This window comes from Piliocolobus tephrosceles, chromosome 15 (assembly GCF_002776525.5).
Source record: "Piliocolobus tephrosceles isolate RC106 chromosome 15, ASM277652v3, whole genome shotgun sequence".
NCBI classification, from domain to species: Eukaryota; Metazoa; Chordata; class Mammalia; order Primates; family Cercopithecidae; genus Piliocolobus; species Piliocolobus tephrosceles.
This window is the reverse complement of record NC_045448.1, coordinates 17,516,059-17,588,147: the sequence shown is the minus strand read 5'-3', so window position 1 is coordinate 17,588,147 and position 72,089 is coordinate 17,516,059. Positions and strand designations below refer to the sequence as shown.

The 72,089-nt window shown below is 42.5% G+C and overlaps 1 protein-coding gene across 1 annotated transcript; it reads right to left on the bottom strand.

The window, feature by feature from the left end:
- Positions 1–15,505: 15,505 nt before the first annotated feature.
- KCNS3 (potassium voltage-gated channel modifier subfamily S member 3) lies at positions 15,506–63,280 on the bottom strand. Its single transcript, XM_023198571.2, has 3 exons — positions 63,130–63,280; positions 30,649–30,840; positions 15,506–17,518 (listed from the first exon to the last, which is right to left on the bottom strand). The coding sequence occupies exon 3, from the start codon at positions 17,457–17,459 to the stop codon at positions 15,984–15,986; it is 1,476 nt and encodes a 491-aa protein (XP_023054339.1). The 5' UTR covers positions 17,460–17,518; positions 30,649–30,840; positions 63,130–63,280; the 3' UTR covers positions 15,506–15,983.
- Positions 63,281–72,089: the final 8,809 nt, after the last annotated feature.

Below are 72,089 nucleotides of genomic sequence, written 5' to 3'. Positions count from 1 at the left end.
CCTCCAGAGGAGCTGGACTACAGGCGCCCGCCAGCACGCCTGGCTCATTTTTTGCATTTTTAGTAGAGATGGGGTTTCACCGTGTTAGTCACGATGGTCTCCATTTGAAAGTCTTTTTGAATATATCCCTTTTCCCAAAAATTTGATAAGATGAAGCACCTATTCCACCTTTCACTCTCCATGCAGTGTCTTCATTGCCAAATGCTCTCCAATTTTCTTCCCTTCTCTGTGTAATGCACCACCCTTGCCCGTGCACCCAAGCCATTTCCTCCAAATCCTTACATGTGATTAGGATTTTCCCCAGCATGTCCTAAGTCCGTTGGTCATCTACTTGCTGCTCTGATTTTCTTGCAAGATGCAGCTTCCTAGAATTTTGGCAAATAGATTGCACAGTCATTCAACAAATACTTACTGAACTCTTATCATATCCCTATAACTGAGAGGAAGAAGGTGCCACTGGGAAAATGCAAGATGCATATCCCATTCCAATTCCAGCCCCATTCCATATTTTATTTCTAAAGTTTAATGAGTAGAAATACATACACACATACATACACGCATACACTGCTCCAGTTGGCAGTTAAAAATGCCCTCATTTAACCTAAGCTGCACATGACCCCAGTGGGATGCTGGTGTCACAGCCTCAGCACAAATGTGACAGCTGTGTCATGCTAGACCAAAGAGGGAAAGGGCCACCACCAATTTGCAAGGTGCTGGTGCTATCTGGAGTGCCTTCCTTGGCTGCCTGGAGGGAGATGCTGCTGTAACTTTTTCTAAACAGGGCTCTAGGGCACTGCTGACAGGTGATTTCAGCCTCCTGGCTCATGCAGTGCAACTGACCCATGTTTCGTTGGAAGAATAACTACAGAAATGGCCTTATGGGGCAGCAAAGACATTTCTTCAGAAGACTCAAGTTAAATTATTTAATGAAATCTCTTGCCCTTAGGAAGCACCAGGGCTCACATAATTGAACCTCAAGTCTGAACACTTATATCACTGTCCTCCAAGAGGCAAATTGAGTTATTTTAAGCCAAAATGACAGACTTTTGGTAAAGTGACCTCTAGTTTTCTATCCTTGGCAGCCATCCTAATAAGCCACCATCATCTCATGCCTCTTAACTAGCATCTACACAGCCATGTGTTCTCCCCTCTTCTCCATTCTCCACATTTTAAGACAAAATTAAAATTGATCATATCATCTTTATGCTTATAATCCTTGAACAACTGCCCTTATAGATGTAGGATATAGACAAGAACTTGTCACCTGATCCACCAGTCCCTGCATGGTCTGCCTAGTTATCTCCCAGCCTCACTCAGGCCCCACTGTTGCCTGGAGAGCTACTCCAGCCTTGTCTCTGTTCCTTCAATGCCCCAGCTTCCTCTTCCCAGGGCCTTTGCATGTGCTATTTCCTCTGCTGAGAACATATCATCCTCTATCCTTTAACTAGTTAACTCATATTCTTCCTTCAATTTCAATTTAAATCTCAGTTCCTATGGGAAGAATTCTTATTGCATATTCTTATACCAATCTTGATCATAAATAAAATGTTCCATTTATTTTTGCAGTTCTTTGATCAAAGTCAGCCTTTCCCATTACAGTATAAATTTATAAGAGCAAAGGCTGGGACTTTGTTTTGTTATTTACTTTTATTTTCCCACTAACTGGCACAAGACAAGAGAAAGGAAGGGAAGGGAAGGGAAGGGAAGAGAAGGGAAAGGAAGGGGAGAGGAGGGGACAGGAGGGGAGGGGAGGGGAGGGAAGGGAAGGGAAGGGAAGGGAAGGGAAGGGAAGAGAAGGGAAGGGAAGGGAAAACCTGACTCGAGAAGTGGTTTCCGGGCATCTGACTGGAGTGACAGCGTGGATGTGCTGCCATCCCCTGAAACAGACAAGACCATAGGATCACCATCTTGGGAAGATGATGAGCTCAGTTTAAGACTTGTTGTGGAACATTCCAGTGGTGGGGTTCCACAGGATTTTTTTGTCTATCTGAAGCTCAGGAGAACAAGCAAAAACTGAAATATAAATGCCTGTCTGCCACTGCTGCATGAGTGGATGCAATTGCACAACAATAAAAGAGCAGAGAAAGAAAAGCAGTGGACCAGAGGGAAGCTTGCAAAGAGCCCATACTTCAGCTATGGGTAAAGACTGAACAAGCCTTTAGGAAGACAGAGACAGAATGTTCAGGATTACAAAGATCCAGAGAATAAGGTCAAAGACACCAAGGAATCACTTCCAGGAGGGCAGGGCCAACACTGTCCAAGGTGACTGAGAGGCCCAGGATGGTGTGGACGCAGAAGTGTTCAATGGAGTGACTTTGATAAGGGCAGTTTCAGACCATGGGGATTACAAGTGAATGTGCAGACAGGAAGGGAAAGCTATAATTATAGGCAATTCTTTGGAAGCTTGGCTTAGAACAACAGAATGAACATGATAAAAAGAAAGCAGTGGAAGAGGATGAAAATGATTTGGGCATTTTTATAGGCTGAGTTAAACCAGCAAAAGAGGGAGTGGGTATAAGTGACAGGAAAGGGGATGGTAGATACATGGAAGGTTGAAGACAGTGGAAGGACTGGCATGAAAGGACAAACCACGGTTAATTTCCAGAGCCTGGCACCACATTTGGCACCCAGGGGATGATCAATAAATATTGAGTGAATTAATGACAAACAAATAAACAACGGATAGAAATAAGTGATGAGGCTGACTTTGAGAAAGACTGACTTTCTTTCCCCAGGCTAGAAAGAAGGCAAAATGGGTGATGGTATAAGTAAATTGCTATGGATTATGACTAGTGTTGCAGCAGAAGCTTCCATTTTATTTGTTTTTTAATGCCATGCTCATGAGTTTAATCAGCTGTTTTGTTTTTGTTTTTCAGAACAAAGCTGATAGACTTACAAATGACTTTGTTAAGTGAATTGGTGGTGGTATGGGGTGATCACTAAGATCAAATAATCAGTTTACAAAAAGCTTCCATTTTGAGTAAGGACTTACTCATTAGCAATTTGGAGGTGGAAAGTGTTGAGAGATTGAGGTGTTTGTCACATGGTGACCCCAAATGAGATCCCCCTGATTTTTCCTGGCAACTGTCCGTTGGTCATCATGGATGCCACTGAATAAAATAGAGGTAGCAGTGTGGGGAAATCTGGTCTTCGAAGTCAGGAAGACTCAGGTTTAATCCTACTTAATTTGCCACCCATTTGACTTGGGGAAAATCACCTAAACTCTCTGTATCTAAATCCATTCTCTATAGAATGCTGCTAAAAATTATTCTTTACTCATGGGATTTTTTGAGAATGAGCAAAGTGTCTACCACAGGAATGCTCAAAACTTGAAGATGATATGGTTGCTGTTATTGCTTCTGACATTGATGTTGTTGTTGTTGTGATTTTACAGCTGAGAAGTAAACCCTCCTGCATTTAAATATTTTATTTATCAGAAAATTGAGACTACTTTATGACTGTCTCTGGGTGTGCTAGCACAGTGTCCCACCAACAAATTAAGAAGCCAGCTGGCGACTTCTTGAAACCATCAAATAGGCATAATGTAGTCTGATACACAGTCAGAGAAGACATGAAGGACAGAAAGCCCAGGCTCCACACTGACAGGTAGCCAACTGGGTGAAACAGACACTTATGCAAGAGAAACAACCGAGCAAAGTAGTCAACTGCAGTGGGTGTGGGGCCAACGGTTGGTGCAGTGTGTCCCATTAACCCAGACAGTACCTGTGCATATGGGGATTTGGGTTCCACGCACACAAGTTGTAGCAGTCAGGAGAAGCGCTAGAGCAGCCCTGAGCCAACATCCTGAGAAATGCTTTGCTGAGGTCACCATGGGAGGACAGTGTCCAACGCAGAAACCACAGGGCAGGAACAGAACTAAAAAGAGGAGTCAAAGTCGAGAGTCAGGGCGGACAGAAGAGGACCTGATCAGAAGTAAAGCAGGCAAAGCTGGATGATTGCAGAAGACCGTGCTCGGGTGTTTCAAGTTTGCCCTCAGTTTTTGTGCATGTGAGACAAAGCATCAGGACAGATCCCAGGACAGATCCTAGGAACAGTCACTGTGCATGGAAACCACACATTTAGAATTTGGGGCTCTATCCAATTTTTCTTCTGTGAATTCCTTTTTGGTTTTTTTGTTTGTTTTGTTTGTTCATTTTACTATTAATTTCCCGGTATTTGTTTCTCAATTCCTAAGTTTCACAAAGTCCTTTGGGGAAGCAGTCAGCACATAAATGCATATATTCCAGTTGTTTTCATTTTGTCATGTTAGATGGACATATCTTTGAAACTACTTTAAAAACCCTCCTAAAACAAGTCAGAGCACAAGTAATTAAATAGTATATATTTTTAAATGTATAGCTATGCATATTTTCCAACTTATTTCACATTTGCCACATTTTTTCTCATCTAATTCATTTTTTTTTTTTTTTTTTTTTTTTTTGAGATGTAGTCTTCTCACTCTGTCACCAAGGCTGGAGTGCAGCGGTGCAATCTCCAGCTCACTGCAACCTTCGCCTCCTGAGTTCAAGTGATTCTTCCACCCCAGCCTCCTGAGTAGCTGGGATTAGAGGCACGTGCCGCCACACCCAGCTAATTTTTGTTTTTTTTAGTAGAGATGGGGTTTCACCATTTTAGTCAGGCTTGTCTCAAACCCCTGACCTCAAATGATCCACCCATCTTGGCCTCCCAAAGTGCTGGGATTACAGGCGTGAGCCTCCCTGCCCGGCCCTAATCATTCTTATCTTCCTGTTTCTGTCACCTCTATTCCAGAGAGTCCTGATCAATTCTGTAACCACCCCAAATTTCTTTTGGAATGAGCTGGAAACTGAGGCTCAGAGAACAAGCATAAATGCCAATACTCTGGTTACTGCTATTGCTATAATGAAGTGCCTGTTGTTTATTACAACCCAGAAACCATGTCAGCTTCCATGAATCTATAGCAGACTAACTTACAACCATGCAAGTAGGGAAAACTTCAGATCTTTCACAGTTCTTGACAAGATCATGTTTAATGATAATTCCCCACTCTTCTCACCAGTAGCCAAAAAAGTCCTTTCCACATAGCAGGGTCTCAGTAATAACAGGAATGTCAAGAAATAATGAGTAATCACTTCTCAGCTTACAAATTTGAGGCCATACTACTGGTAAACATCAAAAACTCAGCCTCTTGAGATAATCAAAATTTTTTCAATTAAATCTCTAAATGACCGTCAATGACTTACATTAGTATTGAATGTTCAATTATTATTTGTCAATTAAAAATAAACTAAAACTAGTTTTTTAAAAAATAGTTTTGAGCTTGTATACTGTAGTACAGGTTGAAGCATGAATTCTGAGCTCAAACTGCCTGGGTTCAATTCCTAGCTCCCCAGTTCCTAGTTGCATGACTTTGGGCATGTTTTATAACCCCTTTGGTTCTTCAGTCTCCTAAATGGTAAAATGAGGACAATAACAGCACTTACTTCATGGTCTTATTGTAAGAATTAAATAAGTTAATTTAGATAAAGCACTTAAAACAATGTCAAGCATATATGTAATATTAATATTGTACAGTTTCTATTCCAATTGCAACAGCACATTCCAATGTATCCAAACTACTTTTAAAACTCCAGTTTTATTAGATCTACTGATTGCACGCAGTTTCTTGAGATGGATTGAAACATTTAACTATCAGAAATGATGGCTTCTTGTCCCAGGACAAACCTGTGCAATTGCATTGTAGACACTGGGTGCTCAGTGAGGAAGGGAAACCCCTGCCAAAACTTTCATGGAATACGGTGATCACTTCAGCACTAAAATACTGGTTTGTGAGGCAGTTATGTGGGGCATACATTGTTTTTAGAATCCTTCATTGTTTGATAAGGCAATATTAATTCATAAATGTCAGCAAGTCTGGAACTGTTCGAGGAAGCTCCCAAGGCTCAGGGGTCTCCTGACTCATGATACACAGATCATGAGGGGAAGAGGGAAAAGGTCTGTACAAGCAACCTGTCAAGGGTAGAGGATGCTCTTGACCTCAGAGCAGCACTGGAACTTAATATCATACTGATATGCCAATATGAGTTTATCAGCAAAGAATGAAAGGGGAGCAAGTGATTATAAATCTCAATCACCAACTGTCTACTCTATTCAGATTCACTAAACTGATGTCAAGGTTTCAATTCCGCTTATGTAATAAAACCTTAGCCAAGAATGCAATATTAGTCAACAAAACAATGAGGAGAGTAACCTTTTTTGAGCACCTACAATGTGTCCTTAATGTGTGTTATCTCAGCCTTGTAAAATGGGCCTTAGTCCCCTTTGTATAGTTGAGAAAAATGGAGGCTTCAGAGAGGTTAAGTAACCTGACTGTGGTCACAGAGCAAGTAAGTGGTGAAGCCAGACTCTGAACCAAGGTCTGACCTCCAAGGCCTGGGCTCCTTTTCTGCTACCCTTAAACACCCCAGCCCTCGATGTCCATCCCATCAGACTGTGAGCATCTTATAAGGAGGAACTGTGTTTTTTTTTTTGTCCACTATATCAGAGCATAAATATATAATATAATGGAACATAACATAGAGTAGCCTTTAATATATTTTTATTGAACAAATGAAATTGGATATGAGACAAAACCATAAAAATAATCTGATCCTCAAGGGCAATCACTCACTCACAATAAAAGCTATAGGGCCCTTCCCTACTCCGCTGGGAAGCTGTCACAAATAACCATACAACTCTACAAAGTCCCTTATGGACAATCTACCAAGAGCCACTGGGGTTGACTGATTAAAAGAGGGGCAATTATACTGGAGGTTCCAGGAATATGCAAGTGAAGCATAGTCCATTTAAAATCCCATTAAATATCACACAGTATCTTATGCTGAAATGACCCCAAGCTTCCAGTGGGAGTTGATAACTCTTACTAAGAACCTTGGAATGGAGTCTGATCAGGCCTGTGTCAGTCACCTGAGGTCATGAACAGCCTGAAACATCCAGGTCTCTCTCTCTGCGGGGCTTTCAAGAAGTTGGACTAAACCCCAGCTAGCTGAGACTTAGGCTTGTCCTCAGAGCCTATCCTGGGGTAGGCTTACATGAAAATGCTCTAAAATGCGGAAACACGTAGATGGAGGGTATGAGTGGTAACTGGAGTAATGAACAGAGAGATGATTTGCCAAGACGCAAAGGCAGATGGTGGACAAAAACCAAAGCTGAGAGTCAAGAACCAGATTACACCCGATCCAACGGAAGCAGAAAGGGCCAAAGAAGAGAGTCTGGCCAATGAAGAGAGTCTGTAACCCCTGTGGAGGGTTACAGCTCACTTCTGTGGGCTGCTAGGCTGTCTGACTGGCCCAGAGACAAAGGTTTTAAGAAAACATGAACCATTCCTGCACCCATCCCCAGCAAAGCCAAAACCAGGATCCTGGAAAGGATTCTAAAGTTTTGGCTTGTGCAGACCCCAGCAATGGGGCAAGATGGTGTCTGCAATGGTTCTGAAATCTTTTTCTTGCTAGGCAGTGAAGGGTGAAGCTGAGGATTCTGAATGTGCTGACTTTCCATGTTTCGTCTCCTCTATGACACCATGCACCTTGCACCATGACTCTTCCTTTGCATCTGGAATCTGTTGGGGTTGGCTCAGAAAAGAATGGGCCAACTGTCTGACCCAGGGCCTTACAACGTATTCAGTCCACCATTAAAACGGCACATGCTGGAGTCAACATCATCTATAGAGAGAATCCCTTGCAGCAGTAGATTTGCTGACAGAATTTATAAATCCATCATTAGCTCTTCAGGAACAATGAGACTATTTCTTGCCAGCACTCAGGGATGAATGCATGTGCTGTGCATGCTGACAAACTGTTTTTACAGTTTATAAATACCAGAGCACGTGCTCCCTACTCCAATGGGAATATAGCTGGCTTGTCTGCTGCAACAAGGCACAATTTCATCAGATAATTGCTACTGGAAAAAGAGCTCTGTGTGTGCTTCATACAGCTGGCCTTACAGCACCATGGAACTTTGCAGTAAAATGTATACTCATGCTGGTATCTGGCAGGATTCATTTGGAAAGAAAGCTATCTTCAAATAAAGCTACACAATGCTTCAGGAAACAAATGTTCTGTTCATTGATTTTTTTTCAGTGATGTAATAAAGTCCATCATGGACACACATGTAGTTGCTTCACCTCTTCATCTTTCTCATCAGGGAAGAGGGACCCCGATGGCTCCTTACTATGAAGTGTTTATGGGACATACTTGAATAATTTTTACATATTTACAGCCATGATCTTGTTCTTTCCTTTTCATACATTAAGACATTGAAGCTTAGAAAGCTAAGGTAAGTAGTTTCCCCATGCCCAGCTAGAGAGAAATAAACAGATCTGGAACACAAACAGGTATCCTCGGCTGGGTCCAGTGGCTCACACCTGTAATCTCAGCATTTTGGGAGGCCGAGGCAGGCAGATCACTTGAGGCCAGGAGTTCAAGACCAGCTTGGCCAACAAAGTGAAACCTCATCTCTACTAAAAATACAAAAATTAGCCAATGTGGTGGTGTGCACCTGTAATCTCAGCTACTTTGGGAGGCTGAGGCACGAGAATCACTTGAACCTGGGAGGCAGAGGTTGCAGTGAGTTGAGATGGCGCCACTGCACTCCAGCCTGGGTGACAGAGCGAGACTCTGTCTCAAAAAAAAAAAAAAAAGGTATTCCAACTCCAGACCCAGTGCTCCTTCTCATCTTCAAATCCCTTGCCAATCAGTGACATTTTTTGTTTTACAAAAACCTTTACAAATTTCACTTAAAAGTTGCTCCAATATGCTCTGATTCTGCTATTTTAGATTTTTATTTCCTAATTCAAAATTCTCACCATTGTCTTTTCACACAATAATACTTCATAAATTACGCTTCTATTCACTACTGTAAATGTTTTGACATCAAATTGTTTTTGGTTTCATTAACATATTGCAAACAGAAAATACCTGGTTCTGCATGGGTACCACATAAGATAAGCCAAAGGGAGTCTTGCATTATAATAATATGGGAGCTCATTTATGGAATGTGTACTATATGCCAGGTACTGCACCAGATACTTTATATAGATTAGCCAATTTCATCCTTACACTAGTCCTATGAGAAGGTTGATATCATCCCCATACACAGATGAGAAGACTGAGGCTCAGAGAGGTTAAAGTGCTTGCCCATGATCACAGACAAAACTAGGATTAGAACTTAAGTTTGATGCATAAAGGCATGCTTTTGTCCACTGTTCCTTTTTCCCAACCAGTAAGTTGTAATATATTGGTACAACATTAACATTAAACCTTGTAGCTGTGTAACTTTGGTTCAGTAGGCTGAATAATGGCCCCTGAAGACATCCATGTTGTAATCCCTGGAAACTGTGAATGTTATATCAAAAAAGGACTTTGAGGATGTGATTAAATTGAGGATCTTAATGTGGGAAGAGTACTCTGGATTATCCAGGGGGGTCTAAATGTAATCACAAGTGTCCTTATAAGAGAGGCAGAGGGAGATGTGACACAGAAGAGAAGGCAATGAGACTGTGGAGGCAGAGATTGGAATGATGTGGCTACAAGCCAAGGAGTGCCAGCAGCCATCATAAGCTAGAAGAGGCAAGGTCCGGATTCTACCCCCAAAGCCACCAGCCAGAACCAACCCTACCAACTCCTTAGGTTTATCCCCTAAGATTCAGTTCAAACTTCTGGCCTCCAGAACTGGAAGAGGGTAAATTTTTCATCTTTTCAGCAACCAAGTTTGTGATAATTTGTCACAGCAGCCATCTGAAACTAACACTCCTAGGAAAGTCGTTTAAGCTCTCTACTGAAACACCTACCACACTTGGATGTTGATTAAATTGGGTAGCACCTAATAAATATTTTCTCCTTCTTCTCCTACTTTCCTAAAAAAAAAAAAAAAACTGAGTAAAAGTTTAAAAACAGGGATTCTTTACAGCAGAAGGAAGCTCTAAATGGAAACCGAATAACTTGAAGAACTCAGACATTGATTATTCAGAGGGCAGTTAGTAATTGGTTCTACCTTCAATACGTGTGAAATAAAGACAAATGGACTTGAAACTGCCATTAGCAACATTTAAGTCAAATGTAAGCTGTAAGGTGTGTTCTCTCAGCCTCTGGAGGTCTTGAAAAACTGAGAATACATTGAGAATCTAAGCAGACATCATTTCAATTACTTTTTGAGGCTCACTACATTCCTGTGACTCTTCAGCATAACATTTGTAGAAATTCCTACTCAAACCAGGTGTTCAGAAATACCATGTAACTAGAAAGTGATGGTTATACAATACTAAGTCTGGCTATTTCATAGCATTAAGGAGTAATCATTAATTTTTAGCTTTACTAATGGCATTGCAATCATGTTTAAAAAAAGACTGCTCTTTTAAAGATACTTTGTGAAATATTTATGGATTAAATGATATGATTGAGACTTGCTTCAAAATAAACTGGGGAGAAGAGGAAATGAGTCACAGAGATGAAACAAGTTTCTGTTGAAGCTGGTGATGGTCACAGGGAAGTATATGATACTATTCTTGCAACTTCTGCATATATTTACACTCTTTTATAATAAAAGCAAGGAGGAGAGGGGGGGAGAAAGGAAAGGAGGGCATCAAAGAGGAGGGGAGCCAAGGGGAGATGGGGAGGCAGGGGAAGGGAGGACAGGGAGAGAAGGAGGAAGGAAGGGACGGAGAGGGGGGAAGGCAAAAGGGAGGCAATAAGAAGGGAGCAGGGAGGGAGGGAGGGTGGTGTGCCTGTATTCTAGTCTGGATTTGGTCTCTGTTGCTGCATGGCATACTGTATTAGGCCGTTCTTGCACTGCTGTAAAGAAATGTCTGAGACTGGGTAATTTATAAAGAAAGGATGTTTAATTGGCTCACAGTTCTGCAGACTTTATAGGAAGTATAGTCCTGGCATCTGCTTGGCTTCTAGGGAGGCCTGAGGAAGCTTACAGTCAAGGCAGAAAGCAAAGCAGGAACAGACACATCACATGGCAAAGGCAGGAGCAAGCAAGGCAGTGCAGGGGGCGGTGCCACACGCTTTTAAATGACCAGATCTTGCAAGAACTATCATAAAGGCAGCACCAAGGCATGTGAGATCCAACCCCCTGATCCAAACACCTCCCTCCAGACCCTGTCTCCAACACTGGGGATTACAACTAAACATGAGATTTGCCCCGGGACACAGATCCAAACTATATCACATGCCTTACTTAGGTAAGTCATTCCTTTTCCTCATCTATAAAATGGGAAGGGGGCCAGACTGTCACATTCCATGGCTTTAAGCAGTGCTTAGACATCAAGGACCTGTGAGTTTTCTCTCTCTCAGCTCACCCCTCCTCTTTTTCCTGTGTTCTTAAATGCTTTGGCATTCTTCCAGAGAAGGACAAAGCAGCAGATGCTGAAAATGAACAAAGTTCAAGCCACTAAGTGATTTAAAAGCAAACCAAAATCATGCACTTTTTGAAGTTCAAGAGGTTTCCACCCAATATCATTCCAGCATTTTAGGGGCCTTCACTCCTCGTCACCAGACATAGGGAAATAAATGATCCTTTGCAAGTGTTTTTAATAACCTAAGTTTTAAGGTAGTCAATCCCTTGGGCCATCAACAACAGGAAGTAAAACCTCATTGGTTAGGATTCTACTGAGAAGATAAGAAAAATCAGAAAGTAGTTTAAAATCAGTTTTTGCTATGCACATTTATAATGAAAGCCAAGTTAGAAGGGAATTAGCCATTTTGCAGTAACAAAGCAAATTACACAAGTGTCAGGGATATAAAGAATTCCAGCAATTGGGCCGGGCGCAGTGGCTCACGCCTGTAATCCCAGCACTTTGGGAGGCCAAGGCGGGCGGATGGTGACGTCAGGAGATTGAGACCACCCTGGCTAACACGGTGAAACCCTGTCTCTACTAAAAATACAAACAATTGCCAGGCATGGTGGCGGGCGCCTGTAGTCCCAGCTACTCGGGAGACTGAGGCAGGAGAATGGCGTGAACCCAGGAGGCAGAGCTTGCAGTGAGCTGAGATTGTGCCACTGCACTCCAGCCTGGGTGACAGAGTGATATTCCGTCTCAAAAAAAAAAAAAAGAAAAAGAAAAATTCCAGCAATTAATATATTCATCTCAAATCTAAGAAAACAAGCTCAGAGAGGTTCTCCCCCATCTCCTACTCACCCAGCCAGCACGCCCTGGTGCTAGTCCTAAATCCTCAGGAATCCTGGTGCCCACTTCTTCCTTAAACCAGACATATAGTAGATAGGGCCTGTTACAAGCTTGTCTAAGAACTTGAGAAATACCTTTGTGCTAACATGAGGCAAAACTTAACAATAAATTGAACTATATTGAAACTGCTGTTATTCTCAATCAAAAAGTGATAGATATTGGCAGTTCCATATGGTACAAATTACCCATTTCTGAACATTAGTTACAGCTTCTCCAGCAACATTAATGAGCCTCTATAAAACAGAACAGCGGTCTCACAGCATAGAAGCCCCAAGACAATGGCCCACCATAACTATCCAGACAGAAACAATAGCAAGTGCCCCTAAAACTCTGAGTTAAATACAAAATAAACACTTGAGGGAGATTTCAGGCATGTAAACAAGCAATTGAGGACCAAAAACAAACAATGAAAAAAAAAAAAAAACAGGAAGAGCAAGTAAAGTCACAAAGTTACCTATATCTGCATATTTAAACCTCTACAGGAAAAAAAAAAAGAGAGATCAGCACATCTAAATGTGAAAGATCTTTTAATGGAAGTTGGGTGGTCAGCAAAAGGGGAGAAAAGAGAAGCCCCAGAGGCAGAGATTAGTAGTGTATATGGCTGGAAAGTGGGATCTGGGAGGCAACAGACTCCGCCTGCTCAGTATCAGTGAAGGTTTTATCTCTAACATCAAACTGAACTCACCAGATCACCAGACTCAGAGACTAGCGCCCCAAACAGCTCAGGTGTCACCTCCTCCAGGAAGCCTCTTCTCTCTTTGCTCCCTCTCTCCAAACAGAGAGAGAAAGAGGTGAGTCAATTGACCCCTGTTTCCTGTTGGCCTGAAGGCCCCCAGAGGATAAGGATGGAGTCTCAGTCTGCTATTCCTGGAGGCTGCCCTGAACATACCTCAGAGCAAGCACTCAGGAAATGCTGAATGAAAACAAGCGGAAGTTGAAACAATCTCCAGGGCAGAGGGAATAGGAAAGAGAAAATCGACTCAGGTGGGACAGGTGCCTGGGGAATCAATGGCCTTCCAAACTGCCATAAAGAACTGCTGTGGATGAAAACAAATCTGAGGAACTGGAAGGAGAAAAAGCGGTCACAAGACAAGAACAAAGAACTGGAAATAATTCCAGGATAAAACTCCTCAAGTGGTCGGGTCTCCCACAAATGAACCCTGATGCCCAGGACCAATCAACACAGAAACAGGCAGTGCCTCAGTCCCCGGCCAGCATCCCTGCAAGTGCGTGTTCAGCCACTGGCTCAAGCCTTGGAGAAAGAAGGAACCCAGCATGTCACCATGTGGGAATGAAGAAGAGGAGCCCTTTGTGGACAGTGGGAAAACTCAGAGAGGCTAAAAGAAACACAACAAGGCACTGCATTTTGTGGCATGGAGGCCTAGGGATGTGGCAGGGATTCTAACTGAAGACTATGGCAGGGACCGGGCTGAGAAGGAGTTGAGGGAAGGGTTTGCAGCTGGCCAAGCCCAGAGGGAAGACACCACCGCCACTCATGCCACAGAGCAAGCCGCTCTCCAGCAATTAATATGAGACACAGGCAGAAACCCAGTTCCTACGCAGGTCCAACTATCAAAGCTCCCCTTAATCTACTTGCTCTCACCAGCGAAGAGACATTTCTAGGCTCTTACAAAGCCACCGTTTATGCTGTGTCTGCCATGCAGTGTCCTCAAGGACGGACCCTCAGAGCCTGTTCCAGCTTCTAGGGGCACTCTAGAAAACTGTCTCTGTAAACAAGTGTGTCTGATGTCTGGATTAGGAAAGGAAAGATACATAAGCCAGCATTTCCCCCTTTCAGCTCACATCCTTAAAAAGTCAAAGTTTGACAGCATTTGTGGCTCGTGGTCCCTTCAGATGCACTCTGTTCTAATGCTTCCTTAAATCCACTCCCTAACACAGCAGAGCAGGGGGCAGTGAAAAGCACAGGCCCTGGAGTCAGCCCCCCGGGTCCAGAGCCCAAGCCCACTGCTGACTCTTGAACTTTTGCAAGCCCCTTTCCCTGCAAACCTTAGTTTCCTCATGCCTTGAACTTACGCAAGTCACTTTCCCTGCAAACCTTGGTTTCCCATTTTAAAATGGGAATAGTAACAAACTTTTCTTCCAGGGTGTTGTAATAAATAAATGCAATTATACAGTTACCTTATTATTATGTTATTATTGCTGCTGTTGTTATTACTATTACTACTGTTACTATTCTTACATAAGCAGTCTTCAGTTACCTCACCACTAATTAGAAAATCTTTGATAAAACAAGATCCCAAATTCTATTGCTGTGCCTCAAAACTATACTTACTCCAATATCAAAAATGCATTTTGGAGAAAAGATTTTTTTAATGATCAGGGGGTAACACACATGCATGTAATAAACCTCCAGATTTAAAAGTGGCCATAAACACTGTTTAGTTATATCCATCTCAGAAGCCATAGAAACATTAAGAGGAGTGATGAGTCAAAGAGTTACCTATATCTGAAAATGCCCTTCTTTCAATGAAATGCGTCTACAAACATAACAAATCCATGTGGCTCTTCCATTAGGAAGATTTCAGGTAAAGAATCCCATAACCGGCCCCTGGTGGCACGCATGAGAGTCTCCACACATCTCCAAAATTAACACTTTAGCTAAATTCTCTCCACATGGGATAGAATTGCTCTGCCACTGTCTGAAAATGCATAGGTATATCTTCTTTCCTTGTGAGAAGTTTCTACACGAGATGCAGAAATTACCATCTCTACGGCTATTGGAAAATGTTGGCTCATTTTATAGCTGCTGGCATAGCTTTTTCCAGAGATTTAAGTTTCACTCCTCTGGTCATAATGAATCACATCTGTGTGTTTGTACAACATTACTCCCTTCTTCCATTCACTGAAAGTATTCCTGCCTGTGAATGTGTAGGTTTACTCTGCTCTGCAATATTTTTTAGGTAATGAGATTTTGTCTTAGCAGTATACATTATTATAAAATTCAAAATATATACTGAAGAAATATCTGTCAGGGCACACGCTTCATTCATATATGCCAATTTTGAGTGTGTCCCAAACACCTACATGTTTAATCAGTTTATGCTGGACAGCACAATTTAGTCATGGACATGTTCTTCTATCTGCCAACTCCCATCAAGTCTACTGGAAAAGAGCTAGCATATGCTTGGTATATACCCAAAATTCAAAAACATAAAGAAAGGAGGGCTCTTGGTACTCCAGAAAGAACATTTTTCTTCCAAACCAATCCTGAACATACTAAAATGTAGTTACTCAACATAAAAACACACAACCAAGACATTCTCCATACTGAATTAGGAAGTTTATTAGGCTCCTAGTTTCCATGTTTAGAACATGAGCATGGATTGACATGCATCGTCTCATTTTGTGGATCTCACATGCATGTCGTCTCAGTCAGCTGGACCTCTGATTCTACTCGTGAGTAATTTAAAGTTAGCTCAATGTGAGTAAATGACAAACACAGAATGATGTATAAGCTGTAGCCACAAACCCCACCCAATGCCATTTGTCTTATATTCCAAAACCGTATCACAACTCTCTCTTGTAAAAAATAAATTTCAGAACAAGGCATTTAATTGACCTCACAGAGAAAAATAAAGACAATTCTATCATTTCAGAATTCAGCAATGAATGTCCAACTATGGCTGAAAGGTACACCCTGAGAATTAAATGATTTTAACGAACCCATTGAGGTTTATAAAGCTGTGTTAACCTAATGTCGGGAAAGGATAAGAGAAACAGGCACAAACACCCCCGCTCATTTTGCTGTGCAATTCTCCAAGGAGGTGGTGTTACAAATGTCCTCATTGTCTTCAATGCTTGAAGCGTCTGTGGAGTCAGGATCGCTCACCACAATGCCTACAGAAGAGAGACTGGTAATGAAGGCATGCATCCGCTGTGCATAAATATCCCTAATGTTAAAGTAAGGTAGCTCATGACACTTCTCTGGTGCATCCTCACTGCACTGGTCCACATCAATGTCCTTTTGCTTCTGGTAGTACTTGGAAAACTTGTTGAAGATGATGGTGATGGGAAGGGCCACCACCAAAATGCCACAGATGATGCACGTGCTGGCGATGAGCTTCCCCGCCAAGGTGACTGGGTGGGTGTCTCCATAGCCCACGGTTGTCATGCTGATGGTGGCCCACCACCAGCAGATGGGGATGCTGGTGAGGCTGGATGTGTGGTCATCTTTCTCCACAGAGTAGATAAGCACAGAAAAAATGGAAATGCCCACAGAGAGGAAGAGAAGCAGAAGCCCAACTTCATGGTAGCTGTGCCTCAGTGTGGCACCTAGAGACCGAAGTCCTACTGAGTGCCGGGCAAGCTTTAGAATTCGGAAAATCCTCATAAGCCGTAGGATCTGGACCACCTTGCCCATGTTCTCAATATCCTCACTCTCTTCCTCCTTGGTGTCTACAGCCAACGTGGCATAGAAGGGAATAATGGAGACAAAGTCAATGATGTTCAGAGGGTTTTTCCAGAATTTCTTTTGACAAGGAGCGGCAGCCAGCCGGACGGCAAGCTCCCCGGTGAACCAGGCAATGCACGCGATCTCCACTCCTTCCAGCACTGGATCATCCACTTCTCCATCCTCATTCTGGAACTCCGACATGCTGTGAATACACATGGCCACGATGGAGGCCAGCACCACGCTCAAGGAGGAGATAGCGATAAGCTTAGCAGACAGGCAGTATGCTGGGTTCTCCATTCTGATCCAGATTTTCTTACGGAGCTGACCAAATCGCTGTGTGTCAAACTTCTCCAGCTCTTTCTCAAACAGAGACGACTCTTCAAACGAGGAGTCGGTACTCACATCATGGCTTTTCTGATCCCAGTCCTTCTCGTGGTTTTCCTCTTTGCGTTCCTGGTAGCGATTGCTGCAGCAGGAATCAATGAAGAGCTCGTTGATGCCCCAGTACTCGATCTCCTGGCAGAATGAGAACACGCACAGCTCCTCCATGACGTGTAGCTTCCCCGTGTAGTAAAAATTCAAAACATATCTGAACAAGGAGGGATTCCGATCAAAGTAGTATTCCTTATCAGCCACACTGTAATCATCACACAGCTCCAGAATGGCCTCTTCAGAATGGCAAGTAAGCAGCTTCCCCAGTCTGGTGTGAGGAAACCGCAGGAGGGTGCTTTGGTCAACAGACTGCTTAAAGCCCCCCACATTCAGGTTGACAAGTTCCTCGTCTTGTCCAGGGCGATGGAAAAACTCACCAAACACCATGGTGGATACAGGAGGCAGAGTGCTGGCTGGCAAGGGAGACGAGGAAGATCAGGCTGCACCTGGAAAGAGCACAAGATGATATTAGCACTCTGTCCTGCCGTGCCCGGCCAAGCTTATTTTTAATCTGCCCTTTCCAGGATGATGGGCTACATTAAAAGCAAAGCAGGAAATGCAATAAAAATGAATACATTATTATGCATTATGATCAGAAGAAAATCAACACAAAACAGATTTCCCCTCCAAAACCTCAGGATTTTGGGAACCCATTTTCTTTAGGAAAGAGAAAAGATGGCAATATAATTTTTATGAACCCTAATTGCCACTTCTCTGTTTATTAAGCATTCAAACTATACCTCCCAACCTTGCCCCCCAAAATACAATGCAATTTAGATCACTTACATAATATAAGCATCTCCAGAGATTCAAGCACAGGCTCTTCATGTCTGGGAAAACTCAATTCAGATGTGATAGGCTAGTTGATGCCAGGCTTGAAGCTCATCCCTTCCCATCCCTGGGGCTTGGTCATGTCCCCAATGCACACATCAAAGGGGGCTCAGCTCAGCTCTTACAAAGGATGTGAGTTTCCCTTTGCGTATCAATGTTTTACTCCTTTAAGAGAAAGCCCTACTCCCTATGTTTGGATGTGGACAATCAAGAGGATATAATTATCTCCCTGTGCTTAAGTACCTTGTATCTTAAAGATATCATTACACTTCATGGGATGGTGTTTCAGGAACATCCACGTGAAAAGCACCTGACTTGGGAAAACCTCTTTATGGTAATTGCACTATCAGTTTCCTGACACAAACGCGTTCCACTCCCATCTCCTCCTTCCCCTCACAGACAGTCCCCACGTGGCCCTAATCTATAATTATCTTTCCATAGATTGTCTATGCTGACTGAGCACGTGGCCTGTTTTTAGTTCTGACACCAATCAGGATGCACCAGGTCCATTTCTCAGAGAGAAAATAACAGCTTTTGATCCTCATCCAATGCAATGATGCTTCCTCAGAACAGACGATACAAATAAAAGGAGACTGTCATATACTGAGTCCCCACCTGATACTGCTGGATGCTTTTCCACATTATGTCATTCAGTCCTTCCAACACTATATGGTAGCTGGATAGAAAAATGGGTACTGCTCTCAGTCTCTCTAGGTACATAATAGGTAAATGGTAGAGCCAAGATTTAAGCCCAGGTTGAATTAATTCCAAAGTCCATGTTCTCTCCACTACATAGACTTCCCCCGCCTTCTTCCTTTTTATAATCTAATAATCCAACATGAGGCATGCTATGCGAGAGGTCAGTCAAGCATCTTTGGGATTACTGAGAAAAAAGCAGTGACCTTAGCTGGAGAAGCTTCAGAGCAGAGGTAATATGCAGCTCCAAGGTTCAAGTGGAGTTCACCTGATATGGTGTGGCTCTGTGTCCCCACCTAAATCTCATGTTGAATTGTGATTCTGTGTGTTGGAGGTGGAGCCTGGTGGGAGGTGACTGGATCATGGAGGTGGTTTCTAATGGCTTAGCATCATCCCCCAAGTGCTGTCTCGTGATAGAGTTTCATGAGACCTGGTTCTTTCAAAGTGTGTAGCATCTCCCCCTTCACTCTCTCTCTCTCTCCTACTCTGCCATGTAAGACATGCTGGCTTCCCTTTCGCCTGCTGCCAGGATTGTAAATTTCCTGAGGCCTCCCCAGTCATGCCTCCTGTACATCCTGCAGAACTGTAAGTCAATTACATCTTTATAAATTACCCAGTCTCAGGTAGTTCTTTATAGCAGTGTGAGAACAGACTAACACACCACCAAACTGAAAGGAAAAGGACATTCCCACCAGAGGCATCAAAGGGTAGACAGAAGCCAGATTGTGAAGGACCCTGTACATCAGTCCAAAGAATCTGGATTTTATTCTGTCAGCAAGATCACTAGATGGTCTTAATCAACAAGTGAACATAGCTATGTTTGTGACTGTGACTTAGAAAGCCACCAATGACAGCAGCATGAAAGCTGCTTGGGGCAAAAGCTGGGCCCAAGAAGACAGGGCTGCAATAGAACAGGTTAGGAGTGGCAAGAACATGGACACACACAGTGGTGGTGCATAGAAAGAGGAAGTGATAAACTCAGAAGAAGTTTATAAGATAGAATCTACAGGATTTGGAAAAAAAAAAAAAAAAAAAAAAAAAAGGACAAGGAAGCAGAAAGGCCAAAAGAGGATGTGTTTTCTAGTCTGTAAAAGTGGGCAGATGGTAACACCATCAAAGGGAGCAGAAAGGCCAGAAAAGAATCTCTTTCCCCTTATGTTTATGGAAAGGCAAGGTTGTCTGCAAGAGAACAAATTCCTCCTCTGAAAAAAAAGAAAGGAAATAATAAAGATTAACATGCAAATAAATAAATGGAGAATAAAATTAAAAACAGAAAAAAATCAACAAAGCCATCGGTCATTTAAGGCAATCAACAAAATTGACAAATCTTTAACGAGGCTAATCAAGAAAAACTGAAAGTACTTTGGGAGGCCAAGACAGATGGATCATTTGAGGCCAGGAGTTCAAGACCAGCCTGGTGAACGTGGCAAAACCCCATCTCTACAAAAAATACAAAAATTAGCTGGGCATGGTGTCATGCATGTCTAGTCTCAGCTACACGAGAGGCGGAGGCATGAGAATCACTTGAACCCAGGAGGGGGAGGCTGCAGTGAGCCGAGATAGCACTACTGCACTCCATCCTCGGTGACAGAGTCAGACTCTGTCTCAAAACTTAAAACAAAGGAAAATAAGAAAATGAGAGAAGATTCAAATTAGCAAAATCAGCAATGAAAGAACAACACCACTATTGACCTTAGAAAATGAAACGAACTATAAAGGAATACTATGAACAATCATATGTTCACAAATTAGATAACCTAGATGAAGTATATGAATTGCTAGTGTCGACAAAAAGAGTCAAACTCTGTAAAATATTTAAAGAGACTTATTTTGAGCCAAATACGAGTGACCAATAGCCTGTGACATAGCCCTCAGGATATACTGAGAACATGTACCCAAGGTTGTTGGCCTACAACTTGGCTATATACATTTTAGGGAGACACAAGAAATCAATCAATACATGTAAAATGTACATTGAGTCTGTCCAGAAAGCCCAGAAAACTGGTAGCTGAGGTGGGGGGGCTTCCAGGCCATAGGTAGATTCAAAGATTGTCTGATTGGCAATTGGTTGAGAGTTAAGTTGTTGTCTGATATGGTTGGGCTTTGTATCTCCACCCAAATCTCATCTCCAATTGTGATCCCCAAGTGTCAAGAAAGAGAACTGGTGGGAGGTGATTGGATCATGGGGTGGTTTCCCCATGCTCTTCTTGTAATAGTGAGTGAGTTCTCACAAGATCTGATGTTTTTATTAGGAGCTCTTCCCCCTTTGCTCATCTCTCATCTGCTGCCATGTAAGACATGCCTGTTCCCCTTCTATCAGGATTGTAAGTTTCCTGAGGCTTCCTCAGCTCTGCAGAACTGTGAGTCAATTAAACGCCTTTTCTTTATAAATTACCCAGTCTCATGTATGTCTTTATAGCAGTAAGAAAATTGAGTAATACTGTAAATTGGTACCACAGAGACTGGGGTACTCCTACAAAGATACCCCAAAATGCGGAAGCAACTTTGGAACTGGGTAACAGGTAGAGACTGGAACAGTTTGGAAGATTCAAAGAAGACAGGAAGATGTGGAAAAGTTTGGAACTTCCCAGAGACTTGTTGAGTGATTTTGGCCAAAATGCTGGTAGTGATATGGACAATGAGCCCAGGCTGAAGTGGTCTCAGATGGAGATGAAAAACTTATTGGGACCAGGAACAAACACTCATTCTTGCTATGCTTTAGCAAAGAGAGTAGTGGCATTTTCCCCCTGCTGTAGAGATCTGTAGAACTTTGAACTTGAGAGAGATGATTTAGGGTATCTAGTGGAAGAAATTTCTAAGCCACAAAGTGTCCAAGATGTGACCTGGGTGCTCTTAAAAACATTCCATTTTACTCATTCACAAAAGATCATTTGAAATTGGAACTTTTATTTAAAAGGGAAGCAGAACATAAAGGTTTGGGAAACTTGGAGCCTGATGATGCAATAGAAAAGAAAAAACCATTTTCTGAGGAGAAATTCAAGCCGGCTGCAGAAATTTGCATAAGTAACCAGGAGCTGAATATTAACTGCCAAGAAAATGGGGAAGATTTCTCCAGGGCATGTTAGAGGTCCTGGCGGCAGCCCCTTTCATCACAGGCTTAGAAGCCTAGGAGGAAAAATGGTTTCATGGGCTAGACCCAGGGCCCCACTGCTCTGTGCAGCCTTGGGACATGGCACCCAGCATCCCAACCATTTCAGCTCCAGTCATGGCTATAAGGGACAATGGTACAGCTCAGGCCATGGCTTCAGATGGTGCAAGCCCCAAGCTTTGGTGACTTCCACATGGTCTTGGGCCTATGAGTGGACAGAAGTAAGAATTGAGGTTTGGGAACCTCTGCCTAGATTTCAGAGGCTGTATGGAAATGCCTGGAAGTCCAGGCAGAAGTTTACTGCAAGGGCAGCGCCCTCATGGAGAACCTCTGCTAGGGCAGTGCAGAAAGGAAATGTTGGGTTAGAGTACCACACGGAGTCCCCATTGGGGCACTGCCAAGTGGAGCTGTGAGAAGAGAACCACCTACTGTCCTCCTGACCCCAGAATGGTAGATCCACTGACAGCTTGCACTGTGCACCTGGAAAAGCCACAGACACTCAACACCAGTCCATGAAAGCAGCTGGGAAGAGGGCTGTACCTTGCAAAGCCATAGGGGTGGAGCTGCCCAAGACCATGGGAGCCCACCTCTTGCATTACTGTAACCCAGATGGGAGACATGGAGTAAAAGGAGATCATTTAGGAGCTTTAAGATTTAACGGCTCCCCTGATGGGTTTCAGACTTGCCCCTTTGGGGCCAATTTGTTTTGAGGCCAAAACAATCCTTTGTTTTGGCCAATTTCTCCCATTTGGAATGGAAGCATTTATCCAATGCCTGTACCTCCATTATATCTTGGTAGTAACTAACTTGCTTTTGATTTTAGAGGCTCCTAGTTGGAAGGACTTGCCTTATCTCAGATGAAACTTTGGACTTGGACTTTTGAATTAATGTTGAAATGAGTTAAGACTTTGGGGGACTGTTGGGAAGGCATGATTGGTTTTAAACATGAGGACATGAGATTTGGAAGGGGCCAGAGGTAGAATGATATTGTCTGGCTTTTTATCCCCACCCTTGAATTGTAATCCCCAGGTGTCAAGGGAGAGACCTGGTAAGAGGTAATTAGATCATGGGGGTGGTTTCTCCCATGATGCTCTCATGATAGTGAGTGAGTTCTCACAAGGTCTGATGGTTTGATAAGAGGCTCTTTTCTCTTCTCTTACCACTCTCTGTTCCCTGCCACCATGTAAGACATGCCTCTTCCCCTTCCACCATGAGTGTAAGTTTCCTGAGACCCACCAACCCTGCGGAACTGTGAGTCAATTAAATCTCTTTTCTTTATAAATTACCCAGTATTGGGCATGTCTTTATAGCAATGTGAAAACATATTAATACATTGTCTAAAGACTTACAATCAATAGGAATGTCTGGGTTAAGATAAGTGGTTTTGAAGACCAAGGTTTTATCATGCAGATGAAGCCTCCAGGTAGCAACTTCAGAGAGAATAGATGGTAAATGTTTCTTATCGGAATTAAAGAGACTGCACTATCAGTCCTAAGGTTTGTGTTGATGTTAACGCTGGTAAGCTTTTCCTGAATTCCAAAAAAGAGGAGGGTATAATGAAGCATGTCTGACCTCTCCTTCTCATCATGGTCTGAACTCATTTTTCAGGTTAATTTTGGAATGCTCTTGGCCTAGAGGAGGGGTCCATTCAGATAGTCAGGAGGGTTTAGAATTTTATTTTTAGTTTACACTAGAAAGACATGATCTACACAAACTAACTCAAGAAGAAAAAGGAAATCTGAATAAATCTATTCATTAACAAGTAAAGATACAGAATTTGCAATTTAAAAAATTTTCGTATGGAAAGCTCACGTACAGATAGCTTTGCTGATGAATTCTACCACAATCACCACCAATCTTTCACAAACCCTCCCAAAAATTAGAAGAGAAAGGCATACTTTCCAGCTCCTTCTATGAAGCTAGTATTATCCTAATACCAAAACTAGAAAAAGACATCACAAGAAAACTACAGGCCAGTATCCCTTATGAATACAGATGAATAAATCCTCAACAAAACATCAGCAAACCAAATCTAGCAACATATAAAAAGAATTATATACCATGAGTAGTGAGATTTATCTCAGGAATTTAAGGTTAGCTTAACACGTAAATCAATCAAGGTAATATAAATACTAAAGAAATAATGAAAATGACATTATCATCTCAAAAGATGCAGAAAAAGCATTTGAAAAAATCTAGCACTTTTTCGTGATTTAAAAAAAAAACTCAAAAACTAAGAATAGAACAGAACTTCTCCAATTTGATAAAGAGCATCTATGAAAAACCCACAGCTAAAAACATATTTAATGATAAAAAACTAAAAGCATTTCTCTTAAGATGAGGAACAAAACATGAATGTCCAATCCCACCACTTCTATTCAACATCGTACTGGAAGGTCTAGTCAGGGAAATTAGGCAAGAAAAAGAAAGAAAATGCATCCAGACTGAAAAGGAAAAGTTAAACTACTTCTGTTTGCAGATGACATGATCTTGTATATAGAAAATCCTATGGAATATATATACCAAAAAAATTATAACTAATAAATAAGTTCAGCAATTTTGTAGGATACTAGATTGATATACAAAAAACTCTATCTCTATATACTAGCAATAAGAAAATAGAAATATGAAATTAAGAAAACTATCACATTTTCAATAGCATCCAGAAAAATAAAATATTTAGAAATAAATTTAACAAAAGTGGCATAAACCTGTAAAATGAACACTACAAAATGTTGTTGAAAAAATTAAGGAAGAAATAAATGAATAGAAAGACACCCAATGTTCATGGATTAAAAGATTTGCTATTGTTAAATGGTAATACTCTTTAAATTAATTCATAGATTAAATACAATTCCTATAAAAATCCTAGCTGCCTTTTTTCAGAAATGACAAATTGATTCTAAAATTCTAAAGTTTCAGAAATTGACAAATTGATTCTTAACACACTTGTCAAAAACCAATCAATAAACTGAAAAATAAGCTCATACAGGCTTTTTGATTGATTTTTGACAAGTGTGTCAAGACAATTCAACAGGTGTAAGAACAGTCTTTTCGATAAATAGTATTGGAACAACTGTATAGCCACATGCAAAAAAACCTAAATTGGATATGTATCCCACACTATATATAAAAATTAACTTTAAATACATCAAAGGCCTGAATGTAGGTGCTAAAATTATAAAACTCTTAGAAGAAAATATTAACATAAATTTTCATGACCTTGAGTTAGGGAGTGACTTCCTAGCTATTACACTAAAATTACAGGAAAATAAAGAAAAAATAGTTATACTGACTTTATCAAAATGTAAAATGCACTTCAAAGGACACTATCAAGTCAAAAGACAAGTATCAAGAAAACGAAAAGACAACCCACAAAATAGAAGAAAATATTTGCAAATCATATATCTGCTAAGGATATAGTATCCAGAATAAAGAACTCTTACAACTCAATAATAAAAAGACAAATAAACTCCTTTAAACTGGGCAAATAATTTCCATAGACATTTCTATGAAAACATATAAATGGCCAAAACGTACTTGAAAACATGCTCAACGTCATTAGACATTAGGAAAATGCGAACCAAAATTACAATGAGATACCACTTCATACCAGTATGATGGCTATAGTCAAAAAGTAATAATAATGCCAAGTGTTGTATTATGATACATCAGGTGTTGGCAGGGATGTGGAGAAAGTGGAACCCTTGTGTGTCACTGGAAGTAATGTAAAATAGTACAGCCATTTTAGAAACAGTTTAAGCCCATTCCTCAAAAAGTTAAACAGAGTTACCATATGACCCAGCAATTCCATTCCTGGGTATAGTCCCAAGAGAACCAAAAACACACGTTCAAACAAAAACATGTAGGTAATGTTCATAGCAGCATTATTCATAATAGCCAAAAAGGGGAGATAATCTAAACGTCCATCAAGGAATGAAGTTCTGACACAGACTACAACCTGGATCAACTTTGAAAACATTATGCTAATGAAAAAAGCCTACTAAAAAAAAAGACAAAGATCAAACATTGTATGATTCCATTTATAGGAAATATCCAGAATAGTCAAAACTATAGAAACAGAAAATAGGTTAGTGGTTGCTGGGGGCTGAGGGTAGGAGAGATGGGTACTACTAATGGATTTGGGTTTCTTTTGGGGGTGATAAATATGTCTTGGAATTGGAAAGTTGTATAGTCATGAATATACCAAGAACCGCTGCATTAAACACATTTTTAAAAAGGTAGATTTTTGCTGTATTCAAAGCATATCTCAATAATACTGTCATTTAAAAAGGGATACCATCCCAGCACTTTGGGTGGCCAAGGCAGGAGGATCACTTGAGCCCGGGAGTTTGAGACCAGCCTTGGCAACACACTGAGACTCCATTTCTATTTATTATTTTAAAAATTATGATAAAAATAAGTGAATAAATAAATAGGGATTCTAGATAATAAGTAAAAAAAGAAATAATAGAATTAAAATCTTGTCATTTTGCAACTCATAATAAAATAATAGATCTAGGCAATGATCATCAATGGCTGATAAAATCCAGATAAAAAGCTGATGGGGAATCATAACAGAGATCAGAGTTACAATATTTGAACCCACTAATCAAGCCTAATATAACAAAACAACTAGATTTTACTGAAACAAAATAAATATTTTAGAGGAATATGTTCAATAACACCAAAGGGGTGCAATCAGCAAAATCAAGACTGGGAAACCTTACAGGACAAATGACACAGATCAAATAAGAGGCATACAAAGCCAATATACAGACTTTGTATAGATCCTAATTCTAACAAGCCAAATGTTCAACATATATACATATGTGTATTTATTTTTTCATATATATATGTGTGTGTGTATATATATATACACACACACACAGACACACACACACATGAAAATCAGGGACTTTTGAAAACTGATATGGTCTGGCTCTGTGTCCCCACCCAAATCTCATGTCAAATTGTAATCCCCAAGTGTCAGGGGAGGGGCCTGGTAGGAGGTGACTGAATCATGGGGGCAGATTTCCCCTTGTTTTTTTCATGATTGTTAGTGAGTTCTCACAAGATTTGGTTGTTTGAAAATGTGTAGCATCTCCCACTTCACTCTCTCTCGCTCTCCTGCTTCACCATGGTAAGATGTGCTTCCTTCCCCTTTGCCTTCTGCCATGATTTTAAGTTTCCTGAGGCTTTCCCAGCCATGCAGAACTCTTAATCAATTAAACCTCTTTCCCTTATAAATTACCTGGTCTCACTTAGTGCTTTATAGCAATGTGAGACTGAACTAGTACAAAAATCAACTAGATACTTGATATTATTAAAAAATTATTAAGTTTTAGTGTCCCAATAGTAATATAATTATGTTCTTAAAAGGAAACCCTTATCTTTTGGAAATACATACTAAAATATTTATTGATAAAATTACACAACATTGGGGATTGATTTCATAATAATACATGGAAAGGCAGGAGCACTGATCATACAAGATGGCTATGAGTTAATCACTGTTGCAGCGGGTGACGGGTAGGCACACAGGAGTTTAACATATTATTTTATTTTTGTACATGTTAAAATTCTCCACTAAAAATGTTTTAAGAAAAAATGTACTAAGCATCTTTTTTCAGGCTATGCACTGTGGAAACTGCTTTCATATACACTATTATTCACTCTTTTATTCTCAACAACTGGTGCAGTACATAGACACTAGCAGGCAACAAGTACATGTAACTGAATGAATGAATCATTTTCTTTAATTCTCTAACAACCCTAAGTCATAGACCTGAGACTCCCATGTTGCAAATGGGGACATCTGAGGCTCAGAATTTGCCCAACGTTGTCCAGCTTTTATGGCGCAGATTCTTTTCACGATGCCTCAAATATGAGTATTTGAATATTTTTTTTTAAGTGGGAGGAGGTAGAGACTGGCTGATGTTCTCATTTGCATATTATGTCAGCCATACTGTAAGGACGTTGACATTCACATGCTGAAGTCACATGGGGTCTCAAATCAGATGCATCTGAGGGTACAGTGGCATTGGCCACAAAGTAGAAGACCCAACTGCGATTTTCATTCTCTTCTTAAAGCTAAACTCAGCTTCACCGTCTTGACTCTCCTCCCTACTATCAACCCAAATCACTCATGGTAAGAACACTATATATACAGTATTTGACCACTTTGTCCCTCTTGGTGTTTATAAGATTGAAAAGAAGAAAAACACGTCAAAAATCCAAGATACTCACTGGCAGCTTAAAATAAAAACTACCATTGATTCAGTTGTTTCCAACTGGCACCCTGTAAAGCTTTTTCAAAGCCATTAACCTCTTATTTGCCTCCTCTTGGTCCACTTCCTGCTCTTGTTGCTTCTTGCTCTCAAACTCACCTAAGAAAATATTCTCAAAATTGTGTCTTTTTAAGGCTGACTCATACACATACACACAAGCTCATGACTGTCTCTAATAATGCACCTGCTTTGCTCAGAAAAGTAATGAAAGTATTACAATACAAGCCAATTTTTCTTACTGGACAGAACTGCTTTTTGGTATCAATTTCATAAAAGTAAATAAAAACCCAGATTTGTTTTTCCTTCTTGTTTTGTACATGTCCAAAAACCTATATTAATCCCTTTACATCAAAGAAAAAAATACACCATTTTCAGTATTTAACGCTGCCTTCTTTTTGGAACATTATTCTAAGAGTTTTCTTTTGTTCCATTAAAGTTAAAAAGAAAGCTCATTTCGAATTTTTTAAAGAGTAGGTCATGCTAAATTCAATTTCTGGTCATGCCATGTGGGGATATACAAAATGGGAAAACCAAGCAAATGTAAACAGAATTAGAAACCTAAACTCAATCCACACCCACGTCTCCTCCTTACCACCCTCCTACCAGGCGCCTCCCAGGTAAAAGTCTTCTCTTACAGCATTGTCTGAGCATGGCGAGGCTCCTACATGGAGCCGTTACCTCCAGTAGCTTTCCAAGTGGTGCAGCCCAGTCCACTGAGAAGGCTTTCTGTAAAGCGTAAGCCCCACTGGCCAAACAGGCAGGCAAGAAAACTCCCTGCCAGCTCTGTTCTGCACTTGACGTGTTCTGACATCATGGGCCACAGTCAGATAGCACACCAATGACACAGGTCCAGAAAGTTTGCAGGGTCCCAGGGTGCTCTATTTCAGAGCATTCATAAACTGAATGCAACGTTTAAACGTTGAACTTAACAAAACAAAAACTGTGTCCTCTTATTCATGCTGAATTATCAGCAGCAACTAGCAAAAAAGAGAGAAAGACTAGGATTCTGAAAACTTGCATCTGAGCTCCCTCTTCTTATGTGCATGACCTTGGGCAGGTGAAGTCTTGATCTATAAAAGGAGATTATAAACCCACCTTGAGGATAAAATAACAAATGTAAAAGTCTTTTGAAACCATAAAGCACGAGACACATGTAAAACTGTATTCCAAAAATAAAAGATTGATATAACGGTATTTCTACCTTCCCCCACTTCCTTCCTCTATTCCCTTCCCTTCTCTTACTCCCACCAGCTGGTACAATCACATTAAAGTTGTACTCACTCCCTCTGGAGCTGTATTTAGTGTGACTGCTACTCTCTGGAAACTCCAGGGATCTCTGTAATTTACACAGCTCATCGCCAAGCAGAGAGCTGCTCAGAAGGCTGAGTGATTTAGTGAGCCAAGCAGCCAGAAAGCTGTCCTTTTTGTAAAAAGCAAAGAATCATAGATGATAGTTTTTCAAACAGAAACAGGAAAAACCTGGACTTTGCCACAAGAGGGGCCCCTAGCCCTGCTGCAAATACTCCATCACATCTCCAACTGAGCCAGGTTGCTTGAAATTATGCACATACAGAGGTCTGTCATGGGAAAGCTCTGTTGCCCAGGGGAGGGAGTTTTGGAGAATTTAGGCCCAGGCCAAATTAATGGTTCTCCCTTCTCTACCTCCCCATTGTATTCACCCTCTCCCATAGCTGATTTGTGTACACCTTGATTTTAGCACATATCACAAGGCGTTATGATTTTATCTACAATTCTCCTTATTCCCCACAAGTCTGACTGTTGCTCAGTCTAGACTCTAAGCTCCGCTGTGGAAGGAACCATGTATTATCCTCTTACAGCTATAGCCCCTTATGCTAAGTGCTGCCCATAATCTAGTAAAAGATACTTGCTTCTATCTGGAGGAATTAACAAAAGCTATTACTACTTTTGTCAAAGAGCTAACAGAATGATCTAGAACAGGCATGGTGAAATTAAATACCTTCAGTGACCAAACAAGTCAAACAAATGAGATGGCTGGGCATAGTGGTGAACTGTCCCCACTTATCTAAGAGGCAGAGGCTACTCAGCACTGGAATCCTTTTTAAGAACAGAGGCCCAGTATAGACGTATCATTCGGTCTTCCCAGGAGAACCTGGAAACCCTGATCCTTATGTGCAATGTCTCAAGTTTAGTTAGAATTGATCCAACATGTTTTAAGCATTATGTGGCTCAAACAAAGATGTGCCTCTGGGCCAGGTACATCTGATGAGCTACCCAGTCTGTGACCTGAGCCAAACTCTGACTAATTCCAGTCCACAACACACATTTTAAGCCAGACTGGCTAAAATGAACACAAATGGAATCTAGTTACAATAGCAGTAGTGTCATTCTCTCAAGTCTGAACTATAAATGTCAAAAAGGGAGAGGGAGGAAATGTGAAAAACGGCATTTTCTAAAGTTGTCCGATGGTGTCCCTTAATGTAACTCCAATCTAATCCTTCAAGACCAACACTTTTCTTCCCATAGTCATCTGTCCCAACTGCCCAATCAATTTGACCATCCATCAGAAGAGTCTAACTTTCATCTTTCTCACTACACTGGAAGGCTCATTCTCATCCTGCTTTGATAAATAATGGTGCTTGAGAAAATGAGATAGAATGGCAACTCTTACCCTTGAGGTGGAGATGCCACACGCTCTGCCTTCATCCTGCCCGGTGGGACGTCCATCATCATCCAAGACGCTCTGCCCTTCTCAGCACACTGGAATGTGTGGTGCACGTAGGCATTTGGTGGCCAAAAAGAAGGGAAGAATCCTGTTCTCTGGTTGTACAGGCCAAAGCAATCACTGGAAAATCACTCTTACCTGCAGAAAAAACCATCAGCCAAGCTGTAACTGCAAGGAAGAAATACACCCAAGACATTCTATCTCAGGATGAGCACTCTGGGCACTTTGCTGATGAGACTCAAATCTGAAAGCCCCACCTAATTCTCAGCATATGGAGGGTGGTCTCTTTCCCCTGTGGAACCATCACTGCCAGTGGACACGTGCTAGGTTTAAGGATCCTCGGAACTCAACAGTAGTGAAAGTCTTAGAACTCGTCTACTGGCAGAGGCCACTAAAACATCTAAAGATAAAACCAGGCACTATAATTAGGGCTGCAGTTACCTACTCCCACATGGTTTCTTATAGAAGTGTTATTCTCCCAGCTAATTCATCAAGGATATACTTCTAAGCTTCTAAATGAATGCATTCTAATCCATTTCAAAATCCAACTTCTGGGTATTACTGCTATAACAGAATTAACACTGCTGCTCTAATTTGAAATCAATAGATTTCAAAGGCTGGCCAAATTCAATTTTGCTTTATTTGCCCATGATTATATTTCACAGAACAGAAATGACACAGGCGTAATCACAGTTTCTGTGTGTGGTTATGTGTATGAAGTGTGTGTTGGGGGGATGTTTTAAGTTTCTGCCACAACAAACAAAAGCCAAATTTCAGTTTGTCTCTGAATAAATTTTAAAAAGCAAAAAAATTCCAGTTTCCACCCAGGTAAGCCTTGCCTCATGCTGATGAATTCCCATACATTGGCACTAGCTTCTAAGCATCCATCCATTGATTTTCATGTTTTTCAATCAACACCAGGTCCAAAAGGGGAGAGGGGGGAAGAAGAAGAAGAAAATATTGATTCTGAGAAAAAACAAAAAAACCATGAAAGAAGTGCCTCTGGCTAGGTCAGTCATTAAACAAACATTCGCTGTGGTTTAGATCTGCTGGGCATTATCTTAGGCATTGGGATTATAAACCAGATGCAGTGCCTGCCCCAATCCCCCAAGAGCTCTCAGGCCCAAAACCAGATAAACAAGTGAATAGCATCCTAACAACATCAAGGGGCAATGGAGGGGGAATGAGGCAGGAACACAGTTTCCAAGTTTTCCCAACAACGGCAGAGCAATCCTTCAGCACATCTGGACTTTGCAGAGGGATAAATTCCCACCGCCAACAGAGATGATACTGAAGAAAGATCCAGAAGCAAAATGCAACTCCACCCAAACTGAACTTATAAGATGCAACACTTAGCAGAGGAGGTAGACAAATCTCAACAGGGTAAGTAAAATCAATTCAGGTGCTAAACTCCTCCTCCTTACTCCTCCATGCTTTCCTCCTCCTCCCCTTCCTCCTCCTCCTCTCTTCTCCCTCCTCCTCCTTCACGGCCTCTCAGTAGCATGTCCTTGGGTCAGCCTCAGTTCTCTGCATTCCAATGAAACACACAACTGCTGCTGAACCTTGGTAAAAGGATATAGCACACACATAGTCTTCCTTTCCCTATCAGATGCCTTTCCAACTGTAGCACATTTTAAGGGAAGGTAGGATTAATCTGGCTGAGAGGTAATTAACAAATCACTATATCAATTACTAAAGAAAAAATAACCAAATATTTAGGCTATGCAGCATTTCTAAGAATCCCCAAGCACTACCTAAAGTTCATTGCACTGGCTTACCACAGGAAGGTCAGGGCTGGTCCAGGGACAGACTGAGAAGTTAGCCAAGTGTATCCTTTTTATAGCACTGGTACCTAATGGGCCTTTAGTCTATGTCTAATGAATAAATGACATCCCAGGCTGTCCCTTTCTCTCCCCCTCCCTGCAAAATTCAGAATTCCTGTGCCTTGTCCCATTTTCCATCACCATGATTCCGATCCAAAAAAAACTGGACTTTTAGACAAGATGTAACACCAGACAATACCTCTTGTTATGAATTTATGTAAATTAGCACCCCTCTAAGAGCATTCACATTCTAAGTGTGACTTCTCAACATAAAATTATAACTAGCATCTTCTGAGACCCACAGGAAGCCAAGTACCTTTTTAGGAGTTTTATACACATCTCCTCTGCCCTCAGCCATGATAAGTGGTATTATTTCCATTTAATAGGTGGGATATTGAGGCTCAGAGAAGTGATCTGTCCAAAGTCCTACACCTAAGGTGCACCACAGCCAGGAGTGAAACTCAGGTGGCTCTGTCTGAGATCAGTTAGTGTGGAAAACCAAGATCTCTCTTAGTTGTTGGGGAAGGTCAAGCAGGGATTGCAGGGAGTGGGCAGAACACGACCCAAGCCAGCAGGCAATGGGGAAGAAAAATGTGTGCATTCAACATATCCTCCCATTCCTGCCTAACAATCCCATCCAGTGTTTCCATTTCTCTGTGTTCCTACCAGCCCAATCCTTGTTGGCCTGTTCAAAAGAAAAGAGCATTGTTTGTGACTTAGCACTTAACAGGTTTCTGACTTTGTTGAGTGATTCAGCCCGATCCTGGAAAGCACACCAAGCTCACTCAAGTATTGCCACCTTCTGCAGAATTCCCTCCTTTCTTCACAAAACTCTCTGCATCATCCTTGTACTTCCCTCCAGGCTGGCTGTATTTCCTGGTGGGTTGACTACAGCATTCAAAAGTGAACAAGTGACTGCCTCCATTATTGAGAGGGAAAAGGTAATGACTAAGTGGCATATTGGACTCTTTCATCTTCCAGACACCTGACACCCAATCTTGGAACAGAACCCAAGGAAAAGCAAATGGACAGCAGACAGTCCACATGAGTGAGAATGACTCCCTGCACCCTTCGCCCAGGTCTCAGAATCATAGGAATAAGGTTGCTCTCCAAAAACCACAAAATCAGTGCCTGATAGATCAAAGCAGATACTCCAAGTGACACTGCACCATAAGTCTGTGTCCTCTGTACTTGCACAGAATCCTGTGTGGCCCCATCACTATCCTGGCCATAATCTTCTGAAAAGTTGTCACACCAGTGCCACTCACTAGACTGGGAGAAAGCCTCCAGTTAGGGACAGTATCCTAACATCAATCTTCATATTAATTATCCCTGTCACAGAGTAGTATGATACATTTTTTGAACCAATTCCTCTTCCCTGAGCCAACAAGACTAAATTAATGAAAAGAATAAATATGGATAATGAAAGGCAGCTGGTAAGTAGTAGAAGCAGAGAAGGTAAATGTGAAAGACTGAGGTTGGTTCCCAAGACCCATCCCAGCAGTGATGAAAACAGAAGAGCCTCATCCTGAGAGTCAGCATGTCCAACTCAAATGGTGGGACATCTTGAGTGGGGTCTTGAGTTTCAAGACCTCGGAGTTTCAGGTATCTTTATAATCCCCAAAGACTTTCCTTTGTTCTGACTCCAGGCTCCCTGAGGCACCTCCTGCTGATCTGGGTTCCCACACACCTTGCTATCAGGAGCAAATGAGCTATACAGACAACACAAGTGTCTACTCTGCTAGTTCTGTCTATGACTATACTGGAACTTGGTGAGACAGCCAGAGGTCTATTTATGCAGTTTCCTGCGAGTTTCAATGAAAGTCAACCTCCTACAGTTTGATCAGCTCTGGGACACCTGAGAGTGAAATTCTGAAGTTGCAAGGCTAAGAGATAGCTGACTCCAACCTGTGATAATCTTACCTGGAAAATGGGACCTGTGAGTACCCTCCTGGCAGCGGCTGGCTTATTTGGAGATATCCTGACCTTGAAAACTTCTATGGCAGGATGTCTCAGCCTCAGCACTACTGACATTGTGGGGTCAGGTAATTCTTTCTTGTGGGGGCTGTCCCATGCACTGTAGAGTGTTTAGCAGCATCTCTAGCCTTCATCTACTAGATGCCAGTTATACACCACCCACCCATCACAATGCTGTGATAACCAAAAATGTCTCCAGATACTGCCAATATCCCTTGGGGATCAAAATCATCCCCACTTGAGAACCAGTGCTCTACAAGTAGAGTAAAAGAACCCCAGGCAGCTGTTTGGGAGCTGGAAGGTCAGAAGGCTCAGAATGACAAATTGTACTAATACTTCATCTGCTGACAGGGGCTGGGGATGCCCTCCCAACACTTGTTCTTTCAGAATTCAGTCATGGCATTTCCAGTGTCATACAACCAAAACTTTAAAAATGAAGAAAGATAAAGGCAAGTTTAACCTTTTGTTGAAACTCGAACCATGCTTCATGCAATTTGAGTGTAAAGGTTAGTGAGTCTGTCTTAAATTTTCCAACATTTTCAGTGCCAGAATGATATACTGTGCACATGCACTAATCTAGTTTCAGATCTATAGCCTGCTGCAGCTTTCTGCAGGTAGTGCTGCTCCTGCTGAATACGCCCACTCCTGACCAAAGCTCCAACCTTGTGGAGACTAATTGGTGTCCCTGGAAAAAAGTGCAAATTCATGTCAGTTTTATAGTCTTGCTACCACTCATCAACCACAGACCCACTTTTAATAAAATCTGAGAGCAATAAAATTATATGAATAGTAACAAAAAGTGAAACCCAACCCTACTTCTATCTGGCTTAACTATTGAAAATTGTCACTCAGTATTTTGCTTAAATAAAATTAAAATATCATAATCATACTGTCATAATTGGATTTAGCATGCTAGAAAAAAAAGTTGTACTGATATTTAAATCCTATAATCCAAAGCAATCAGAATCAAACATCTTCCAGTTGATTCAGACAGGGCATTACTAAGAATATCCCTCCACTACTCACTCTGTCCAAATTTAACTCTGTCAAATTTCAAGAAGTACCTTAAGTTAATATGGCAAATCCTTGAATTAACATGATTTTTAAAAATCTGTCCCTAAAAGAAAATGAAAACTTCTCAGGGTCTAATATATTCAGGGACAAGCCAGTAAGTGCTTTCTAAAGCAAAGTCTCTAAATGATTTTTGAAAGGTTAGTATAAATTATATTTTTCTTGGTCATTCAGAGTGAGTAAATGCCATACCAACTGCAGAAATCCCAAGACTTGATGCATGGGTAACTAAACACCACCTTCCTTTCCTCTTGCTCCATGTTTCTAGACAACCTCCCCCTGGGGAATGGAGGGGAGACAGCAGGGACGCAGCTGTGTCGCCTCGGCAAGAAAATCTAGAGAAAGGAAAGGAGAGACAGGCAGACCAGGAGCTTCCCTGGGGAAGGGTGTGCCCCTCACAGAAGGAGGCACCACACAGCCACTGAGTGTTGACAAGGCTCTAGGGTCACTCGGAGTGGTCCATGCAACTGCTCCTGGCCCCAGAAAGGAACTGCACTGGCTCCATCCACCTTGTAGTCATCTCCTTACTGCATGGCTAGCTGGAGACAGAGGCTAGGGCTGTCCCGTTTGAATGCATCAAACGACTGCACTAACACAGGCAGATAAAGAGGAACTGAAAGCAAGCAGCTTTGGAGTGAGCAGGAAAGTATCGTACAATGATAGCAGTGAAAACTTCTTAAAGAAACCTTTCTGGAAGACATCATAGCAATGTGTATTACAAAATCCCAGGGTTTCGCATTTTGGAATATATCCTGAAGAAATAAATCAGACAAGCGTTGAAAGATGCATGTACAAGGTTGTTTACTGCATCATTAATTATTTGTAAGAGTGAAATGTCAAAGACAACCTGCACATCCATCAACAGAGGAATGATTAAATAGATTGGGGGTAGCCATGCAATGAATACTCTGTAGCCATTAAAAATGCTGAAATAATAAAAGTTACAGAAGTTAAAGCTTCCTTATACTAAGTCTGGCCCTGTGCTTTTTACATGTCTAAATCCATTTAATCCTCGCAGCACTCAGACAAGTGTGTTTTTATTGCACTCATTTTGCAGACGGAGAAACTGGTAAATAGAGAAGTTAACTGATTTTAGGGAGTCAACAGCTATTAAGTGACAACTCCACAATTCAAACCCAAACAATAATGCTTCAAAGCCATTCTCTTAGCTACTATAGCTCTACTACCTTTAAAACCATTACAAAGTCACAATATGCTAAGTACAAAAGAGAAATAATTATGGTGCAATATATAGCATGATTCTATCTTTGTAAAATATGTCTTTTTAGAGTAAATAAGAATATATACCAAAATGTTAAATTCATTGTCTCTGGATGATGGAATTTGGAGTGATTTTCACTTTCTACTCTCTACCTTTCAACACTGTGTACATTTCTCACTTTAAACAAATAGGTATTATAAAATATTTATGAAAATAGTTATTTCTGCATAGAAAAATAAAAGGTCATAAGCAGCTCCAGTCAGCATTTGGGCAGGGGAAAAGGGGAATGAGAGAGATATCAAATGAACATACAGATTCACGTGAGAAAGGGTCCCCAGCCCCCAGCCAAAGCCCTCCACTATCATGAGATGCTGCTGTTCATTCATGGCTGCTTTATGATGGGCAGTATCCTGGGAACTACCAAGGACAAAAGATAACATGGATCTTGCCCTCCAAGCTTATAGGAGCTGAGAAGAACAAGAAGGAGGGTAAATGGGTAAATAAATAACTGTAATACAAGGTGCAGTAGTATGTCAGGCATGGGAAAAGGTACAGAGAAGGTATTGAGGAAGTTCAGAAGAGGTAGAGTCCCTCGAGATAAGGAAGTGGGGATAGCTACATGAATAGGTAGCATTTGGAGCTAACCCTTGAAGAGCGAGTCAGGTATGAACAAGGTAAAGGAGCCAGGTAAGGGTAAGAAGGTTCTTCTCCAAGGAGAGGAAAGATCACATATGAAAGCATGATGGCAGGAAAGTTCATGGTAAGGACAGAGAGCAGAAAATGGTAGACTTGGGCTATAGGAGGTAGCCTATGACCTAGAGCTATTTATACAGATTATTTCTTTTAAAATATGAAGAACTCTGCCTGTACTATCTACATCTTTGTGAACTAGGAATACCAAAGTAAGAGATGTCTCTGGGAGAGGAGAATGGATTGATTGTCTGTGGCCATACAGAGAACCTGCGGCTACAAAAGGACCATACCCCAGGCCTCCTGAAAGATTTAGCCACAAGGAACCGATCAGAGACTATAAAGACCTCTTGGAGTCACTGCTCTTCCTAGAACCTTTTTAAAAAAAAAAAAAAAAAAAAAGTAGACACTTCCACTGGGTGTGCCAATCTACCAAGAATCCCAGTGATCTGAAATGGCAAGCAGTGAATTCCAGTAGTGCCAACTGACATGCAGACAACAGAAACAGCAACATTTCATTACTTCATCCTACTCCTCTTTTGTATTCCATTTAATCTGTTCACTTAAGAGTGAGAGTAGGGGGGTCTGTGCTGAAATGCAGGAGGTCCTTGAATTTCAACAGAAAAAAAATATTTATTTTCACTAATCTCTAACTAAAATTTTAGCAATTCCTTCCATTAAAAATGCAGGCATTGGCCCGGGGTAGTGTATATTACCAGTGCCGATGACTTCACACCAACAGAAGTGTGAATAACTTAATATCCTATCAGAGTTGTTGCAGAGATCTCAAAATACCATTTATACTCATTATTACTTTAGAATCACAGTAGTTATGGCCCTACTGCTGGATTTTATTTAATGAATTAATAAGCACATATATTGCTAACTCATAAATTGCTTTTACTATTTTGGTAATTGCATTTCAACATAACTGGATTCCTTTACATCCTGTAGGTTTCATCTTTTGTATTTAAACGTGCTATTCTGAAAAGGAGTCCATAGGCTTCTCAGACTCCCAAAGGAGTTCATGGCAAAAGGAAGGATTAAGAATCCTTTAGCTGGAGATCCTGTTAAAATGTGCATCACGTCATGTCACTCCTATGTTCAACCTCCAGTGGCTTCCATCCTACTCAGAGTCAAAGTGGCCACCACCCACCCTCCCCTAACTTCATTTGTCTAATCTTACTTCAGACTCCTCTCATCCTCTGTCATTCCCATCTGGCATCCTGATCTCCTTGCTGATGCTTATCCTGCCAAGAGAGGCACATCCTAACTCACGGCCTCTGCAGTGGCTGATCCCTCTGCCTGGAATGCTCTTTCTCCAGGTGAGACTGCATGGCTTGCCTCCTCACTTCCCTCAAGTCTTCACTCAAATGATATCTTCTCAACAACACCTTCCTTGGTTAGCCTATCTAAAATGTCAATAACCCCCTAAAAGTTCAATCCCCTTCCTTGCTTTATTTTTAATCCATAGCATTTATCGCTTTCAAAAATATACTTAGACATATACTTTTCAATTTCATTATCTTATTTATTGTTTGCTTCTCCAGTCCAATATGAGCTCCCTTAGTGCAGGGATTTGCATCTGTCTTATATATCACTGCATTCCCAGTCCCTAGAACTTCATCTGACATATGTTAAATTCTTAACAATGTATTTGCTGAAACTATCACAAGGACAGAAAACCAAACACCGCATGTTCTCACTTACAGGTGGGAACTGAACAATGAGAACACTTGGACACAGGAAGGGGAACATCACACACTAGGGCCTGTTGTGGGGGGGGAGGTCTGGGGGAGGGATAACATTAGGAGATATACCTAATGTAAGTGACGAGTTAATGGGTGCAGCACACCAACATGGCACATGTATACAAATGTAAAAAACCTGCACATTGTGCACATGTACCCTAGAACTTAAGATATAATAATTTTAAAAAAAGTTTTTTGCTGAATTAATGAGTTGGTTGACATTTGCCAATAGCTTAGCGACTGGCTGCTTCCATTCTGTATCAAATTTTAAAGTCTCTCTTGCCCACTGCATTAACTGGGAGAAAATAAATCACAACAAACGTGCTTTTGAAATGGTGGTCACCACAGAAGACAAGTAGCTTATTTATCAACCACTGCAGATGGCAGGTACATTTTTTTCCTTAATTAGGAGAGTTTTTATTAAAGACAAGATAGATAAGTTCTAACATACACACACATATAAGTTATTGGCTGGATCAAATTATATCATAAAACAAATACCAAAAAGTAAATGGAAAAATTGGGGATGTAGCATAAAATCAATAAAAGCATATTAATCCAGATTGTAATAGAAGGGATGCTGGCCGATAAGATCATCATACAGATTCTACCTGGCTAATACTAAAAGGAAATGGACAGTGTACATACTCATGAGTAACTGTACGTGGCAAATCACATTAACACTGCTCGACTTAATCTACAGTTGTTAAAATGTAAAATTACCCATCTTAAGGCATGGCTGCTTACATATTCAACTAGTAAAAATGCATTTAACACTAGTAAAGATCTAAAGGGGCAGGGCTGTCTTTGCATAGATGCATAAAATGCGCTTTATCCCATCCTATAACCTGGAGGGCTTTGTTTTCATAAAAACCACCAGTTTTAGAATAATCTATCGACCAAAGTTAAGACTAGACTTTTTGCAGTTCTTATCAAATGTAAGTCAAGGACAAATAAAGTACTATTTTATATTAAATACATCCTTATATAGACATACTCAAAGCACTCACATTAAAACACACACACATACACACACACACACATTAAAGTCTCCCAATCTCAAATTCCTCTAACACAGCTTCTTGAAATTATTTTCTACATTCACCCTTCCTTTTACTCTACAATTCTTGACCTAATACCCCATTTTTAAGCATTTTTGCAAAGGGCAATTCCAGGTGACCAAACCCAAAGGACAATTCCCAATCTGCAAATCTGCATCTGTCCATAGCATTTGTCCTACTGATCTCCCCTGCTTCTGTAATTCACTAACACCATTGCTGTATTCTCTCCCACGTGTCTGACTACTCATGTTTAGTTTTTATGAAACTCCATGTCCTCTTCCCAAATTTTAAATCTGGGCTCACAAAATATTGATAAAATGCCTGCAGGAGCAAGGCAGGGGCCCAAAATGAGAGAAGGAGGACACCTGGCCGCTGTAACTACCAGGGAGCACAGGTCCTGCTGAAGGAGGGCACTGGCCAACTGTTGCCCCTTATCTGTGGGTATCAGGTGGCCAGATCACCCAATTTGTGAAGAACACCTATAAATTTTATTTTTATAAAAAACCAATTTTTTAAATGTTAGCAACTATGGTTCTTCCTGTTTTAATATCATCAACCAAGCTGAAGACACCTGCAGCCTGGATACAATCTGCAGGCCTCCAGCTCTGTGTCATCTTCGCCTGGCCTCACCTACCACCATGGCCTCCTCCTTGTGCCTCTGCTCTTCTCATTGGCCAACGTCATCTGACAGTGGAGTCCAGATGTGCATCTCCAGCCCAGTCTCCATCCTGCATTCCAGACTCACACAGCTGCCTACCAGATGTGTCCTTCTGAATGTCCCACTGGGGCCTTACAATAAGCACATCCACACTTTCCCTTCATCCTCTACTCCCTTCATACCCACTTACTCAGGTCAGACACCTGGAGATCACCCTAGGCCCCTCCTTTTTCCTCGCCACGCAGGCCTGCTGGCAGCCAGCCAGCACTGAGGGTGAGCAAATACACATCCCCATTGCCTCTCAAATCTATTTTTTTTCTATCCCTCCTGCGTCTGCTTTAATCCAGACACTCGGTATTTTTCCACTGGTTCACCATAACAGACACCTAACTGTCCCCCGTGCCTTAGGTCTATTTCCATTCCCTACCCTCAAATTCTTCCTTCACACTAAGCTGAAGTTACCCTTACCATGCACATTGGATTAAGTTATACCCTACTCACCATACTTAAAGTCCCCACATGGCTCTTTTGGCCTTCAGGGTAAACTCTGGATCCAGAATGCTTGAGCTGGTATCCTGGCTTCAGCGCTCACTAGCTGTGTGACCTTGGGTCAGTCATTTAGGTTCTTTGAGCTTTAGTTTCCTTATTTGTATAGCATGGATACTAAATATCAGATACCACAGAGAAGTTATGAGGATTAAAAATGAGATAATACAAATAAAACACTCTGTGCTTGGGATATAGAAATGTTCAATTAAATGGTAGCTACTATAATTGTTATTATTATTATTATTCCTTATGCATTAGCCTTGCCTGTCACAACCCAACTGAAACTCTAGAACAATAAAGAATTAGTGAAAAACAGTCAGACGTGGTGGCTCGTGCCTGTAATCCCAGCACTTTGGGGGACCCAGACAGGAGGATCACCTGAGGTCAGGAGTTCGAAACCAGCCTGGCCAACATGGTGAAACCCTGTCTCTACTAAAAATACAAAAATTAGCCGGGCATGGTGGCACATGCCCGTAGTCACAGCTATTCAGGAGGCTAAGGCAGGAAAATCACTTGAACCTGGGAGGCAGAAGTTGCAGTGAGCCAAAATCATGCCACTGTACTCCAGCCTGGGTGACAGAGCAAGATTCCAGCCCCCAGTGAAAAACAATTAATGAAAATCCCTGAAAGCGCTCCAACTTCTCACAACTCCAGGTCTCTGCACTTGTTTGGTCTGCTCAGAATGTCCTTCAAGACTCAGCTCTATCATATTCTCCAGAACCAATCCCAGACCTCTCCCTACCTCAAAATCAGGCTCCCTTCCACTGCACCCCACCCACCAGTACCTGCCTCCATCAGAGTATTTAACTTGCCGAAATGCAGTAGAACAATTTACTCATTGTCTCCACACTGCACTGTGAGCTCTGCAAAAGTAGGCCTATTTTTCTTAATTTTTGTATCCTTAATGCCCAGCCAAAAGTGATGAATAAGCAAATGATCTTTTTTAATCCCAAGATCAACACAGAGAACCAGGCATTAAGATGATTCCCCACTTATGAATGAGGAAATTTAGGTTTCAAATAGTTAAATGGAAAGCAGCGGTGGCAACCCCAGAGCCCACGCCCGCTCTCCAGTGAGCCCCATATTGGGGAGGCACATCGTACTCTTTGCTTCTGTAGGGGGTGGTGGTTGTCTGTCCTAACACACCAGGCTCATGTCCTTAAATTCAATTGTATTTTGGCTTTATCTCCCTAAATGAGTGTATAAACAATACCAATGACTTATATCACCTTATGCCCTTTCTGTGAAGAGCTACAAAACATGTACAAAGCACAGGGATAAACAGAAGAGTCACAGTTTGTTATGTGCTTATCTCTATAAAGCACGTATGTGCAGTCTTCTTTATAAGGTCCATTACAAAATAACTTTTCTGGAAAACATTTATATAGTGCTTACTTTGTGCTGGGCACTATTTGAAGCATTTTACTTTATGCTACCTAATACTAGATAAATAAATACTATTATTACTCCCATTCTGCAAATGAGGATACTGAGGCCACAGAGGTTAAATGACTTGCCCAGCCAAACAGAAGTGGAGCTAAGATTTGAATCCAGGAGTAAGAGCACAGATTGTGTTACTACCACTTTCTGTTTGCATAATGTAGCTAAATTATTAAAATTATTCCTTGAGGTTTCTTCATCTGTTGATAAATAGATGATAGATGGATAGATGATTGACAGTGAAAGATAGATGTAATATAATAATAATATAATAGTACCTATATCAAAATTTGATTATAAGAAATAAATGGGTTAATACATATATCACATTTATAACAGTGTCTGGCACATTATATAAGTGCTATATCAATATTTACTATTGTGATTTTTTTTTGTTTTGCTTTTTGGTATTTTGAGACAGAGGCTCTGTCACCAGGCTGCAGTGCAGTTGTGCGAGCTCGGCTCACTGAAACCTCCGGGTTCAAGCAATTCTCCTGCCTCAGCCTCCTGAGTAGCTGGTGCTACAGGCATGCACCATCACGCCCAGTTAATTTTTGTATTTTTAGTAGAGACAGGGTATCACTATGTTGGCCAGGATGGTCTCGATCTCTTGACCTTGTGATCCACCCGCCTCAGACTCCCAAAGTGCTGGGATTACAGGCCTGAGTCACACACCCAGCCTACTGTTATTTTTATCACTAAGTACTGACAGAGCCCTGAGTGCCATCTAAGAAAGAACTGGAATTTTAAGTACACAGGAAATGCTCCCACCTATGTGATGCTAATTTGACCCACTCTAGGTAGACCTTGGAGCAAGACCAGCCTGCAGCAATACTGGTATGCCAGCAAAGTTGGTCTGCAGGGATTTAGTTTCCTCCGTCCCTTTAAGAACATCCCTTGTTCCCTCTCTGAAAATAATGTCCTCGTGTTCTCTCCTTGTGCCCCTTTCAAACTAGTAGGAAAGGGTAGGAGATTAGTCTTTAAACTCTGGTATGAAGTATAAGACCTCTGGACATTTTCTACTTCTATTAGGGTTCTTTAGACACAAGCAGCAGCAACCGGTTGCAGCTAACTCAAACAAATGCAACTTTTTCAGATGGCTATGTAAAGCTTCTAGAACCAAAGAGAAGCCTGAAAAGCCACACCTGGAAACAGGCAGGAGTCAGGGCCCTTCTGAGGAATCTGAAAGCTGAAATTACAGGAATAATCAATATAGTTAAAATGGTAATACAACCCAAAGCAATCTACAGATAGATTCAATGCTATTCCTATCAAACTATTAATGTCATTGTTAAAGAATTAGACAAAACTACTTTAAAATTCTTATGGAACCAAAGAAGAGCCTGAATAGCCAAAGCAATCTTAAGCAAAAAAGAAAGAAAAAAAAAAACCTAGCAGCATTACATTACTAACTTTAAGCTATACTACAAGGCTACAGTGACTAAAACAGCATGGTACTAGTATAAAAACAGACACATGGACCAATGGAAGAGAACAGAGAACCCAGAATTGAAGCCACATACCCACAACCATCTGATCTTCAACAAAGTCAACAAAAATAAGCCATGGGGAAAGGACTCCCTAATCAATAAATGGTGCTGAGATAACTGGCTAACCATATGTGGAAGGACAAATTTGAACCCCTACTTATAACCATGTACAAAAATTAACTCAAGATGGATTAAAGTCTTAAATGTAAGACCTCAAACTATAAAAATCCTAGAACATGGGTTTTCTTTCTAAAAAGCATTTATTAAAGGAAATACCTTTCTCAACATCAGCCTTGGCAAAGAAGCTGTGGCTAAGTCCTCTAAGTAATTTTAACAAAAATAATTGACTAGTGGGACCTAATTAAACTAAGGAGATTCTGCACAGTAAAAGAAACTATCAAAGAGTAAACAGACAGCCTACAGAATGGGAGAAAAGAAATTGCAAATTATGCATCTGACAAAAGACTAACATCCAGAATCTATACGGAATTTAAATCAACAACAAAGAACAAATAACCCCATTAACAGACACTTCTCAAAAGAAGACACACAAGTGGCCAACAAGCATATGAAGAAATGCGCATCATTACTCACGATCAGAGCAATGCTGGCAAGGTTGATGAGTAAAGGGAACACTTACACACTATTGCTGGGAATTTAAGTTAGTTCAGCCATTGTGGAAAGCAGATTGGAGATTTCTCAAAGAACTTAGAACTACCATTCCACTCAGCAATATCATTACCGGTATATCCAAAGAAAATAAATCATTCTACCAAAAAGACACATGCATTTGTATGTTCTTCATGGTCTGATCACAATAGCAAAGACATAGAATCAACCTAGTTGCCCATCAACAGTGGATTAGATAAAGGAAATGTGCTACATATACACCATGGAATATTACACAACCATAAAAAAGAACAAAATCATGTCCTTTGCAGCAATATGAATGCAGCTAAAGGCCATTATCCTAAGAGAATTAACACAGAAATTGAAAATCAAATACCACATGTTCTCACTTATGTGAGTGGGAGCTAAATGTTGGGTAAAGATGGACATAAAGATAGGAACAATAAACAATGTGAACTACTGGTGGGGGAGGTAGCAACGGGGGCAAGAAAAACTACCTATTTGGTATTATGCTCACTACCTGGGCGACTGGTTCCATCATACCCCAAACCTCAGCATCAAGCAATATACCCATGTAAACAAACCTACACACATACTCCCTGAATCTGAAATAAAAGTTGAAAAAATGAAAAAAAGCAACTACAGGAATAATTTATAGAGGAAGAGAGCTCTTCAGAGAGCCACCACAGGAAAGAACTCACTCTAGTGGTCTCTTCCATTCTCAGACAGTGTCAGACTGGCTGAGCCTACACCATCTGTCCACCCAATGGCTATACTGGGGCAGGGAGAAGAAGCTGGCTAAAGGAACCTCTCGGGGGATCTTAACAGTTACTCACAAAGTCAGTATTCAACAGTGCAGTATAATTACCCAAAGGGAATTAGGGAGACCTCAGGAAGATGAAACAGACATGTGGCCAAAAAGTCCACTCAACCTTCCCAGAATTCTCGATTCAAAAAAAAAAAAAGAGTCTAAGGAATTTCAGCCATCAAGGAACAAAACCAATTAACTATCTGGGTGACAGAGGTCCCTCTCCAATGCCCCCAAAGTCACACCAGTACATAAGCCAGTGACATCATGCTTCTACTTGCAATGTCCTTTCCCCCTCTGTGGATGGCTAGAGGGACTTTTCTAAACTGTAAGTCACAGGCCAGGCACAGTGGCTCACACCTATAATCCCAGTACTTTAGTGGGGCTGAAGCAGAAGAATCATTGCTTGAGTCCAGGAGTTCAAGACCAGTCTGGACAACATAGCAAGATCCCATTTATACAAAAAAATAAAAATAAAAAATGAGTCAGATGTGGTGGTACGAGGCTATAGTCCCAGCTATTCAAGAGACTGAGGTGGGAGGATCGCCTGAGCCCAGGAGTTGAAGGCTGTAGTGAACTATGATTGTGCCACTGCACTCCACTGGGCAACAGAGTGAGCCCATCTCTAAAAAATAAAAATAAATAAATAAAATGTAAAAATATATAGGTCAGAATATGCCAATACTCTATGTAAATCTTCAATAGCTTCTAGCATCTTCAGGATGGAGTCCAAACTCTATCCTGTCTGTTTGGCCTCAGCATCCAACAATACACCTCATACCTCTGCCTCACTCCACCAAATTATTTACCATCCCCAGCTGCACCACACACTCTCCCTTCCAAACCTCATCGAAGCTGTTCCCTCTGATTGGGGTGTCCTTTTCCCTTCTTTTCCAGTTAACTGCAGTTTTGTCTTCAAGAAATCAGTTCAAATATCACCTCTTCCAGGAAACTTTCTCTCAATGTACTCCCTTCCTTCCCATATACACGCACCTAATGCTACACAGGCGCCTCACCTTTGTGCCTGCAGAACAGCATTTCTTAGCAATATCACTGACATATGGTGGCATCAGTGCCTGCTACACAGTAAACAAGTGGGAGATGTCCAGGGAAAGTTTAACTAAACAAACATTCCACTTAAAGGAAAAAGCAAGGGTTTTTCTGCTCAAAAGGTTGTGGAGAGGGCTGCTTGGGAGGTACCTTCTCACCATATTGGCTTTCCTAGGAGCTCCAGGACATGGCGATGACAATGTCTGACTAAGCTGTTGTTTTTCCATACCCCATCTGAGCAACTGACATATTGTAGCATTTCCAAAGGATTTTAGAAAAGTGTTTATAGATGCTAGAAGAAAAGATGGTGGTTTTTGCCAAGCTATATAAATCTTCAGCATATTTACAGCAAAACTCTCAGAGGGCCAAGTGTCTATTGCTGTAGTATGTTGCCAGAGTGACTATTTATTTCATGAGGTTAAAAAAAAAGTTTTACTTAACTTTTTAAAAGATATAATAAACATGATGGTTTATATAGCATCTAGACTATTCTCTGGAAGGTAGTAAAAACGGGTTTATGCTTCACAAACATCCGTATCCAGTCCCTGGAAACCATCCTGGGAGGATTTTTTAAATGCTTTGCCCAGAACTATCAATTATAACTAATCCTACACTTCATCAATATAAAAAAATTATAAAATAATGAGATCCCCAGGCAATGCAAGTCAAAAAAAGTTTTTAATTTGACTTATTAAAATGAATTATCACACCTATCCTTTCTCCAGCCCATTTTCTAAATACACCCAGCTCTCTGAGTTTCCAAGTTCTCCATACAAGAACGAACAAGGTAGAATTGAGCTGAGGAAGAAAAGGAGGTCCTTGGAAGAACACCCACACCCTAAGGCAAGCCCAGCAGTGACGTTAGCCGGCTCAGGGCCAAGCCTCAGGAGATGGTTGTAGGCGTCATCTCTGAACAGGTGCAGGCTTTCCTTCTGCCATGCAGAAAGTTCTCACTCCATAGCAAATACAAACGCACGCTTGGAAAAAACAAACCCCAGGCAATCTGGAGTAAAACATGGCTTTCTTTCCCTGATGTTCACAATCAAAGTTTCTGTGTTCCTACCGAAGTCAGTTTAACAAGGGAAATTTGAAATCGTTTCATACTCAATCTATTTGGCGGTATCTGAAGAAAGTCACAGTAGAATGGCATGAACAGGGTTTATGGAGGACTGTTATTATCTGTTACATAAAAAAATATAATATGCTCTTTTGTGGTTTGTCTACTTATATCAAATTAGCTAAGCAGTCCACATTAGTGTGCACTGCCTCCTAATGGAGACACTAGGGTGTGTGTTTGTAGGGATGGGTATGTGGTGCAAGTGTGTGGCCCCCTTCCCAGGAGAGAAAACTCATCTCCTCCCTTCTACATCACACAGTGCTCGGGTCCTGGTACTCAAAACCATATCACTGTGCACTCATTAGGGCTTACATCTGCTTTGGTGGGGCAGTCTGAAACCTAATCCTAGTATCTAATGATGTCTGCATGGAAATTGTTTCTGAGTTGCTCACATAACTTATAAATGAAGGATTGTAAAACAGGGCTTGCTTATGTATTCTTAACTCCATTGACGTGAGTTATAGGGCTGACTGGTAAAAAGCAACTAAAAGCAAATCTACTGGAATTCAGGGCCACATTAAACTGTCTATCCTGTAATCTGTACTTCAAACCACCATATAAAAAAAAAAATGGCTCCTGGGATCATGGCAGAGGGGAGGCAGGACTAGACTGCAGCTCCGTATAGCATGCAGAGGTTTGCATTGTGAATTTTATCTTTAGATTGACTGCAAGAACAAACCAGCAATACCGAGAGGACCATAGACTCTCTGAAGGAAGCAGACTGCTCCTGCAGGACCCAGGAGACCCGCAAATACTGTGAGTGCCCCAACTGCGGAAGTGGGAAAGGTAGACCCTTCTCCCCCAGATACACACCCCCAGTGGAGAAGCTGAAGGTCTGTTTGCAGGAGAAGTTTCCAACTGTACCTGGAACTGAGTCAAGTTACAGATCGGAGCAAAATACAGAGGAAGCAGCAGAAAGGCCCTGGGAGCTCACTGGGTCCCCAAGCAGCCCATTCCTGCCTGGTACCACGGGGATCCATCGTGAGGGTGACCAGAGGTGCAGGGGGTACAACTCAACAAAGAGAAGGAATTCTCTAGGCAAAGTTTGTAACAATTTGAACAGGGTGAGAAACCCACTGGCCAGAACTCAGGAAAGGGTGCGGATCTGGCATGCAGACTTCACAGGCGGGGAAGAACTAAAGCCCCTTCTTTCTCAGCTGGGAGGCGGATAGTCTCGGGCAAGTTTCTAAGACCCTCTTACCCTCCACCTGGAAACAGACTCCGGGCTGCGGGATGGGACACGGTGGGAGTGGGACCAGCCCTTTGGTTTGCCTGGGAACTGGGTGAGGCCTGTGACTGCCAGCTTTCCCCCACTTAACTGAAAACCTGCATGACTCAGCAGAGGCAGTCATAACCCTCCTAGGTACACATCTCCAGTGACCTGGGAATCTCACCTCCATCCCCCACAGCAGCCACAGCAAGATCCACCCAAGGAGAGTCTGAGCTCAGACACGTGTGCCTAGCCCCATCCCCACCTGATGGTCCTTCCCTAGCCACCTTGGTAACTGAAGATAAAGGGCATATAATCTTGAACCCACTGCTGGTTCTTCCCCATACTAGCACAGCTGAAAGTGCCACCTCCCGGCTGGGGGCCAACCAGCACAAAAATAGAGCATTAAACCACCAAAGCTAAGGATCCTCATGGAGTCCATTGCACCCTCTGCTACCTCCACCAGAACAGGCACTGGTATCCATGGCTGAGAGACCCACAGACAGTTCACATCACAGGACTCTGTGCAGGTAACCCCCAGGACCAGCCCAGAGCCAGGCAGACTCGCTGGGTGGCTAGACCCAGAAAAGAGACAACAATCACTGCAGTTCGGCTCACAGAAAGCCACATTCATAGGAAAATGGGGAGAGTACTACATCAAGGGAACACCCCATGGGACAAAAGAATCTGCACAACAGCCTTCAGCCCTAGACCCTCCCTCTGACCGAGCCTACCCAAATGAGAAGGAACCAGAAAATCAACTCTGGTAATATGATAAAACAAGGCTCTTCAACACCCCCAAGCAAATCACACTAGTTCACCAGTAATGGATCCAAACCAAGACGAAATCCCTGATTTACCTGAAAAAGAATTTGGGAGGTTAGTTATTAAGCTAAACAGGGAGGGACCAGAGAAAGATGAAGCCCAATGCAAGGAGATCCAAAAAAATGATACAACAAGTGAAGGAAGAAATATTCAAGGAAATAGATAGCTTAAAAAGAAAACAATAAAATTTTCAGGAAACTTCAGACCCACTTTTAGAAATGCGAAATGCTCTGGAAAGTCTCAGCAATAGAATTGAATAAGCAGAAGAAAGAAAATCAGAGCTTGAAGACAAGGTCTTCGAATTAACCCATCCAACAAAGACAAAGAAAAAAGAACAAGAAAATATGAACAAAACCTCAAAGAAGTATAGGATTATGTTACATGACCAAACCTAAGAATAATCAGTGTTCCTGAGGAAGAAGAGAATTCTAAAAGCTTGGAAAACATATTTGGGGGAATAATCGAGGAAAACTTCCCCAGCAGTGCTAGAGACCTAGACATCCAAATCCAAGAAGCACAAAGAACACCCGGGAAATTCATCACAAAAAGATCTTCACCTAGGCATATTGTCATCAGGTTACCCAAAGCTGAGACAAAGGAAATAATTTTAAGAGCTGTGAGACAGAAGCACCAGGTAACCCATAAAGGAAAACCTATCAGATTAACAACAGATTTCTCAGCAGAAACCCTACAAGCTAGAAGGGACCAGGGCCTTATCTTCAGTCTTCTCAAACAAAACAATTATCAGCCAAGAATTCTGTATCCAGCAAAACTAAGCATCATATACAAAGAAAAGATACAGTCTTTTTCAGACAAACAAATGCTGACAGAATTCACCATTACCAAGCCACCACCACAAGAACTGCTAAAAGGAGCTCTAAATCTTGAAACAAATCCTGGAAACACATCAAAACAGAACCTCTCTTTTTTTTTGAGACAGAGTCTCGCTCAGTCGCCCAGGCTGGAGCTCTGTGGCACAATCTCGGCTCACTGCAAGCTCCGCCTCCCGAGTTTACGCCATTCTCCTGCCTCAGCCTCCCGAGTAGCTGGTACTACAGGTGCCCGCCACCACGCCCGGCTAATGTTTTGTATTTTTAGTAGAGACAGTGTTAGCCAGGATGGTCTCAATCTCCTGACCTCGTGATCTGCCCGTCTCGGCCTCCCAAAGTGCTGGGATTACAGGCGTGAGTCACCGCGCCCAGCAAAACAGAACCTCTTTAAAGCAAAAATCACACAGGACCTATAAAGCAAAAATACAAGTTTAAAAGCAAAAACAAACAAACAAAAACACAAACTACACAGGCAAACTACACAGAGCACGATGAATGCAATGGTATCTCACATTTCAATACTAACATTGAATGCAACTGACCTAAATGCTCCACTTAAAACATACAGAACTACAGACAGGATATGAATTCACCAACTATCTGCTGCTTTCAGGAGACTCACCTAATGCATAAGGAATCACATAAACTTAAAGTAAAGGGGTGGAAAAAGGCATTTCATGCAAATGGACACCAAAAGTGAACAGAGGTAGCTATTCTTATATCAGACAAAACAAACTTTAAAGCAACAGCGGTTAAAAGAGACAAAGAGGGACATTATGTAATGGTAAAAGGCCTTGTCCAACAGGAAAATATCACAATCCTAAACATATGCACCTAACACTGGAGCATCCAAATTTATAAAACATTTACTAACAGACCTAAGAAATGAGATAGACGGCAACACAATAATATCAGGGGACTTCAATACTCCACTGACAACACTAGACAGGTCATCAAGACAAAGTCAACAGAGAAACAATGGATTTAAACTATATCTTGGAACAAATGGACTTAACAGATATATACAGAACATTTTATCCAACAACCAAAGAATACACACCCTATTCAACAAATGGAACTTTCTCCAAGATAGACCATATCATAGGCCATAAAATGAGCCTCAATAAGTTTTAAAAAATTGAAATTATATAAAGCATTCTCTCAGACCACAGTGGAATGAAACTGGAAATCAACTTCAAAACCATGCAAATACATGGAAATTAAATAACTTGCTCCGAAATGAGCACTGGGTCAAAAATGAAATCAAGATGGAAATTTAAAAATTCTTCGAACTGAATGATAATGATGACACAAACTATTAGAACCTCTGGGATATAGCAAAGGCAGTGTTAAGAGGAAAGTTCATAGCCCTAAATGCCTACCTCAAAAAGTCTGAAAGAGCACAAACAGGCAATCTAAAGTCACACCTCAAAGAACTAGAGAATCTAGAACAAACTAAACCCAACCCCAGCAGAAGAAAGGAAATAACCAAGATCAGAGTAGAACTAAATGAAATTGAAAGAAACAAAAAAAATTACAAAAGATAAATGAAACAAAAAGCTGGTTCTTTGAAAAGATAAATAGAATTGATAGACCATTAGCAAGATTAACCAAGAAAAGAAGAGAGAAAATCCAAATAACCTCGCTAAGAAACGAAACAGGAGATACTACAACTGACAGCACTGAAATACAAAAGATCATTCAGGGCTACTATGAACACCTTTATGCACATAAACTAGAAAACACAGAAGAGATGGATAAATTCCTGGAAAAATACAACCCTCCTAGCTTAAATCAGAAAGAATTAGATACTGTGAACAGACCAATAACAAGCAGTGAGATTGAAATGGTAATTTTTAAATTGCCAAAAAAAAAAAAAAAAAAAAGGCCAGGACCAGCTGGATTCACAGCAAAATTCTACCAGACATTCAAAGAAGAATTGGTACCAATATTTTTGACACTATTCCACAAGACAGAGAAAGGAAGAATCCTCCCTAATTCATTCTATGAAGCCAGGATGATCCAAAACCAGGAAAGGACATAACCAAAAAAGAAAACTACAGACCGATATCCTTCACGAACATAGATGCTAAAATCCTTAACAAAATACTAGCTAACCAAATCCAACAACATATCAAAAAGATAATCTACCATGATCAACTGGATTTCATACCAGGGATGCCAGGATGGTTTAACATACACAAGTCAATAAATGAGATACACCACATAAACAGAATTAAAAAACAAAAATCACATGATCATCTCAATAGATGCAGAAAAAGCATTAGACAAAATCCAGCATCCTTTATGATTAAAACTGTCAGCAAAATCGGCATATAAGGGACATATCTTAACGTAATAAAAGCCATCTATGACAAAACCACAGCAAACATAATACTGAATGGGGAAAAGTTGAAAGCATTCCCTCTGAGAATGGGAACAAGACAAGGATGCCTACTGCCATCACTCCTCTTCAACATAGTACCTGAAGTCCTAGCCAGAGCAATCAGACAAGAGAAAGAAATAAAGGGCATCCAAATTCGTAAGAAGGAAGTCAAACTGTCACTGTTTACTGGTGATATGATCACTTACCTGGAAAACTCTAAGGACTCCTCCAGAAAGCTCCTAGAGCTGATAAAAGAATTCAACAAAGTTTCTGGATACAAGATTAACGTACACAAATCAGTAGCTCTTGTATACACCAACAGCGACCAAGTAGAGAATCAAATCAAGAACTTAACCCCTTTTACAATAGCTGCAAAAAAAATAAAATACTTAGAAATATACCTAACAAAGGAGTCAAAACACCTCTACAAGAAAACTACAAAACACTGCTGAAAGGAATCATAGATGAGACAAACAAATGGAAACACATCTCATGCTCATGGATGGGTAGAATCAATATTTTGAAAATGACCATACTGCCAAAGGCAATCTACAAATTCAATGCAATCCCCATCAAAATACCACCATCATTCTTCACAGAATTAGAAAAAACAATTCTAAAATTCACATGGAATCAAAAAAGAGTCCACATAACCAAATCAAGACTAAGCAAAAAGAACAAATCTGGAGGCATCACACTACCTGATTTCAAACTATACTGTAAGGCCTTAGTCACCAAAACAGCATGGTACTGGTATAAAAATAGGCACACAGACCAATGGAACAGAATAGAGAACTCATAAATAAACCCAAATACTTACAGCCAACTCATCTTCAACAAAGCAAACAAAAACATAAAGTGGGGAAAGAACACCCTTTTCAACAAATGGTGCTGGGATAATTGGCTAGCCACCTGTAGGAGAATGAAATTGGATGCTCATCTCTCACCTTATACAAAAATCAACAAGATGGATTAAGGACTTAAACCTAAGACCTGAAACTATAAAAATTCTAGAAGATAGCATTGGAACAATAACAAAAATTCTAGAAGATAACATTGGAAAAACCCTTCTAGATATTGGCTTAGGCAAGGATTTCATGACCAAGAACCCAAAAGCAAATGCAATAAAAATGAAGATAAACAGCTGGGACCTAATTAAACTAAAGAGCTTTTGCATGGCAAAAGGAACAGTTAGCAGAGTAAACAGACAATCCACAGAGTGGGAGAAAATCTTCACAATCTATATATCTGACAAAGGACTAATATCTAGAATCTACAACAAAAACGAACTCAAACAAATCAGTACAAAAAAAATCCCATCAAAAAGTGTGCTAAGGACATAAATAGATAATTCTCAAAAGAAGATATACAAACGGCCAACAAACATATGAAAAAATGCTCAACATCACTAATGATCAGGAATACTCCTGCAAGAATGGCCATAATTGAAAAACCAAAAAACAGTAGATGTTGGAGTGGATGTGGTGAACAGGGGACACTTCTATACTGCTAGTGGGAATGTAAACTAGTACAACCACTAGGGAAAATAGTGTGGAGATTCCTTAAAGAACTAAAAGTATAACTACCATTTGATCCAGCAATCTCACTACTGGGTATCTACCCAGAGGAAAAGAAGTCATTATTCGAAAAAGATAAATGCATACACGTTTATAGCAGTATAATTCACAATTGCAAAATTGTGGAACCAACCCAAATGCCCATCAATCAATGAGTGGATAAAGCAACTGTGATATATATAGATATAGATAGATACATACATAGAGAGAGAGAGAGAGAGAGAGAGATGAGATGATAGAATACAATGCAGCCATAAAAAGGAATGAATTAACAGTATCTACAGTGACCTGAATGAGACTGGAGACTATTTTCTAAGTGAAGTAACTCAGGAATGGAAAATCAAACATTGTATGTTCTCACTGATACGTGGGAGCTAAGCTATGAGGATGCAAAGACATAAGAATGATACAATGGACTTTGGGGACTCAGGGGGAAGAGTGGGAGTGGGGTGAGGGATTAAAAGAGTACAAATAATGTGCAGTGTATACTGTTCGCGTGATATGTGCACCAAAATCTCACAAATCACCACCAAAGAACTTACTCATGTAACCAAACACCACCTGTACCCAAATAACTTATGGAAAAATAAAAACAATAATAATAATAAAAGAAGAGAAAAAATAATAAAATAAAAATTACATGAGAAGGCAACGTGTGTTGCTTTAAATCTAGAGAGACTGGGAGAAGAAAATTCGGTGCTCATCACCAAAAAGATGCACCATGCTGACATTCAATTTCTAATTACATCAAGAAGTCTGGGGAACCTGCTTAAAAAACAAAGTTCTCAGGTTTTGCATAAACTTTGACAAGACTCCTAAGTTCACATCTCAAAAGAGCCTACTTTATAGGAATTGTGGTTTAAGGAGAAGATAAGAGGGCATGGGAACACCGATACCTTTTTACACTGTGGCAAAGGTGGGTGGGTGGGTGGATGGATGGGTGGGTGGGTGGATGGATGGATGGACGGATGGACATTTAAATGGGTGGGTGGAAGAATGGGATGGATGGATGGACATTTAAATGGGTGGGTGGAAGAATGGGATGGATGGATGGACATTTAAATGGGTGGGTGGAAGAATGGGATGGATGGATGGATAGATGGATGGGACACACAGAGATGAACACTGTCATACATGATACTTTCTTTTTATCCTTTTATCCCAGAGGAGACAAGCTCTGTCATGGAGGCTCAGGCCTGAGCCTCAGAGCTGAATCTCATCTTCGTAACATCTAAGCACCAAGGGAAAGAAGACTGGGGTCTTATGTCAGTGGCCTCATGAAGGTACCACACTTAGAAAACTCAGATCTTAAAAATCCATAAAAAAAAAACACTGCCAAGAAGTGTTCTGTCTTTGAACTCAAAGACAAGAATAATGAAATGCTTTTGCCACAACATCTCCGCTCAATCCAAATCTACAAACAACAGTCTTTAACCATGAAGTTCTCCCATTTCTTTGGCCAATTACATTTTTATCTCAAGTAAATCAGAGGAAATGCTTTTCAGTTCACCATGGCATGTCCATCAGGGCTTAGGAAAGCCAGTCCAGTCCATAGCGGAATAAAAGTAAAAAATACGTAAGCATGTTGAAGCCCCAAATTTAGTCTGCTGGCATTCTTTTGTCTCAATACACTAATTATTTGCCAGGATTTAAGCCAGCATTCCTAAAGTCCAGAGGCAGCAAATGACTTGACTGATCTTTGGAGTAACTTTCTGTTCTATGGTCCTATTTATACTCTCATTCCCTACAACTAGAAATTCATCACTGGATACTCTATCCTTCTTCAATGCCCCATCAGGCTATCTGTGATGGCCATTATTGATGTTTAGGCCAGTATATTCTGTTAAATGTGATGTGATGGTTGATTTTATGTGTTAACTTGGCTGGGTCACAGGGTGCCAGATATTTGGTCAAACATTATTCTGAGTGTTTCTCTGAGGGTATTTTGGAAGAGACTGGCATATAAATTGGTAGGCTTTGAGTAAAGCAGATTGCCTTCTATAATGCTGGTGGGCTTCATCAAATCAGCTGAAAGCCTGAACAGAACAAAAAGTCTGGCCTCCCTCAAACAGGAAAGAATTTTCCAGCAGCCTGTCTTCGGACTTCATTGTAACATCAGCTCTTCCAGGCTGTATAGCAACTGCCTCCAAACTTGAAATGGAGTGTTGGCTCTCCTGGGTTTCCAGCCTGCTGGCCCATCCTGCAAATTTTGGACTTGCCAGTCTCCATAATTGTGTGAACCAATTTCTTATAATAAATCTTTTTCTACACGTATGCACATCCTATTTGTTCTGTTTGTCTAGAAAACCCTAACACAAATGAGTTCTCAGAAAACAGACCAGATTTACCTCTCTTATCTTTTTAACAGATATCCATGCGTCCAGAGGAAGTGTCTCATGCAATGCAGAAGACCAGGTAAGGAGGAGTCCCACTGAAACACAATAAGTGGCTCATAACCATGCCCAGGGCTCCCCATCAGTCCTTATCCCATCTACATTGGAAGGGTTACTGTCTCCTCACCACCAGACTTTATTATTAGTGTCTCTTCATTTAAGCTAATTTGAAAGCAGCTTATCCATGATCAACAGTGAGCAAATGCTTAGAATCCCACCACAAATGTCCCTACATCCCCATTCATCATTCTGCTAATTCAATTTATAAAAAATAATCCAAATTAACACATATAAATAATGCTATTAAAGACCATTGCAGGAAGATTGCATTTTTAAAAGAAATTACAAAATCACCAGGCAGTGAGAAAAAAAAAAAAAACAGGGAAGGACAAGTGATATATGCTCAGTTACCCAGATTTGGGGACAGAACCAAAGCTAGGATTCAAATATCTAATCTTCTAGAAGTACTCAAAGTGATATGCTTAAAGTTACCTAGATTTTGAGATAGAGCCAGAGATAGGATTCAAATGTCTAATCTTCTAGAAGTATGACTACACACAGAGGTATATATGTGTTAATTTACCAAGGAGCTGGACTCACATCCCTAACCTCAGAAAAGGTTGCCTTCCATATAGACACAAACCTGCCCCCACACCCATCCTGTCTCTCTGCTCCCTTTCACAACCAAGCTATATATGTGTATGGTCTGCGCTTCCTCACCTCCATTCATCTTTCAAGCCAGTCCAATCTCACTTTAGGTCCCACTTCTGCAACACACCTCCAAAAGAGGCTTCTGCTTCCCATGCTTGCACCTCTCCAGTCTATTCTTCTATCTGTTCTTCACAGCCTTCCCAGGCAATCTTGTATAAATTTAAATTGGCTCATGACACTCACCTTCTGCAAATCCATTTTTCACAGCCCTCAGAATAAACCATAAGACCTTGAACTTGACCTAAAGGGCACAGCTTGATCTGACCCCAGCCAGCCCTCTTCTACAACTTCCTCCCAGCTGTCCCCACCCTTGTTCTCCTGAAGTTCCTGAATAGAACAAAAAGAGGTTCAGTGCTCATTCCTGCCTTAGAATCCTCAGCCTGGAATTCTCTTTCTCCCACTCTTCACTTAATGGACTACTTTCATCACTCAAAATGAAATGTCTCCTCTTTAGAAAGGTCTTTCCTGACCCTGTCATCTAAACTAGTGACTCCCTACCCTTGTTACTGTCTCCCATGAAGTCCTTTAGAGCACTTACCACCACTTAAATTTTGCATTGGTTTATTTAATGCCTGTCTCCTCCCACTTCTCACCCCAGCCCACCCCACTCCCGTTTCTTTTACCACAGTATATCCAGCACCTAACATAGTACATAATATCACGTAAGTACTCAAATACTTGTTGAATGAATGTATGTACAGATTTAAATATATAATGAGAATATATATATGTGACTATGTAAGTTCATCGTTATGCCACCTTTGGTGAGCATCTGTAAGTGCTCGGATGACTGATTGGTAGGACAGTCAGCAAGATACTTCATTTCTTTGGGACTTCACCAAACTCACTGAAGCTGGCTGCTGCCAACATTAACTGCTTAACTGTAACATTATTGGCTAAAAGCAGACCTTATGCCTTTATCATTCAATACTTGTGCAACTGAAAACAATATTTATACAGTATCTCCTCAAAGCAAATCATAGTGCAAGGCTGTGCAGGATTCCAAAGAGAATGAGACCTCTTGCCCACAAGAAAAATACCACAACCTAGTCTAGTAACTATTTTTAGCTTATTAAAGAGTTTACTTTTATAATGTGCAGATTGTGATCCTCTTAATAACTGGGGAAAAAAGTATAATGTGCAGGTATGCTAAAAAGTTTCAAAAGATATCTAGAGAAATGATAAAGAAAAACAGGGATGAAAATTCTAAATCAGCTTTTATATTTTATTGTACATTTTAAGCCTTGGTATTATGTTCATGATAATTGAGTATTCACTCCAGGCTTCACAAAACAGCAGGCCCCTGAAAAAATAAAACAACACTCTTCTCCTCTTTCTCCTCCTCCCCAGCTTGTACTTACTCCCCATCCCCTGCCTCCACCAAGCACCCAGGGTAGTCCAGACTGGCAAGCAAAGGCCAGGTCCAGGATGAAATTCAGACTCAGTCCCCCACTCCCCAAGCACTCTCGATAACTCACTGTCCTCCTGTTCTGCTCCCTAGCTCCAGACAGAAGTAAGGCAGAAAGACGCTGGACTTCAAGTCGGATGACCCCGACTGTGTCCAAGTTCAAGGCTCACTTTGCCTTAATTTCTTCATCAGCAATATGGGCTTCCTAACTTCCATCCTGCCTATAGCTTATAACTCTCACTTGCTCTGAGGACTGGAATGAGATATCCCGTATGAAAGTTCCTACAAACCACAATATGTTGTACAAATGTGACCGAGTCGTTGTGATTTTTATCAGGACTTAAGTATTTAGCATCTTGTATTGTTCTATCTTGTCTCATTGATCTGGAGTCTCCAGATCCACTACAAGTTCAAGCTCAAAGACCACGTCATAGATTCTACCTACCTTCATTGCCTGTAGTACTGGGCACTTAGCACTCATACAATAAGTACTTGTGAATTGGTCACTAGTTGATTTACCTGACAAATGTGAGTCATAGTGCAAAGTGTTCTGTGATTTTTCTGAATTTCTTATATTGATAAACATAAACATAATGTTTCCCTGGCCCATGATCTTTGTGGTTTATCTTCCTTTTTTCCTAACCAGCTGGGCAGAATTTCACTGAAAAGCAGACTATTTTGTCAAAGGCAAAAATAATATTTTGCTAATGCAGTCTTTAAGGTTCCTTTTAAGGCTGAGACATGGGACCCAAAGGTCACTTGATAACTGCAAGCCCCCTCTGTCACTGTTCAACAAACACAGTCCGAGATCCCACTAAGCACAGGGTACAGTGTTGGAACTGTAGCAATAAATGAGGAAGACTGAATCGCACAGTGGCTCTGCAGTCAGACTGCCAGGGATAGTTCCTAGCTTCACCTTTTCCGGGCTGGGTGACCTTGTACAAGTTTCTCAGTTTGCCTCTCTTTCCTCCTCTAAAATAGGGTAATAATAGAACCTATCATCCCAAGATTGTCATCAGGATGAAACGAGTTCATACATGTAAAAGTTTTCAGCTTTTAGTGCCTAGTACAGGGTAACAATAAATATTAGAGATCTAGATCAATGTAGCTAAACAGACCAAGACCCAGATTAGCAAAATGACACATCAAGTCAAGGAGCCTTAAAGAAATACACATCAGAGCTGGAAATCAGGTCCCCACATCCTATTCTCTTCTCTATGATGTTTCTTTGTGGGTATTTCACACAGGTGGCACTCTGGAAGACCACTTTCCTGACACCTGATAAACAGAGTCAGTAAACACACCCACCTTCTCCTCTGCTTCAAACTAACCTGCAGAGCCATCCTTCCTGCTAGTGAGACTTCAGGCCCACCATTCCCCATTGGCCTCCTATCTGACTCAACGTGCTCCTGGGGGGTTCCATCTACTGCTGGCTCCCACAGCAATACTGCAGTGAAGACAGCAAGCATCACATCCTCATGCAGTTCTTATGAGAATTAAATGAGATAATGCCTGGAAAAGTGCCTAGCAGAGTATCTGATATATAGTATGCAGCCAATAAATGTTATCTACTAAAAAATAGAAGAAGGAAAAGAAGGAGCGAAACCCTGTGGTGCCTACTGTCTCAAAGCTGCCACACATTCCAACAGCAAATGCCAGACACAGGGCAGACTGAGATGGGTGGTAGAACAGAGGGATGCACGTCTGTGAAGAATTACAGTGAAGGGCAAAACCCACTGAAGACAGGAGGGAGCTGCAGTTCCCACTCTTCCCCTTCCTTCTTAAAAGAAGATGATGATACTGTTGGTGCTTTGCTGGCAAACTCAAGCTCCAGAGCTTTGGGTTTTTAATAATAGTTCAGAACAGAACAAACACTGATTCCGACCTCCCAATTTGCCCTCATACGCTTGACCAGCAAAACCTTAGCGTAGCTGCATTCATCAATGGCTCTATTCAGGCAATAATGGCTCAGACAAAAGATTCCATTAAAACAGATCCCACAAGTCTCCTTAGTATATTCACAACATGCTTTGGATTCAGAGTTCTATGGCACTTCCATATAACCTTCTCCATGTCCCAATATTGACAATTCCTAGTTCGGAAATGACAAACATAATATTAGAACAAGAGAAGAAGGGAAGCTAGTGAGAAATAAAGAACAGACTAGACTGGGTGCAGAAATCATATCCATTTGCTGTCTGTCCCCGAGTGCATCCTGGGGCCTGGCCCATGGCAGGCTGGTTGGGAATGCATACTGAACGAGTCAATCTCCTCAAGAAGGTCACAACCCAGGTAAGAAGTGGAGTCTACACATTACACCAAGTTCAGATAGAGAATCAAAGCCACCTCTTCGGCTCCAGATATGCAGGGAAGACAAAGCATGAGAGCACATGCCTTCAGCAAGGAGACAGGTGCGTGCTTCCTGTTTACCTGGGCAGATATTTGCAAATAGTCTAAGAAGGGGGGCAACTAGGAGTGCCTTACACAGTTCTAAGTGAATGGTTATGCAAATCGCTTGAGCAAATACAGGAAAAGAAACAGGAAAGGCTTCTGAACTGGTTTTCCTCATCTGCCTCAGTATTTTCAGAGAGTAGGGTGAAAGACAAAAAACCCAAAGGCTCCGGGCCAACCGCAAAGCTACTCTCCAGGAGGAACGTAAGGAACACCTACCGCCCCTCCCCCCACTTCGCACCTTGGCACCCAACCAGGGCCCCTGGGTCATTTTGGCAGGTGGAGGTAGCTCTTTGCTGTCCTCGGCCCCTGCCGCGGGCCACCCGAGTGAAGCTTTCGGCTCGGTCTCCCCAGACAAAACCGGGGGGAGACATCAAGGATGCAAAAGGTGCTCCTTTCTCCAAATGAACGAGAAGGGACAGAGCGGGGTGGGGGGTGCAGGACAAGCCCTGCAATGCGAAAGGCGCCCAGCCAGGCTCGCCGCGGCCCCTGCCGGCAAGACTGGCTCGCTTGCTAGCCAAGGTGCCTCAGGAGGTCGGGCAGCCACCCAGAAGGGCGCGGAAAAGAGGAGTTCCTGACCCCGGGGCACCCATCCCCACCACTGCCACTGATCCAAACGCGGAGTCCGCAAGTGACTCCACACCTGTGCTGCAAGCCCCACGCCATCCCCACCCCAGGGCGCAGGGCTGCACAAGAGCAAGGACCCTGGGTTCACTCTTCCCTGCAACTGTCGCGGGGCGCCTAGCACAGCTGCAGGGCAAAGGGGAGGGGAGGAATGACCAAGAAGGCGGAGCAGACGGCCCGGGAAGCATTTACAAGCTCCAGGAAAGCGCCTCCTCTCGAGGAAGGGCAGGAACGGCTTCCCGGCCAAGGAAACGCCCCGGGGATACCCCTGCGCGAGGTGCCGCCTTTCTCCTGCTCATTGATTCTCCCGCCTCCAGCTGGTCCTCCCCCATGGCCATAGCTCACCCCACTCCCCGGAAGCTGATCCTAAATATCTTCCCCGAGGCTTTCAAAGGAACCCAGACACCGGTTCAGCAGCCCGCAGCTCACGCAACAGGCAGAGCCTCGGGGCTCCAGCGACGGCGGGCTCTGGGCACCAGAGGATGCGGACTCCGCAAGCCAGGCGCCCAGCAGCACAGAAAGTGCCCTGCGGCCGTAGACCCTCTGGGTCGTGCACCGCGACCTGGACCACAGGGGACTGTGGCAGCAAAAGGTGGGGGAAGGCGCGGTAAAGTTCCAGGGTCGCCCGGAGAAGTCCCCGGAGCGCGCAGTGAGGTGGGGACGCCAGCCAGGTACCTGCAGGAGTCCGGGTGCATCTCACTCGCTCCGCTCTGCGACGCCGTCCGCCCGCGCTGCAGGGATCAGGCCTCGCGGCGCAGCCCCGCGCCTGCCGCCGCGGCGGCGAGGAGAGCCGGGCGGCCCGCGTCGGCCGGTCTGTCCGTGGGTCCCGCCCCGCTGGAGCGAGGCTCCCGGGAGCTGCGGGCGGGGCGGGGCGGGGCCCGCCGCTCGGCCGCCGCCCCATTGGTCGCAGCTCCGCCAGCCCCTCGCTTCGGGCCAGCAGCCGGGCGCCCCGGGCCAAGGGCGCGGGCGGCTGAGGACTGCGGGGCTCCGACCGCTAGACAGGCGGACAGACTGATGGACTGAGACACTGCCCTGCAGGCAGCGCGCCCCCGCCCATGCCCAAGTGCAGAGTCACCCCGGAGTGGCCGGCGCTGTCCGGCTGGGAGCAGGAGCGCGCCCCGCACCTCCCACCTGCGCTCCCTCCTGGGCCGGAAGCGCTGGAAAAAGATGACCTCCCCCGCGGCCCCGGCGGTTGGGGCAACCGCTTCTCTAAAGTCGCGGCCCCAGCGACGCTTTGCTAATTTGCCAGGATTTCCTCAGGAAGTCGCGAGGCCCAAACTTGTTTTAAAACAAAGTGCGAAGGAGAATACATACAGATCCAGTTCCTGCCAATGTTTGCTACCGGTCCCGCTGCCTGAAGACTCACGCACAGTGCAGAACAAGATGCTTTGTCTCATTCCTCGATTCACTGAGTCAGAAGAGGTGCCTGGACATTTGCACCAAGCAGATGCGCCTCATTTGTAGAAGAGGAACCAGTCGGGTCCCCTTTCCGAAGGACGAATGGAAGAGGGAGTCAGGGGACCGACGTTGAGGAACAAACCACGACCTCGGCGAGGACAGCGTGTGGTCCAGAAGGCATCGCTGGCCTCGCTGCACTGAGCAAGAGCGCTCAATCAACAGCCAGGAGAAATGGGACGCTTCGGGACCCACCCCCGCGCTCCCCCTCCCGCCCCCAAACTGCAGATTTTTAAGTTGTGCAGACGTGCAATAATTCCTTGGAGCCAGCTGCTCCAAGCTAAGGCGCCCAGTGTTCCCTGGGTTCCCACCCGCAGCATGCGCCCTGCCAGCTGCCCCCAAGCCAGCACCCGCTGACCACTCACCTCACGCAAGCACCTAGGGAGACGACGCAGATTCAAGCTCCAGGCCTTGCGCCAAGCGCTGGGGAGGGAATGGGGGCAAAGAGGTGGTGGAAAACACTTTCCTGAACTTATTGAATACCCTGTGTTATCTGTGGGTTTTCTAATTGTTCTTTGCTTAATGAAAAACCCACGTTGGAAATCAGAAAAAGGGAATAATCCTCACAGTATCTTGTGGGCTTCAAAGAGGTTTTCCCCTTAAAGGGGGTGTTGGTCCAGAGGAGAGGCTAACAGCAGGCAGGAAGGGCAGAGGAAAAGCTAAAGCCTAAGGTGGTCTTCCCCTTGAGACCTGGAGCCCACCAAGCTCCAACAGTTTCATTTGACTTCTGGAAAGCAAAGTACAGATGCATGTGTCTGCAGAGCACTGTTTTGAGCCATTTGTCCCTAATTCCATGGTTCTTTGGTTCCTCCAGTCTTGTCTCCTCTCCTGTGGAAAAGGATCCAAAGCATTGGTCTACACTGCTATTTACAAGCAACTGAAGAAGGTAATTTTCTTACATGGTTCATCATCTTTAGCATAAGATCTAAGATTATTCCAAAAATATATTTACATTTTATCAACACCTTAGTAAGAATGCTCCCAGATCTCTCCCAGCAGTTAGCTATTTAATCATTTTTAAATCACTAAGTTTATCCAAAAAGTCCAGCATGGTTTACTTGAGAAGGAAATATGTTCAGAATCTCTAAGCACTGCAGAAGGCATCTGCAGTGCAGAAGAGTTGGCAGTGAGGTCTTTCTCGCAGGGTCTGGGTGGCATGTGTGAGCAGGCGGGAAGGCACACACAGTGGGGACCAGGAAGGGCCCCTGTGCATCTGCGGAGCTGAGGACAGAAGGGGTGGGCCTCCACGGTGGGCATGCAGGAGTGGGCACAGAGAAGGGCCACAGATCTGAGAGTCAGAGAGACAGGACTTCTTACCCTGCTGAGCCCTGCAGTGAGCCACTTCGTCTTTCAGCCCTGGTTTTCTCATCTGTAAAGAAAGTTCTTCTCTCTCAGATAATCATGTGAAGCCAATGAAATAATAAACAGGACCACTTCGGATGACCCGTAAGGCAGGTGTGCTCCCCAAAAGTTTACTCTTGAATGTTGACGAAGGTTGAGCTAGGCAAAATGGTAAATTCACACAAACGGTTTGTAGCCCCTTCCCCAACCCCAGTCTCCAATACCAGGGGCAAGTTGTGACCTAACTGCCTCCTTTTACCCACACACCCATCTCCTGCCCAGTCTTTATGCCTGGTGATATGACATCCCATTCCCTCTTAATTAACTGTGCTTATAGGGAAGCATCTGGATAAGCTATGCATTTAATCTGTGAGGGGTCGATCATTTAATCATCATTGACAGTAATGCTCATTCCTTTGTGGTTTCAGAGGACTTCTGGAGTGGATGGAGACACGTGCCACCAATGGATGCATTTCAGTCTGTCTTCCGGGCCTCCTTTAGAGGTCTCCCTCTCTTACCCACCTATCACACGCCCATGTCTTCCCTCCCCACAGCCAAAACTGTCCCCAACTTTTTGTTCTCACTAAAGTCCAAATGACAGAAATCTAGCTGGATTAGTACTTACCTTAGCCTTGAAGGAAAGGGAAGTGTTCATTAGCTTCTTAAATTGGAACAGGTCTGCAGGTGAAAATAAGATGTGCTCATCTCTGGCAGGAAGGTTGGGCGTGAGGTGTCTGGTCCTAATGAGCAGCATTTATTTGGTGGGTGCCTCCCACTTGCCACTTTCTACACAGCCGCCTGAATATCACTCCAGTTAGTCTGAGCATATGAAACACCTGCAACTCCCTAGACCCACCATGCTTTTTCATGACTCTCTGAACGCACAGCAGTGCCTCCTCTGCTAAGAACACAGTTCCCCACCACCAAGCTTTGCTTTGCCCAACAGACCCCTTCCCCTTAGGACAAGATTCAGTGGATAATGACATCTTAATCATGACCCTCTGGGAAGCCGCCTGTCTCATCCTGGGTTGTGTGTCTCCTCTCCACACTCCCTCAGCACCCTTTGCCTCCCTCTTTCATAGAATCTACCATATGGGATTTTAACTGTTTATCTTCCACTCGACGATGAATTCCTTGAAGATTGAATTTCCAGGACCTTTTGTTGGATCTGCATGTTTGTGAAGTGAATTACTGAAGGCTGCCCAGTTTCATCTGCTCCTAGTCAAAACCTAAATCCCTTATTTCTATGCTATCTTTTGTCAGGTAAAAATAAAACATATAAACCATCATATCGCCATCTTTGCTTGACTGCCAGGAAGCTCAGAACTAAATTTACGGTAAATTAAATTTAGTTCTCAATCAGCTAGAATGTTTTTATTTCAGATTATTGCTACAATGATCATGCTCTTTTCACAAAATTATTGTATGCTCACTCTAACTGCCCTATGGTATTATTTTTATATCAAAAGTTTCTTAAGGCCAGGGGTGGTGGCTTACATCTGTAATCCTAGCACTTTGGAAGGCCAAGGTGGGTAGATTGCTTGAGTCCAGGAGTTCAAGACCAGCCTTGGAAATATGGCAAAACTCTGCCTCTATAATAAATACAAAAATTATTCAGGCATGGTGGTGCATGCCTGTAGTCCCAGCTGGTTGGGAGGCTGGGGCAAGAGGATTATTTGAGCCTGGGATGTGGAGGTTGCAGTGAGCCAAGATGGTGCCACTGCTCTCCAGCCTGGGTGACAGAGCGAGACCCTATCAAAAAAGAAAAAGAAAAAATTCCTTAAATCTTTATGATCTTCATGTCCAAAGATTTGAATTCTGATTCAGCTCTGTCCCTGATTAGCTCAGTGATATTTCCTCTTGGGCCCTCCATTTGGGTTGGGACTATATGATCTTTAAGGCCCTTGCCAGCTCTAAAAGCTTTATGTTTCTATAGATAAAAGGAGACACTTTATAAATTATTAAAGAAAGAAAAACCCTGTTACAGGCTATGTCTCCAGGCACAAAGGAACGCTATCCTCAGGTACTCAGAGTCACCCTCTGAAGGCCCTTGAGTGTTGCCCAAGGTGAGTGCCACAGAACACCTGTGCCTGGCCCTAGGCATGGAAAGGAAGGTGCTTCCTCCATCACATGGGCAGGTCCTCATAACACTCTAGCATAGGAAAGGCTTTGTCTGAGAAGTTAGCCCACGAAAATATCTCAAGGGACGGCCTTCCAGATTGCTCATACTCTGGTCACAACTTGATTTTTTACCACATTTCAAGCTCTTCACACCTTTCTCTCTGCCTTACTCATTCCCCACCACCTCCCCTCCCCTCTCCTCTGCACTTGCCTCACATTCCAGCCCTACAGAAGTGGCCCATCTCTCCTCTGTGCTCACTGCATACCATCTGAGTCTTGCCTTTCTGGTGCCTCATTCCTATAGTGCTTCCTTCTCCACCTGGAAAATGCCTGCTTAACCTCCAGAATCCAGTATATGTCACCCATTCTATGAGGCTTTCTCTGACTCGCAAAGCAAATTTAGTTGCTTGCTCTACTGGGTTCCATTGTACTCTGTACAAAGCTTCAATTACAGTTAGACTCCTGTACCATCATTCATTGTCTATATGGATGGATTAAACTGTGAGTTCCTTGAGGGCAGGAACTAAGTGGTGTTATTTATCTCAGTATCTTCAGAGCACATTATAGATGCTAAGCAAATACTTTAAGAATGAAAAGTGACCAGACATGGTGGCTATTGCCTATAATCCCAGCACTTTGGGAGGCCAAGGTGGGTGGGTTACTTGAGGTCAGGAGTTCGAGACCAGCCTGGCCAACGTGGTGAAACCCCATATTTCTAAAAATCCAAAAATTAGCCAGGCATGGTGGTGGGTGCCTGTAGTCCCAGCTACTCAGGAGCCTGAGGCATGAGAATCACTTGAACCTAGGAGGCGGAGGTTGCAGTGAGCCAAGATTGCACCACTGCACTCCACTCTGAGTGACAGAGTAAGGCTCCATCTCAAAAAAAAAAAAAAAAAAAGAATGAAAAGGGAAATGATTGGATGCCTGGATAGGTGACTGGATGGACGGATGAACAAAGACAACAGGGGAAGGTATACAGAAAAGCAAACCAAGAGGGAGCAAAGACCAGATATGTCATCCTCATGGTTGTTCCTCTAGGGGCATTTTGCACCTCTTTAGTAGCCCTTCATTTGTGGGGTAGAACTTAAGGCATATCCTTTGTTTCCAACTAGACAAATGAAGAGCGTCCCCATGGCAAAGAATGCTGGGCATACCCTCATGATCTTTTCTGCTTTCTCAGTGATAATATCTGCAAGTATTACCTGGGTACTAGAGTGACCAGCTCTTGCCAGTTTATCTGAAACTACCCCAGTTTTAAAATTCAAAGTCCAGCATTTCAGGAACCACTTCGTTCCAGGGCAAACCAGGACAGTTGGCCATCCTCCTAGCGATATTGCTGCCTAGGATAAAATCTACACAGCCTAGCCCCACACACAGTAAGAGGAGAGCATGTACCTGACTTATTTCCTACGGGATGCCAGTGGAAGTGGCACATTCTGCTTCTGGGGAGTGTCCTCACAGGAAGAGGGGAGTGCCTTTCCCCTTCCCTCTTTTGCCTTCATGCTGTCTGGAGCACAGAGAAGATCATTGGATCTGGATAGACATTTGAACCCACAGGTACAAGCCACATGATAAGGATGGTCAGATGAGTAGCTAGAAGGGGCCTAGGTCCTCTTAACAGCACTGGACTGCCCTCATTTATATAAAAGAAAGAAACTAGCATCTCATTTCAGCTGTTGTTATTTGTGGTTTCTGTCACTCACATCCATCTTCAAGGATCGAGTTTCTGCCTGCTGAAAAGTGGGGATTCAGATGTCGTCCTCACACCTGGGTGCTGGCTTCTGAAGATCCCTTCTCTTCACGTTCCCCAGTCCCTTGTATTATGAAAATACCCTATGTTGAAGGCGAGAGTAACCCATGGCTTCTGGCCCAGGTACCAGGTCCTAGTCTGTGTGTCCGGTGCAGGTGATCATGGCAGTCAGTCCACTCCCTTCCACCTCCTGTATGCAGGCCACCGAGAGCTCCCAAGTCTAAGCCAGAGGAGGTTCTGATAATTGCTAGGTACAGCTGAAGTTTTATTCCAAATCGTGAGCAAACTGGGGATTGTGTCAGAAGTACGCAACCTGTTGATGAGTTTCAGTGTGTTAAAGTTTTGGCATAGCACTCTTGAGTCTTCATGATGGTTTTCATTATTAAAAGTTCTTAAAAGTTAAAATATATTTATGAATGAGATTCAAATAAAACGTTTAAGGAATCCCACAAAGAATGGAAAGAAAGGAAGAAAGGATGATGGAAAGGAAGGAGGGAGGGAGGAAGGGAGAGAGAGAGACAGAAAGAGAGAGGGCAGGGGAGAGAGGGGGAGGGAGGGAGGGAGGGAGAGGGGGGAAGGAAGGGAGGGAGGGAGGGAAGGAGGAAGGAAGGGAGGGAGGAAACACCCTATGTTACCAGAATCAAGGCTGCTAGGACACAGCCTTCCTTCAGCCCTGTGGGAAAGAAGTGGCAAACTTGCTACCCTGCTCTTAGTGATATAAAGAGGAATGATAGGTCTAGTGTGACCCAGGGTTGGGGAAGGGAAGGAAATAGGAGTGTCCATCATCGTGAGACAAAGGGTTCTCTAAGTGCTCAAGTGGAAAGTCATCACCCCACAACACAGGCACCCAGGTTCTCCTGTGTGTTCCAGAAAGCCTGTGTTAAACCAAATATCATACACAAGAGGGCCACACATGGCATCACTGGGCTGCATCTGTGAGGAAGTTGCCCCCATCCTCTGAAAGAAAAGGGGCCTGGAGTTGGCTGTAACTCCACCCTGAACGTGCTCCTCAAGTGGAGGTGGGAGACGAGGTCAGGACCTGAGGCCCGCATGGGGCAAGGAAGGGAGCCCAAGGCCAGGCACAGGCTCAGCCAGAAGCCTGGGGACTAGAATGCTCGTTCTTAGGGTTTAAGAAAAGAAAAAGTGTGTTTAGACACTATTTCTCTGAATGTGTTTCTGTTCTACATATTTTGTCTTGTTTCATTTTCTATTAAAATTTCTTTTGAAAAAAATCACCATTTCTTTTCACAATAATGAGGAGGAAATTCTTCCATTTCAAAATATGGCAGTAAGAAGGGTTCAAAAAATCATTCTGGATGAGCACGGTGAGCGGTGAACGCCCCACTCTCTGTAAGTGGTAACTCACAGGTCATTTCATCTTGAATGCACCTCACTCTTCTTCTTTATGAACAGCTGGAAATATCGAGGAGTGTTGGTCAGCTGCACTGACTTATTCATCTTTATTTCCTTCTTTTATTTCCCTTGGATGCAGAGGGTTAACTTGACCAAACTCTTCAGTAATGGCATATTGTCATCATTAGCACTTACAAGTCCTCTCTCCTGGTTTGTTCATTTGTTTGTTTGTTGTTTGTTCGTTTTGTTTATTCCCTCTTCCACACTTGCATGGCCAACCCACTATCCGTAGGCAGCCTTTTTTTTTTTTTTTTCCATAGATGAAGTCGCACTTTGTCGCCCAGACTGGAGTGCAATGGCGCAATTTTGGCTCACTCCAACCTCCACCTCCCCGTTCAAGCGATTCTCGTACCTCAGCCTCCCGATTAACTGGGATTACAGGCGTCCACCACCACGCCTGGCTAATTTTTCTATTTTTAGTAGAGATGGGGTTTTGCCATGTTGCCCAGGCTGTTCTCAAACTCCTGACCAAGAGTGATCCACCCACCTCAGCCTCCCAAAGTGCTGGAATTACAGGCATGAGCCACTGTGCCAAGTCATATAGGCAGCCATTGCCATTCTAACATGCTTATCGATAGCTTCTTTTTCCATGTGTCCCTATAAAATGCATATGACTGTTTTGAATGCATACTGTTTTAATTTATGTAAATGGTAATTTGTCCTTTATCTCAATCTTTTCTTGTGTTCCACTCCACACGCTGTGGTGTTTTTAGCTCCATCACTCTCGCTCTGGGTGCATCTGGCCTGTTCCTCATTATTACCATGTTATCCACATGCTGCTCAATACTCCCCAGGCACAGATGCACAAACTACCCCAAATGCCCCCCCACACAAACAACACTGGGATGAACATCCTTGCATGTGCCACCTGATGCACACGGGGAGAATGTGAGGGGGATATGTACAGAGTGCAGGATTGTTGGTTAGAATACGAACAGAGCTGATAAGAGAATATTGAAATGCTTCTGCATTGGCTGGTAAATACCCATGCCCCCAAGCCCCATGAACATCCTTCCTGTTGCCCCAGCCCTGTCCCCAGGACACTTGAGACTTTTCCACCCTCTCAAGAACTAAAGAGTTAATGCCTGGAGCAGCTAGAACTGACAGTCTGTCTAGCAGTTGTTAAATATTTGAATATCATCCCTGGATGATTGTCTCAATATGATTGTCTCAATCCTTATTTCTCTAGAGAACAGCTAAAAACAAAAACTTGCCAGTCCAATCTCCAGTCCAACCTTTAAGAAATAGTAGAGCTGCAGGAACCCTGCTGATATTTCAGTCGGTATTACCAAAGTCACGTTCTACTCTGCCTGCCCAGAGATGTGGGAGCCAGCAGGCTGTGACTAGTCTTCTGATGTCCAGACCAACGCAGCCAGAGGCAGTTGTCCCAGCAGGTGAACAGCACTAGAATTTTAACTTAGCCCCATCCCTCTCTAGCTGAGTGACTTTGAGCACATCATTTCTCTGATCCTCGGCCTCCTCATTTGCAAGATGATTTGATACAGAGCAATAGAGAGGAAAGGAGAAGCTATATGGTGTCAGGTTCAGCATTATA

Bases quoted from the DNA above. Each gene is read 5' to 3' on its own strand.
- KCNS3 (XM_023198571.2), bottom strand. From the start codon at position 17,459: ATGGTGTTTGGTGAGTTTTTCCATCGCCCTGGACAAGACGAGGAACTT.